This window comes from Petaurus breviceps, unplaced genomic scaffold, assembly GCF_028583685.1.
Source record: "Petaurus breviceps papuanus isolate PSGF00001 unplaced genomic scaffold, PetGlider_PUasm1.0 90865, whole genome shotgun sequence".
Taxonomy (NCBI): domain Eukaryota; kingdom Metazoa; phylum Chordata; class Mammalia; order Diprotodontia; family Petauridae; genus Petaurus; species Petaurus breviceps.
Genome location: NW_027187367.1, coordinates 3,678,974 through 3,747,486, shown reverse-complemented (window position 1 = coordinate 3,747,486; position 68,513 = coordinate 3,678,974). Strand labels below are relative to the sequence as shown.

At 44.6% G+C, this 68,513-nt stretch overlaps 6 protein-coding genes across 10 annotated transcripts; 5 read left to right on the top strand and 1 right to left on the bottom strand.

Moving 5' to 3' along the window:
• The first annotated feature begins 18,816 nt into the window (after window positions 1-18,816).
• Window positions 18,817-20,289, top strand: IER3 (immediate early response 3). Its single transcript, XM_069073194.1, has 2 exons — window positions 18,817-19,091; window positions 19,242-20,289. Exons 1-2 carry the CDS (start codon window positions 18,879-18,881, stop codon window positions 19,491-19,493), a joined length of 465 nt encoding a protein of 154 aa, XP_068929295.1. The 5' UTR covers window positions 18,817-18,878; the 3' UTR covers window positions 19,494-20,289.
• A 1,747-nt stretch (window positions 20,290-22,036) lies between these two features.
• FLOT1 (flotillin 1) lies at window positions 22,037-28,425 on the top strand. 2 transcript variants are annotated; one of them, XM_069073192.1, is made up of 13 exons: window positions 22,037-22,268; window positions 22,778-22,834; window positions 23,261-23,336; window positions 23,423-23,513; window positions 23,841-23,984; window positions 24,166-24,285; window positions 24,379-24,474; window positions 25,008-25,160; window positions 26,654-26,835; window positions 27,071-27,116; window positions 27,221-27,358; window positions 27,732-27,896; window positions 28,116-28,425. In XM_069073192.1, exons 2-13 carry the CDS (start codon window positions 22,792-22,794, stop codon window positions 28,122-28,124), a joined length of 1,263 nt encoding a protein of 420 aa, XP_068929293.1. In that variant the 5' UTR covers window positions 22,037-22,268; window positions 22,778-22,791; the 3' UTR covers window positions 28,125-28,425. The 2 variants fall into 2 exon arrangements, with proteins under 2 accessions (XP_068929293.1, XP_068929294.1); XM_069073193.1 differs by having other exon boundaries at window positions 22,037-22,330.
• A 746-nt stretch (window positions 28,426-29,171) lies between these two features.
• Window positions 29,172-34,489, bottom strand: TUBB (tubulin beta class I). Its single transcript, XM_069073191.1, has 4 exons — window positions 34,180-34,489; window positions 32,509-32,617; window positions 31,935-32,045; window positions 29,172-31,227 (listed from the first exon to the last, which is right to left on the bottom strand). Exons 1-4 carry the CDS (start codon window positions 34,234-34,236, stop codon window positions 30,170-30,172), a joined length of 1,335 nt encoding a protein of 444 aa, XP_068929292.1. The 5' UTR covers window positions 34,237-34,489; the 3' UTR covers window positions 29,172-30,169.
• A 5,865-nt stretch (window positions 34,490-40,354) lies between these two features.
• Window positions 40,355-49,108, top strand: MDC1 (mediator of DNA damage checkpoint 1). Of its 4 annotated transcripts, none has more exons than XM_069073188.1 (15): window positions 40,355-40,890; window positions 41,578-41,633; window positions 41,901-42,039; window positions 42,515-42,901; window positions 42,984-43,053; window positions 43,265-44,214; window positions 44,323-44,388; window positions 44,762-45,472; window positions 45,555-45,598; window positions 46,695-47,495; window positions 47,574-47,696; window positions 47,850-48,032; window positions 48,257-48,382; window positions 48,531-48,641; window positions 48,861-49,108. In XM_069073188.1, exons 3-15 carry the CDS (start codon window positions 41,904-41,906, stop codon window positions 49,026-49,028), a joined length of 3,876 nt encoding a protein of 1,291 aa, XP_068929289.1. In that variant the 5' UTR covers window positions 40,355-40,890; window positions 41,578-41,633; window positions 41,901-41,903; the 3' UTR covers window positions 49,029-49,108. The 4 variants fall into 4 exon arrangements, with proteins under 4 accessions (XP_068929289.1, XP_068929288.1, XP_068929290.1 ...); XM_069073187.1 differs by lacking the exon at window positions 40,355-40,890 and adding an exon at window positions 40,925-41,059; XM_069073189.1 differs by lacking the exon at window positions 40,355-40,890 and adding an exon at window positions 41,068-41,204.
• Window positions 49,109-49,829: 721 nt separating this feature from the next.
• On the top strand, window positions 49,830-54,212 carry NRM (nurim). The gene is made up of 4 exons (XM_069073186.1): window positions 49,830-50,022; window positions 50,830-51,026; window positions 52,474-52,650; window positions 53,074-54,212. The coding sequence occupies exons 1-4, from the start codon at window positions 49,893-49,895 to the stop codon at window positions 53,353-53,355; spliced, it is 786 nt and encodes a 261-aa protein (XP_068929287.1). The 5' UTR covers window positions 49,830-49,892; the 3' UTR covers window positions 53,356-54,212.
• A 553-nt stretch (window positions 54,213-54,765) lies between these two features.
• On the top strand, window positions 54,766-65,730 carry PPP1R18 (protein phosphatase 1 regulatory subunit 18). Its single transcript, XM_069073185.1, has 4 exons — window positions 54,766-55,047; window positions 56,499-58,181; window positions 63,090-63,300; window positions 64,800-65,730. The coding sequence occupies exons 1-4, from the start codon at window positions 55,039-55,041 to the stop codon at window positions 64,817-64,819; spliced, it is 1,923 nt and encodes a 640-aa protein (XP_068929286.1). The 5' UTR covers window positions 54,766-55,038; the 3' UTR covers window positions 64,820-65,730.
• The last annotated feature ends 2,783 nt before the right edge of the window (window positions 65,731-68,513 follow it).

The following is a 68,513-nucleotide window of genomic DNA, read 5'->3' as shown; positions in this document are numbered from 1 at the left end:
TACTCAACTGAAACTAATAAACTTTGAGCAGCCTTTAAAAAAAAAAGAAAAAGAAATGATACAACCAGGGAAGTTGATGGACCATTCCATGCAATGGTCTTCAGGTTCACCAGAGAAATCTTGGCTAACCCAGCTGAAGAGAAGTCTGTCACTTCTCCTACTAGATGTAAAAAGAAGGTAGAGCCCATTACCATGACATGGTTTGATAAGGCAAACAAGATTAGGGGTCTTTTTTTTTGGAGGGCAGTTGGAGTTAAGTGACTTGCCCAAGGTCACACAGCTAGTAAGTATTAAGTGTCTGAGGCCTGATTAGAACCCAGGTCCTCCTGACTCCAGGGCTGGTGCTCTATTCACTGTGCCACCTAGCCTAGCCTAGTCACCCCCAGATCAAGGATCTTATGGGAGTGGAATATAATAGACTCAATTCAGGCATAGGTTGATTTCCTACCTCTGATATGACTGGGAAGGAAGCAGTAAATAAAAAATAGAAAGCAGGAATAGTGTAGCATCCATATAGGGCTCCTTTGCTAACCTGTACTCATATTATTGGGTTGGCTCCCCAGAGAGTGGTTATTTCTCTTGTTTTAAGGTAATCCTGTGGGTATTCCATTCCTAACACAATTGTTCAGGAATGCCTCAACCCCCATCAACGTACTTTCCATTAACAATCATGCAGCAGACATGATTAGCTCATGGCAAATCCATTTACTAAGATGATATAGTAGTACAAAATATTTCTCCCATAAATCTGGAGCACAAATAGAAAGTCCATGGAAAGAATCAACTGCAACTTGTAGTATAATGGTAATGAGACAAATGTGTGTGTAGAATGCAGGTGTGACAAAGGAACCTCACAATCCTGGAGCTGCAGGCCTGTAGCAGCAAGCACCCCAAGCACGTCCTCAGGGTTGCTGCCAACACAGGTTCTTGGATCTGCTTTGATAAAGGAAAGCAACTCAAAATGGGTTAACAAGCTTACTTTAATCAGTCAAACATGTATCGTTTACCTAGTTCAGGGGAAAGAGGTCAGCACCCTGAACTTCAGAGCATACAGACAGAATTATCAAGACAGAAACAGATCAAGTAGACAGATTTCAAACTGTCCAACCATTACATCCATACCCAATCAACATCTGGGTTTTTCAAAGGGGGGGGGGGCCTCTGGACAACGGCTTCCCAGAATCCACATCAAATCACAGAACACTTCTCAAAGTGAGCCCCAAAACAAAGCCTCACATCAGGGCTTATATAGCCTTCTCCTGGCTCAGAGAATGTTTTAACAACCTTATTGACTCACTGGCCAATCAAGAAGTATCTACTGAAAAACAAGCCTCCCACCCCAGGCTCCAGGTGCACTTTAGCCTAGGGGCAGGGAAGATCTTCCAAATTTGCATTCCCATTACAAGGCCTTATAAGACTTTTCTCTGTAGAGCCCCACTGGAGCTCCCCTTGGCCATCTAATCTCGCTTGTCGGTTGCTCAGCTGGGCCCTCAAGATGTGCCTCTCTCCATACTGGTTTTTTTTTTCCACTACCAGGACCTGAGTTCTCAAATATCTACCTTCCTCCTTTGAGCGACTGTATGAGTGTCTACCTGGAATATATATGTCTGTGCTACCTTAACCTCAAACTCTTTCCAGATGATGACCTCTCACTAATTTTTTTTTGTCTTTTTTGGAGGGCAGAAGGCAAGGCAATTGGGATTAAGTGACTTGCCCAAGGTCACACAGCTAGTAAGTGTTAAGTGTCTGAGGCCTGATTTGAACTCAGGTCCTCCTGACTCCAGGACCAGTGCTCTATTCCCTTCGCCACCTAGCTGCTCTCATCAAACCAATCTCCCACTCCTCTCTTTCCCCTCTAGACTACATGGACAATTGGGTACAGGGGAAGAGAGAGAAATCCACCCCCCAAAGGTCTAATTCATGAAACACTCCAAACCTATACTCCCCCCAAACTGAACTGTTACCCCTAGGGCTTCTTTAAAGGTGTATCTAATTTTTGCTCATCCAATGAGGTCACTCCCTTTAATTCTGTAAGAGAAAGTTAAGCACAAATCATAGTATCAGAGTCTAAGCGCATCTTTATAGTTAGTCTAACATTTCATTAACACCTTGTAATTACATTTTGGGCTTTTGTGTTGTCAAGCTGAAAAAAGATCAACTTCCCCATAATAGGCCACAGAGTTTCCAGAAAAGTATAGAAATAGGGGTGATTGGAGTGGCTAGGTGGCACAGTGAATAGAGCACTGGCCCTGGAGTCAGGAGGACCTGAGTTCAAATCAGGCCTCAGACACTTAACACAAAAACTAGCTGTGTGACCTTGGGCAAGTCACTTAACCCCAATTGCCCTTCAAAAAGCAAAAAGAAAAAAAAAAAAGAAAGAAGAAAGAAATAGGGGCAATATCCAGAGTGGAAAAAGGTTGTTGAAAATATGGTTTTCAGAGAGTGTCAACATCTATTATTTTGTTGTTGTTGTCATGAACTCTTTGTGACCCCATTTGGGGTTCTGTTAGCAAAAATACTGGGGTGGTTTGCCATTTCCTTCTTCAGCTCTCATTTTTTTTTTTTTTTGCCTTTTGGAGGACAATTGGGGTTAAGTAACTTGCCCAAGGTTACAGGGCTAGTTTTTTTGTGTGGGTGTTAAATGTCTGAGGCTGGAACCAAACTCGGGTCCTCCTGACTCTGGGCCAGCGTTTTACTCACTGTACCACTTGGCCACCCCCTCCAGCTCTCATTTTACCGATGAGGAACTAAGGCAAAAAGAATTAAGTGACTTGCCCAGGGTCACACAGCTAGTAAGTGTCCTAGGCCTGATTTGAACTCATGAAAATAAAATTTTCCTCATTCCAAGCCCAGTACCACCTCACTACTCTATGATGCTATTAACAATGTTTAATGGCTTCCTTTGGCTTACAGGAAAAAGTCCAAATTTCTTAGCCAGATATTCAAAGCCCTCTGAAAACATGATTTGATTAATGTCTGTTTCTGGCTTTATTTCTTCCTCCTCCTCTTCCTTTGATTAACTAGATTAATTGATTCATTTCCCTTCACAGCACAAACCCCCAGTATGCCTCATATATTCCCACATCGGTAGATTTGTTCATGTTAATATCTAGGTTGTTATGCCCCCCTCCTTCTTTTCCCACTATTCACACCTAAATCTGAACCATTCAAGACCCAGTCTAAATGCCAGCATTTTCATCAATCTTTCACTGACCACCCCAGCCCAAAATGCTCTCCAGACCTCCTCTACACTTCCATGGCACCTATTGTTTAAATCACTCCTTTATGAAGTGAATAGAGCACCAGCACTGGACTCAGGAGGACCTGAGTTCAAATCCAGCCTCAGGCACCTAACACAAAAACTAGCTGTGTGACCTTGGGCAAGTCACTTAACCCCAATTGCCCTCCAAAAAGCAAAAAAAAAAAAAATCAGTTGTTTATTGCTAGATTGAGTTATTTTCCTTGGAGGGAGCACAAGTCTTATCTCCTCAATTAGCCTATAAGTTTCTTAGGATGAGAACCATAAGATCATAAGGTCCTAGATCTACAGGTTGAAGTGACCCTGGCCATCTGATCCAACACCCTCATTTTACAAAGAACCATGTCTTTTGCTTCTTTTTGTCTATTCATTCAAAAACATTTTCAAGTGCCTGTTAAGTAGTGTGGGGGTAGTATATAAAGCAGCTCTGAAGTCAAGAGAATCTAAATTCATGTTCTGTCCCTGACATATACTTCAGAAGTTATGTTACTAAGAGTAAGTCCCTAAATCTCTGCCGAAGGCAACTCTCTAATACTAAATCAGAGGAGCTGCTGTATCCCCGGAGGGACTTTCCAAACAAGGTATTCCCCACAAAAATGAAATCACAGTTTCAGCAATTTAAATTATCTATAGCTACATCTATATTGAAAGATAAAGACAGAGACAAAGACTCAGATACTTATTCCAAACTGTCCTCCCACACAAAAACTCCGTCTTTCTAATAGCACTATTCTCCAGAAATGTTGTTATCCATGATCTCTTCATTGCTAAATCTAATTGCCTTTTCTCAATTCTCATTTTTCTTGACCTCTTGGTATCATTTGACACTATTGGTCATCCTCTCCTCTTTAGATTTTTGTAACACTACTGTCTGCTAGTTCTACACCTGCCTTCCTGCTGCTTCTCAGTTTCTGGTTCCATGTTGTAACTACTAGCCATAGGCATCCTCCAAGGTGATGTGGGCCCTCTTCTCTTTTCCCTCTATACGATATTATTTGGTGATCTCATCAGCTCCCATGGATTCAATTATCATCCCTATACAGAAGATTCCTAGATCCACAGGACCTTAGGACCTCTCCTGAGCTCCAGGCTTGTATCACTATATACAACTGTACTTTATACATTTTGATCTGGATATCTAGTAGGGATATCAATGTCAACATGTCCAAAACAAAACTTAGTATTATTCCTCCAAAACCCTTTCCTCTTCCAAATTTCCTTATCACTGTCAGGGGCACAACCATCCTTCCAGTTACCCAGGCTTACAACCTCAGTGTCATCCTCAACCCCTCACTCTCACTCACTACACATACCCAACCCATTACCAATTTTTGTAGCTTCTACTCTCATAACATTATATGTGTGTATATATACATATATGTGTGCATGTATGTATGCATATATAGACACACATATGTGTGTATCCCCTTCTTTGATAACATAGGCACCATCCTAGTTAAAAATAATTCCAATAATAATTGCTAACCCTTATAAAGATTCTTGTGTCCCAGGCACTGTGCTAAGTGCTTTACAAGTATTATCTCATTTGATCCTCACAACAATTGTCTATTATCACCATTTTACAGAGTAAACTGGGTCAGAGGTTAAGTAACTTGATCATGGTCACACAGTTAGTAAGTATCTAAGGCTAATTTGAACTCAAGTCTTCCTAACTTGAAGCCCTACACTTTATCCCCTGTGCCACCTTCCTGCGTTAGGACTGGTGTTTTTCTTCTTCCAATGGCCCTGTTAGAATCAGGCCCACAATATTGCCTCAAATTTCTCCCCACTCCAATCCATCCCTGAAAATGTTGCCAAAGTGATTTTTCTAACACATAGGTCTGACTGTCACCCATTATACAACAAATATCATATCTCTATTACTTCCAGGACCCAAAATAAAATCCTATGTCTGGTACTTAAAACACTTTATGACTGGGGCCCATCCTACTTTTCCAGTTTTCTTACATGTTAATCCCGTCCAACCTGCTTGCTGCTCCTTAGACAGAACTTTCCATTTCCTGTCTTCTTGTCTTTACATTGGCTGTCCCTGACCCCTTCACTCCTCACCCCCATCTCTGAGTTTCCTTGATTTCCTTAGAGACTCAGCTCAAATCATATCTTCTACAGGAGGCCTTTACTGGTCCTCCAAGGATACTTTCCATATATATCTTGTTATTTACATGACATCTCTCCTTTTAGATTGTGATCCCATTAAGGACAGAATTGTTTTTTATCTTTTCTTCTACCCAGAGTGCTTAGCACAGTGCCTGATATATAGTAAATGCTTAATACAAGTTTGTTGACTGATTATAGAGTTTTAAAACCTAAAACAATACTATCACAGAAGACTTAAAGTTGCAAATGACCCAAAAGGCAAAAGAGAAAAGAATGGTGGAGTAAAAAAAAGTGGCCTGTAGAATATTTCCAACAATGATCTAAGTGCAAGAAGGAATATTTACCTGGAAATGGTTAATGGGAAAAGTTGGGTTGCTCTTGTATGGAGAAAAGGAATAATAGATGGCCAGACTGTTATTTCCAAGTGTTATGCTTGGAAATAAACTTGGTAAAGGTACGAGAAGTAAGAAAAAAATGTAAAATAAAAGCTTATTTTTTCTTTTGCTACACTTCATAAAATGTTAGAGAAATGCATCCAACAAATTGGGTGGGTCAGTTCTAGAAAAACCAAACAACAATGTTTAGTTCCAATAATGGGAGAATGTGAACAATAATCAGACCAGATGAAAAGCTATGTATTCATTCATTCATTAATGTATTCAGTGATCTGCTTCATTGTAAAGAATATACACAGGAATGAATTTAGGGACCCACTGAAGTATCTTAAGTATACATGTAATACATTGTGCTGTAATGACCAGTGTAACGGACACGTAGAGATAAAAGAATCCAAGCCCAGTCAATTAATGAGCATCAGTTTATTAAGCTGGCCAGTGACAGTCTCCCAAGGAACCTTAGGAGAGCTGCCCCGACCATAGGGAAAGGGGGAATATGTAAAAAACCACCAAAAATAGGTGTGGGAAACAAAGTTAGTCTGACAATGGTAGGTAAGTCTGACAATGGTAGATAAGCACATCCGTTGTAGCCAGGCCTTGGTCTGGGCAGTTGTATAGTCCTTGCCCTGATTTATTGTGAGACCCAGATGTCCAGGATCATTCTGACATCTTATCAGGAAATATGGCCAGGTCTGTTTCTCACAAGAGAGGGGCTCCTGGCTAAGCACGTAAGAGTTCAGGAAGAATTCAGCAATTTCCAAACTTGTTACATACAGGGCTTAGTATATGAGGCCATGGGCATTTCAGTGCTAGGGGAACTGGAGGAGATAAACATGGAAAATGGTCCTGAGTGCCATCCTGCATTCCCAGTCCTAGCCTTGCACTCAAATATTTATTGATTAATTTTAGTGCCCCTTTCTGTTCTCTGGAAACAATTCTAAATCAACTTCCTGGGAAAAAAATTGATTTCTGTTCCTCTCTTGGCATATTAAAAGTCCTCCTTGGCTCTATCAATCAAATCAGTCAACTAGGTGTGATTAAGCTCCTGCTTAATGTGTTAGGCAATGGGAGTAGAAAGACAGAAATGAAATAGTGTCTTGCTCTCATGGAGCTTACATTCTGTAGAAGAAACAACACACACATACATAAGGACACAAGAAACATATAAAAAGTAATTTCAGAGGAGCAAGGCACTAGGAGCTGGGGAACCAGAAAAAGCTTCATGTAGGAAGTAGCATTGAAGGAAACAAGGGATTCTAAGAGGTAGAGATGAGGAGGGAGCAAATTCCAGGCATGGGGGATAAGGAATGCAAAGATCAGGCTTTAAATATGAAGTGTTCTAGATCTGTATACCCATAAGCCTGCATACAACCAATTGTGAGAGGATTTGTCTTGCTCATTTAATAAGCATTAGAGATAGGTATACACCATCAATCAACCTATAAAAACATTTGGCCCAGCAGCATTTCCCCTTATATTTTCCCCCACCCACATATCTAATTCATCAGAATCATGGGTTCTGCCCCATCTACCACAGTCATTACTTTAACTAAAATAATATCTGTCTTTCCTGGAGAGGAATGTCCTGAATTCCTGAAGCCCTAGGTAAGCTGGTAGTCCCTATTATTGGTCCTGATTCATTAGAGGAAGCCCCAAAGGTATCTAAGCAGCCCAATTTAGCTCCCCATCCCACAGTGTCTACTACATAAGAGCCTAAAAGTGTGGTCCCAGTTACTGTTTTAATTAACTCAGGTTTCTGGGCTAGAGTCACTTCTAAAATTTTAGCACTGTAGCAGTCACATCTGAAAATCTAAGTACTGTTAAGTTAAGACTGAAAGGCACTGAGGGGGGTGTAAAAGACCGGTGATCATGCTTATAATCCAAACTGGAGCCTCTCATTTGATGAATGAACAGTTTCCAGATTGGGAAAACAATGACACCCTCCCTTCCTCATATTCATCAGAATAGGAGAAGGGGTCATAATTGCACGCCAGAACACCAGTAATTGCTGACGTCCTAAGGCCAGGGGGCCCATGAGTCTACATAGAAAAACAATTAGAAAGGAGGGCTCAGGCCTGTGTTTCTCTGGCCAGACACAGCTTCCTGTTTCATGAGCTCATGGCCAAAGTCAGGCAGGCAGTGAGTGCAGAGGAGGGAGCAAGTGAGCTCGATTTTTCCCTAACTTGGCTCTGAGTCACCAACTTTTCCCTTCCAAGAAAACCACCCATACAGACCCTGCCTGGCTTCCTTTCACACTCCTGCTCTCAATTTCAAACACACTATCTCCACACCACGTACACCCACAGTTGAGCTGGAAGTAGGGGAGGGCAGGCTGAGCCTCTGGGTCCTGCTCATAACCACATAGAGCTAAAGGTGAATGGATCCTCAGCCTTTGAAGAAAGGGGGCCAGCCACGGGGAACCTCTTCAGGAGCAACATGATCCATTTCTTAGCTTCACAGTATGGACAGAAGACAAATCAGAAAAGTGAGCCTGAAGGAGAAGTGTAAGGTGGGTGTAGTTAGGACAGGAAGAGAGTGTCAGTCAGGGTACAGATTTCTATATTCTTATCAGTCAAATACTCCTCTCCCGATTAAGCTGCATCCTGGCAGGGTCCAAACTGTGCTATGCAGATTCTGAAGAAACACTACGTCTCTAATGGTCATAACATGTCTAGTTACTGAGAGCCCCCAAAGGCTGGCACCTACCCCATCCCCTTGCATCAGGGAATAAGTGACTATAGATTGACCATTTTCCCCAAATGAGTTGCCATTGGGGTCACTCATTAACCTCATAACCCCAGAATTCGGCCTTCCTTCTTTAACACATGTCCTCTACACACAGCTGTACCTGGCAAAGGAAGACTGGAAGGAGCAGGGAAGAAAATCCCTTCTCTTTTGCCTCAATGGGGACCACAAATACATTGACTTTAAGTAAGAATCTTAGAAGTTGAAAAAGCCATGTAAGGCCAAAATGGGAATTTGTCTTCCTAGATTATGTGTGTTTATGATGGGGGTTTTACTTTTTGAGCTTTTTTGTTGTTGTTTAGGTTCAGTGGGGGTGGGGAGGGATAATGGGAAGGATAGATATAAATATGAGTAAAATAAAATAAATTTATTTTTTTTTAATGAAAAGCCATGAAACCTACCTGATATGGTAGGGAGAAAAAGACCAATGCACACACACACATACACATTCCCTGTTAACCATCAGCAAAAGATATTGTTCTTCAATCCTTTGTCTTCCCACCCTCCTCTTCCCTACCACCATCTTTGTTTACATGTGCCTGGTTACAATCTTTCTACCATGATTTCTCCCCTTTTCATCTCTTTTCTCTATTCCTGAATGTTTCCTACACCACCAGTCATCCATTCCCCAAATTGTCAGTTTCCCTTTCCTTAGATTCCTTTATTCCCAACTACTCCTTTCCTAATTCCCCCTAAGCCTTGGTCCTCTACTCCCCAAGCTGTCCTTTCTTGTCACACCAAATAGAATAGTAACCCACTGTTATATAAATTAGCTTTGTAGGAAATGGGTTCCCTCGACTTACCAATGTCTGATTCAATACAGTGTAACCCTGATTCTAGACTTCCTTCCCAGTACCACTGAAGAGAGGCATGGGAGCTTGATGGGTAGAATCCTAAGATTACCCTTAAATTCTACAGAGGCCATAGGAAGGAGGATGGGAACACAGAGATGGAGGGTGGGGATGTATAGGGCACAAGGACTTCTGGATGTGGGATACTGGGATCTCTGGAGAGAGGAGGGGTATGAAGGCCTAAATGGAAACAAGGCAAAAATATAGAAGGAAGAGGGAATAAGATATTCATGAATATGAAGAAATAAAAACAAGGGAGCCGTGGCAGAACATGGCCTGTATTATGGGCCTGCATTATTAGGATTGGAGCAGTGGGAACCAGTCCAGCCTTAATCTCAGGCCTCCCCAGTGCTTCCTGATGCAATCAATAGCTCACCCTCCCCCCCCCCACACACACCCCATACACATATATGCTTAATGATTCACTTTCAACCTTTCCTTCTCTTCCTGTATGGGAAAGGGGTACTGAGACCTTAGGTGGGGGCAAGTGGTAGGTGGGGAGAAAGGGGAAATTGGATACCTACATCTCTGAGGGAAGCAGGAAGTGGGGGATGGAAAGGAGCCAAAGGTTTAAGGTTAAGATCCCTGAGTGATCCAGTTCCTGCTCACCCCACAACAAGGCTAAGGAGGTGGTGGAAGAATTAACAAGACCTGCCTAGCTGGGAGATCCACTTGAGTGAGCTGAGCTGGGACAGTTAGTTGCAGATGTTGGAGGGGGATGGGGGAGAGGACTGGAAGCTGTGTCCGGAAACTCCCCCTTAATTTTCCCTCCCCCTCTTAATGCCCTGGAGAAATTTTCCATCATAAACAAGGGTCAATGAATTCTTGTCTCTGCCTCCCTCCTACCAGTATACAAGCTGGTTTATAGGATCACAGGATTTTAGAGCTAGAAAGAACGTTAGAGGTCATCTAGTTTACCCTACTCCCCTTCATTTTACAGAGGAAGAAACTGAACCACAGAAATGGGAAATGACCTGCCCAGGAGAGGGGAAGATGGCATTCAAAACTATGTCTTCTAACTACAAGTTCAATGCTCAATATATGATATCATAGGTAGACTTCTTCTATTATCAATCCTATCACTCAGGCTTATTTGTCTGTCTTTATGTTGAATGCAGAGCCATTCAAAGGAACATACCCATACCCACACACAGACACATACCCATCCCCACATCCCCCATACACTCCCCAACACCCCCCCACAGGCTCCCAGTGTGTATGTATATAGATAGGGGCACTATGTCTTTGCGATTTTTATGTGTGCTTGTGAAAAAGATATGTGTTTATGTATATTAACTGTGTTTTGTACAGGAATGTATGAGAAAAGAAGAGGCATGTGCAGGCTGGGAAAAAGTGTGTGTATATATATGTGAATGTCTCTTTGTATGTGGAAGAAATGTCTAATGTGTTTGTGAAAGAGGTATAGGTCTATAGAAGAAGTATAGAGAGAATAGACTAGGGAAGAGGTAAAGAGGAATGTGCATAAACAAAAGATAAATGAATCTGTGGTGTGGTGGAAAATTCCTGGCCTACAAATCAGAAGACTTAGCTCTAATGCTATTCTTTGCCACTAATGAATTGTTCGGGTCTCAGCATGTCTATTAAACTCTCTAGGCCTCAGTTTCCTCATTTATAAAATGAGGGGGTTGAACCAGATAATTTCTAAAGATCCTTCCACTTCCTGGCATTCTATGCCTCTATGTGTACACGTAGGCAGACAGTATCTGCCTGAATATGGAATTATTGTGAGGTTGTCCCTACAGTATGTGCATGGCAGAGTGGTAAAAATATGTGCACCCCTTTGTAGTACAGTGTGTTTCTTTTTGCAGCTATGTACTTTCTGTAGGTTTGGGTGAGAGAGGTCACATTAGTGAATCTGAGAATCTTAGAGCTGGAAAGAAGTCACTTGGTCCAACATATATGTGGTCCATATAATATATGAATCAATCTATGACATCCTTAGAAGTGATCACCTGGCCTTTCAATCTGAGCTGTAGTAAGGGGCTATGAAAACAGCTTATGGAGCATCTAGGTGGTGCAGTGAATAGAGCACCAGCCCTGGAGCCAGGAGGACCTGAGTTCAAAATACAGCCTCAGACACTTAACACAAAAACTAGCCTTGTGACCTTGGGCAAATCACTTAACCCCAATTGCCCTACTTTCCTCCTTCCAAAAAAAAAAAAAAGCAAAGAAAGCAGCTTATTCCCCAGTTTTCAGCCCTCTCTCACAGGCTTTCTTTCTCCAACTCCAACACCTTCCACCTCTATAACCATGAAAGAACAGGCCATCTCCTTCAAGGAGGACTTCCTGCCGGTAGCATCATCCTGCTATCTCCAAGAGAGCAGTGGCCCCATCAAGAGAGTTAAGCCCTAGGATAAGAACTCACTATTTGACAAAAACTGCTGGGAAAACTGGAAAATAGTATGGCAGAAATGGGGCATAGACCAGTATTTTACACTATATACCAAAATAAAGTCTAAATGGGTACACAATCTAGATATAAAGGCTGATACTGTTAGCAGTCTGGGAGAGCAAGGAATAGTTTACCTATTTTTACCTATCAGATTTAAGGAGAAGGGAAGAATTTATGACCAAACAAGAGATAGCATTACAAAATGCAAAATGGCTAACTTTGATTGCATTAAACTAAAAAATTTTTGTACAAATAAAGCCAATGTAAGCAAGATTAGGAGGGAAGTGGAAAATTGGGAAAGAAATTTACAACCAGTATCTCTGATAAAGGTCTCATTTCTAAAATATACAGAAAACTGAGTCAAATTTACAAGGATACAAGTCATTCCCCAATTGATAAATAGCCAAAGGATATGAACAGGCAGTTTTCAGAGGAAGATATTAAAGATATTTATAAACATATATAAAAATGCTGTAAATCACTATTGATTAGAGAAATGCAAATCAAAACAACTCTCAGGTACCACATCTCACCAGTCAGATTGGCTAAGATGACAAAACAGGAAAATGATAAATGCTGGACAGGAGGTAGAAAAATTGGAACGCTAATGTAGTTGGTGGAGTTGTGAACTGATCTAACCATTCTGGAGAACAATTTGGAACTATGACCAAAGGGACATAAAAAAAGTGCATACCCTTTGACCCAGCAATAGCACTTGTAGGGCTACATCCCAAAGAGATCACACAAGTGGGAGGAGGACCCATGTGTACAAAAATATTGATAGCAGCTCTTTTTTGTGGTGGCCAAGAATTGGAAATCAAGGGGATGCCCACCAATTGGGGAATGGCTGAACAAGTTGTGGTATATGAATATAATGGGACACTATTGTGCTATAAGAAACGAGGAGCAGACAGACTTCATAATAACATGGAGAGACTTATATGAACTGATGCTGAGTAAGGAGAGCAGAACCAGGAGAACTTTATACACAATACAGACACATCATATCTGTGATGACTGACTTGGATAGACTGGGCTCCTCTCAGCAATGCAAGGTTATGAGACAGCCCCAAAAGACTCATGATGGAGAGGGCCATCCCCATCCAGAGAAAGAGCTGCAGAGTCTGAGTGCAGACTGAAGCAAACTCCTTGTCCTCTCTCTTTTGTATTTCATTTTGTTTCGCTCCTTCTTTCTTGTTGTTCACTCCATTGGTTATAATCCATCTTTACAAGCTGACCAATGTTTAATGTGAAGGCATTTGTAGAATCTATATCAGATTGCATGCTGCCACGGTAGGGGGGAGGAGGGGGAGAAAATCTGGAACTCAAGGGACTGTGGAACTGAATGTTGTAAACTCAAAGTAAATACATTTTTTAAAAGAGAGAGAATTAAGCCACTACTGCAGGGGAAGCATGCACTTAAACAAATAGCTGCAGGTAAGTAGCACACAAAGGCACAATGGATCCAAAGGAACAAAGGGTGCTTTCCTTCTGGAGGGTAACTTAGCAAATGTCATCAGATATGGCCCCCCACCCAGGCCCTTAACTTTGCCTTTAAGACTAAGTATAAGCAGGTGTTTGGAGGAGGAGGAGACACACAGCTTTAGAGGTATTTTGCTGGCAATCTTGCCTCTGGTACTGCAGCTGGAGCCACTTTTCTCTGCTCTGTCTACCCCTTGGATTTTGCAAGAACCCACTAGGCAGCTAATGTTGGGAGATCTGGCACTGAGAGAGAATTCAAAGGCCTAGGAGGCTGCCTTGTGAACATCACCAAGTCTAATGGAATTTGGGGCTTGTATCAAGGTTTCAATGTCTCCGTGCAGGGTATCATTAGCTATAAAGCAACTTACTTTGGCATCTATGGGAGCAAAAGGCATGCTCCCAGATTGGAAGAATACTTATTGTGATAAGGTGGATGACTGCACAATCAGCTGTAGCAGGTGTGGTCTCCTATCCCTTTGATACAGTAAGGTGGCGAATGATGATGCAGTCTGGGCACAAAGGAACTAATATCATGTACACTGAGACAATTGTCTGCTGGAAGAAATTTGCTAAAGATGAGGGTGGCAAAGCTTTCTTCAAGGGTGCCTGGTTCAGTGTTCTTAGAGGCATGGGTGGAGCTTTCACGCTTGTCCTGTATGATAAATTGAAGAAAGCAATCTAAGTACATCCTAAAAAAAAAAAAAAAGGAACCAGTGAATATAGATCATGTAGAATACTTAACCATACTTAGCATTTGGAACATTGACTTTCAAGAAATTCCTGTTGGAGGGGTGGCCAGGTAGCACAGCAAGTAAGAGCACCAGCCCCTGAGTCAGGATGACCTGGGATCAAATCCGGGCTCAGACACTTAGCACCCATCCAGAAACACCTGGCCGAGTAACCTTGAGCAAGTTACTTAACCCCAATTGCTTTAAAAAAAAAAAAAAGAAAGAAATTCCTGTTGGGATGACTAGGTGGTGCAGTGACTACAGCACCTGCCCTGTAGTCAGAAGCACCTGAGTTCAAATTTGGCCTCAGACCCTTAACACTTACTAGCTGTGTGACCTTGGGCAAGTCACTTAACCCCAATTACCCTGCCTTTCCCCTTCCAAAAAAAGCAAAAAAACAAAAACAAAAACAATTTCTGTTGTCTCTTTCATCCAGGCCACATCATGTTTCTAGGGGAGCCAGCAAAAGCTCTTAGAAAAAGGGACTTGTTTATTTTGATCTATTATTCACACAGTGGAACTGATGATTCAGTATATTGATTTTATTGGTTTTGGGGAAAATAAGAATTAATATGGGTCCAACCATCTAGTCTAAATGCACCATAAATTTGTGTTTAAGTATTTATTTTTAAAAAATCATGTCTCAGGGCATCTGGGCAGTGCAGTGAATAGAGCACCAGCCCTGAAGTTAGGAAGACCTGAATTCAAACCCAACCTCAGACACTTGACACTTAACTAGCTGTGTGACCTTGGGCAATTGCCTTACCTTACTCCCCTTCCCCTCAAAAATCATGTCTCTCATTTGTACTTAAGCACTATATATATGATTTTGCACAGCTATTTGGCAGTTATGATGATCTGTGTTGGGTATTATGTTGTAAAACAATAAATACACAGAAGATTTTTTAAAAAGTGATCACCCAGCCTTAGTGAAAGCACCTCCAATCAAAATTAGGTTAAGAACTAGGGGTAAGACAAGATGGGAACAGCCACCCAGGGTACAACATTCAGGAATTGTCCTTTTTAATATAATTTTTTATAAATGTACACATTAATACCAAAAAACTGCCTCCATGATACTTGATTCTTAAAATAAATTCATTTGGGGTGGCTAGGTGATGCAGTAAATAAAGCACAGGCCCTGGAGTCAGGAGGACCTGAGTTCAAATTTGGCCTCAGACACTTAACACAAAAACTAGCCTTGTGACCTTGAGCAAGTCACTTAATCCCAATTGTCCCTCCAAAAAGCAAATTAAAAAAAATCCATTTGCAGATGTTTCAACAAAGACTGAAAGCTTCCCATTATAGTACATAAAACACAAGTGTGCAGTTTTCAAGTGCAAGGGGAAACTTACATTTTCAAATCTTGCACAAATAACTTGTCCAGATCTGTCTCCAATGAGGAATAACTTAATAAAACTTCCTAAAGCAGCTGGCTCCATTATTAGACACTTTTGATAATTGGTAAGGTCATCTTTTACCTCCTGTAATTTATAGAATCACAAGATTCTAGAAGAGGAAGAAACCCCTGAGGTCATCTGGTCCAACCCCCTTATTTCACAAATAGGAAAAGTACAGTCCAGAGAAGTAGTGACTTTAAAAGTTATAGGAGGAAGAACACACACACACACGCACGCACACTAACAACCTAGATCTTTTTCAAATGAATTGCTATCAAGCCACCTTTTTTTTCCTCCTCGCCCCTCTCCTGATATTTGTGGAGTTGTTTCTTTAATGCCTACAAGTAGGACTTTATACTCATGCCTAATAAAAGTCGTCTTGTTAGATTTGGCCCAGTGCTTCAACCTTTTGAGAACATTTTGGATCCTTACTCTGTTCTCCATAGGATTAACATTCTCCCAGTTTACGGATCAGTAAATCTTCCAGAGTGCTAACTCTCCCAAATTATGAATAATGATTTAAAGTAAGAAAAAATGTCAAAAATCTTAGCTTTCCTTCATTCACATGCTTCCAGATGTATTAAGATTGTTTAATTGCCTCTCTAGCATTTTCTTTTTATCTGCTTCATACAACTTCTGCTCATTGACTCTACTCTCAGGAATCTCACAAAATTAATCTAATCCTTCTAGATGACACCTCTCCTGGCAGTTGAAGACAGAAATTATGTCCCCTCTAAGCCAATCCTCTTCTCTAGGATAGACTTCCCCAGTTTTTTCAAACATTTTTACATGGTTTTGATATTCGTGCCATCCTTCATCATCCTCCTCTGCACTGCAGTTTGTCAATATCCTTCCTAAAATATGATGCCCAGCTCTTACTGCTCTGAGCGTGGTCTAACTAGTTATTATTGATGTTGTTACTGTTTGTTTACAGAATCACAGGATTAGAAATTTTGAAGACAGGTCATCTGCCATCTAGCTTAACATATAACTAAAAAGAATCCCCTACTAAAGCATACTTAAGAAAAGGTCGCTCAGCCTCAGCTTGAAAACGGCCAAGGAGGGGGAGCCCACCACCTCTATATTCAATAATTGAACCTTTCAGACAGCTCTAGTAATTAGAAGTTTTTCCTGACATCAAGCCTAACTTTGCCTCTCTACAACTTCTACCCACAGTTCCTAGTCCTGCCCTTTGGGGTCAGTCAGAACGAATCTAATCCCTTCTCCATATGACAGCTCTTCAAACACTTGAAGATATTTAGCTATCACGTCCCCCTGTGTCTTTCCTTCTCCAGGTTAAATATCCCCATTTCCTTCAGTCAATGTTCATATAACATGGACTCAAGTCCCTCCACTATCCTATTGTTTTTTTTTTCTGAATACCCTCCCAATTTTTCAATGTTTTTAAACCATGGCACTGAAAACTTAACAATACTCCAGATGTAGTATAACAAGGGCAGAGTACAGCAGAATGAATATCACCTTCACCAACACTCGTATAAACAGAGTCAATGAGATGCACAGTTACAGGCAGATGCGTGGACCAGGGTAAGCACCAGGAAAAGACACAGAGGTACTGTTTGTATGAAACCCAGAAAACAACAGCAGCAACAACAGCAAATACCAAGCACCCTGAGAAACATAGATCATACTCACAATTTGCAGAAAAACTCAGAGACAAAGTGCAGAGACAAAAATGGAGAAACGCCAAAGCAAAAATTTGTGTACAAGGATACAATCAGTCATACAGCAATGTTAAAGCAAGAACAAGACTGTTTGCACACAAATGCGCTCATCACATATTAGAGATCTTTATTTATACCCCTTACTCTGACCTGCAAAAAATTTCAAGAAGAGACATAGAAAAGTATTCGTCCGTCCATTTCCATTAGACTCAACCTAGAGCCAGAAACAAATGCATTTGTTTATGCTGACAGAGACCAAACATGCACACACATATCCATGGTCTCCGATATCTCATGTATACATATCTTATCTTGCCTTGTTTTTATAAATACAAGTATATATCTTATTTCCCTCAGTAGGATATAATATGTATCCTATGTATTGTGTAGGATCACAAAATTTAGACTTAGAAGGTATTGTATCATTCATATAGAGCTAGAAGTCACTTTATAAATCATCAAACTCAACTACTTCATTTTATAGATGAGAAAATTGGAGACCCAGAGAGTTTATATCACTTGCACAATGTCAGGCAGAGTCAGGATCCAAACTGAAATCTTCTGATTCCAAATCTTTCCAAGATGTCATGCTCCCACTCCTCACCTTCAGAAATAATTTCGTCCAGCTCCTTCATTTTTCAAAGGCAGAAATTGAGACCCAAAGAGAAGTGACTTACTCAGGGTCATATAGGCAATGAAATAGAAAAGGGATTAAAATCTAGATGTATTGGCTTCAAATCTAGTAATTGGATTATGCTGTTTATGGATCCCCCTCCATATCAAATATAGTACTCAATAAGTTCATTGAAAGAAGAATGTAAACACACAGTTGTAAACAAAGGAAAAAACTACACATAGGGATTCCATACCCTTTCCTTTGATATTACAAAACTTTAGACTGCATTCACAGAAAAAGTATTACAAAGAAGTGTAGACAAAGGAGGTTGATTAGTCCTATTATTCTCTGGGAGCCACAGTTTAAAAAGGATATCGATATAAGCCGTAAAGTATACAAGGGAAAATAACCAGGATAGTGAAAAGGCTTCAGTACTGATGGGAGGAGGATTGGTTGAAGGAACTGAGAATATTTAGCCTGGAGAAAAGCAGATTCAGGGGGAATGTGATAAGTGTCTTCAAATATTCAAAAGATTTTCTCGTGGAAGAAAGATTAGACTTATTTGGTTGGAACCCAGATGGTAGAACCAGAATTCAGGGGTGGAAATTGTAAAGAGGCAACTTTAGGCTCTATAACAGGAAAAAACTTCCTAATAATTAGAGCTGTCTAAAAATCTTGAGAGGTGATGGGACCCCCTTCTTAGGGGAAGTCTTCAAATAAACGGTGGTCAGGTATAGTATAGTGGAGATTTTATTGATTATGTGTTGGATTATATGGCCATAAAGGTCCCTTCCAACATTCACATTCCCTGATTTTGCAATTCTCCATAATGACTGAGTTGTCTACGTGTATATACATGACTGTGTATTTTTGTCTTTAAATTCTTGTGGAAGCCGCAAGTCGGGACGTGTGCCCACACCCACCTTCCAGTCCAGCTGACTGTGTCCCTAACCTCCCCCACATCTCCCTCCCACCAAGGGTGTCAGGTATTGCGTAGTCTCGCTCCTCTACCCCCACCCCCCACCGCTCCTCCTTGCCTAACCCGCAGGAATTTCCTTGTCTCCTCCTGCTTTTGCCCCGTCACCCAATAGCGCTAAAATATGGTGAGGGCGGTCCTGCCCAGCCTGCTCCATAACTAGCTCGGCTTAAGGCACAGTCCCCATTCCTCGCTCCAGCTCTAAGCACCATGTGTCATAATCGAGCCTCCGTCCCTGCTGCACCCCTTACCCTGGCTCCAACCCCGGGCCCTATCCCCAGTCCTTCGCGTCGGCGAAGGTCCGGGCCGGAGATTTTTACTTTCGACCCCCTCCCAGAGCCTGCCACTTACCGATCCGCGCGCTCCAGCACAGCCCACAGGGTAATTCGCAAGCGCAGCCGAAGAGTTCTCTACCCTCGAATGGTGAGTGCTCCATCTCCAAGACCTAGAAAGTAGGGAGAACTGGAAGGACAGAATGGGGCCACAGGACCTGGCTCTTTGGTCCCAGGGACCAGGTGGGGCAACTAGATGCCTGAGTCTCTTTCCTTACTACTTTATAACATTTTTTCTCAGGTTCGACGCCAGCAACCTGCAGAGGATCCCAATCCGGCCAGACGGCTCCTCTTCCTCCTCCTCACTGTGGTCTTTTGCCAGATTTTGATGGCCGAGGAGGGAGGTCCCGCGCCTCCAGCGCTGGAAGAATCCGCCAACGACCCCACTCCAGCGCCTCCAGTTGTGGAGTCCCAAAACTTGACGTCTGAGTCTCCGGACTACACCACCGTGGACATCAGCGCCTTACTCCAACAGCACCCGGCAGCCTTCTAAACCACAACCCTACCCCAACAAAAAAAACAAAAAGCAACACAGAATCGAGGGGTAGGAAAGGGCTTATGCCGAGCTGAGGCTGGACCTGGGGCACTCTCGAACTTAGAACACTAAAACCAAAGAATGACATCAGTGCCACAGGGCCCAAGTCCCAGAGCTGGAGTAAACATAGGGTAGATAGAGACTTGTCTTGCCATCTTTGGTGCAGGGGAGAAGAGACATTAATTTATTGCTGTTATTCCTAGGTAATAATATTTATATACAGTTTTTATTTATGTACCATCCCCCTAAGGGGGGGGGGGTGATGGTGATGGGAGAAGGGTATATGTAGTATTTATTTTAATTTATATGTTGGAGAAGAGAGATGTGCCTCCAACTTTCTGCAATGTTTTGGTTTTGTTTTATTTATTGAGATATTCTAGTGAGCTGCTGAAGTTAGGATTCCCTAAACCAAACTAAAGCTGAGGGTAGGGAGAAGGCCTGGAAAAGGAATTAACAGAAATTGGGAGGTGATGGGTAACTGGGACTGGGGAACTGAATCAAGGGAGGGGTTGGGAGAGAAAGAAGGTTAGTGATAGCAATAGGGGTGATATTTTTAGGGATGACAATATCCACCCCACATACTCAAATCTTAATTCAGTGGTGCCTACTTGTGTGAGGCCCCATAAGGGATAAAGGGTTCTTTGACCACCTATTACTCAGAAACTGCCCCCAAGGGGCTGGGGTGTGGGGTGGGTCTATTGCCTTGTATGTTCTATGAACAGTAAATAAAATTGATTTTACTGCTGGAAACAAACCTTGTGTCTGTGTCTTGAGACTGGTTCTTCTTTTTACTTGAGAATAGCAGCTTGATATAATACAAAGAAGGTTAGAGTAGTTTTTTCCCCTAGTTATTTGACTTTGGAAAAGTCACTTCAATTTCTTAAAGCCTTATTTTCCTACTCTGTAAAATGGGGTGGAGAAGCAGCTTAGAAAAATGGATTAAGGTGTTAAGAATGAAATGGGTTTGTCAAGGTCCTGAATTTGACACACCAACTGTTCCAACTTCAAAAGTCATTTAAGCTCTTAGAGATCTCAGGAAACTCCAAGGTCGGAAGTTACAGATAAATTGCCAACTTTCATCTGTGGAAGGAATTACCATACCTGGAGTTCCTTATACTGAGGAAACCATTAGCTCAAACCTATGAGATGGTAATTAATGCTACTTTCACTACTTACCTCACAGAATTATTGTGAGGATCAAGTATATTTCAGTGTAATGAAAATTCTATTCACTGGACTTGGAGTCCAATGAAGCAGACCTGGCTTCAAGACTGGTTCTGTCAAATGCTAGCTGTGTGACCTTGGGCTAGTCACTTAACCTCTATGGCTGGCTTAAAATCATTTATAAATGGCCTACTGCCAGGCCAATGGAAGATACAAAGAAAGGCAAAAAAAAAAAAAAATCCCTGCTCTCAAGTAGCTTACAGTCCAATGGGGGAGACTAGGTACCAACAAGGCATATCAAGGATAAATTAGAGATATTTTCTAGGCCTCATTTCCTAATCTGTAAAAGGAGAGGGTTAGACTCAATATCCTCGAATGCCCCTTTCACATCTAACTCTATGATCTTATGATTCCCTTGATTCCTGGACATCCTAAGGTCCCTGCTGATCTCCAATTAATTTCTTCTCATGGACTCAGCAGTTTGCAACATCCAGATGACAGGTATATTTTTGAGCTGGAAGGTGCCTTTCAGGTCCATCACATCCAACTCCTGATTCATTAAATCAGGAAACAGATCTATGGAAGGGATAGATAAAGTCGAAGGAGGACTTTTAATAAACAAAGCTAGCGCCTTAGGAACGAAAAGATTTCAAAAACAAAAGAGTCCAGCGACTCAAGGGGATTCCAGTCTAATGGTAGAGGAGAGGGCACAGAAAGGAGTACAGTAGAAGGTAAAGTGAGTGTTTCTGCTACCTCCTCCTTCATTGCCTTCCGAGAGTACCTTCCTTTTTCACTGTACAGATCTTGTTTATACAATTTTTGTTCCCGGAAGGCCTTTCTTTGCATCTCCAGCACTTGTCGAAGTGCCTGGTCTCCAGTAAGTACATCTCGACTGACCGACTGACCACACGGGCAAAGGAAAGATCTGACCAAGGGATCAAGAAGCCTTTTTTAAGCTTCTACTGGGTGCCAAGTACTGTGTCACGCACTGTAAAATCCGAGGCAGTCTGAGCTCCGGTGCCTACCCTCTTCATAACCTCCCCTTCCAAGAAAAAATAATGATAATTTGCCCGGACTCAAGCATTCAGCACCCCGTTTCCGACAAACGGATATGACTGCACACGGTTACAAGGCAGCGGGCAAACCCAGGATGGAGCAACATCCTCAGGGCGGTGGCTTGCCCGGGTGCACGAGGGTGGAAGGGTCCAGGAAGGGTCAAGGAGAGAGGAGGGGGCGGGATGCCCACCAGCCTCAGCAGCCCCTGCTTCCCTCCAGGGCTCCCGCAGCAGCAGCAGCAGCAGCAGACACCGCAGCAGCGGAGGAGCGCGGGAGCTGCCGGGAAGGGGGCGGGACCTCGCGGGGGGAGGGTACGGTGGGAAGCTTGGTCAAATGCCGGGGGCGGGCTCCAGGCTCTGCGGCAACAACAGGGCGCGGTTGGCCTTGGGGAAACGACGGGGGAGGGGAGCACTGGCACAGAGGGAGCCACAGCCTGCCTGGTTGCCCCAGGGCGAGAGCAGACGCGGGCCTCTCGGTTCCTCGAGCCGCCTCCCTTCCACACCCCTAGAGGAGGTGAGGGCTAGGAAGCAGGGGACCCAGGCGACGCCTGGGGCGTAGGATACGTCCGGCGTCCGGTACGCGCGCGTGTGTGCGCGTGTGTTGGTGTTCATGTGTGTGCGTGTGTTGGTGTTCATGTGTGTGCATGTGTAGATATGTGTGTGCATCCTTGTGTGCGCGTGTTGGGGGATGGTGGTGCAATAATGGGGCTGTGGTCGAAAGGTGTGGGGCGGGGGGAGTGGTTAAATCCTAGGGATCCAGAGAGGTGCTACAGCAGTGAACTGATCTATGCAGACTGGAAAAAGATGTCAGTGAAGACGTGGGGGCGGGGGTAGTATTGGGGGGGCGCGAGTATGGGTGGTCAGGGTCAGGGGGGGAAAGGGTGAACGGGGTAAGGGCCGGGCAGAGGGGGGGGGGGGGGGGATGGGGGGGGGGGGGGGGGGGGTTGGACCGGCTGGGGTATGTAAGCTCCATCTTTTCCCTCGTTGACCCTTAAAAATCATGTCTTTCCCTTCCTATTCTAGCCCCTCCCTGAAGCATGTTTTTCACTTGTGGCCCAAATGAGGCTATGGTGGTCTCGGGTAAGTGTTATTACCTTCTTCTCCCCCTCCAGATCTTCCAAAGCAACCATAAATTTGACTACTCCCCACACTTATCACGCTGCCCCCCACAAACACATGTATATGCCTAGCTCAATTGCCTCTGCTAATAATAACTTACCCTCTAGGGTTCACAAAGCATCAGTGATTACTTGCCCCTTCTCTACCTTTGCAAATTTTATTTTTTTCCCTCTAGCTCCCTTCCCACAACTCTTGCTGCCCTACCCTTACCACAGGTCTATTTTCCATCTAATACATCATCCTTTCTTTCCACCTGCTCCTCAGTCTCCTATACATTAGCTATATCTTTCACCTTAGCTCTTCACCTCTAATTGCCTTTTGTCCTTCTTAATCCTAGGAATGCTATTCTCCCTTCCCAGTCAGATTCATTGTTCTCAATTCTTGCAGGTTTCTGCAGAAGCCCTCCTGTCATGGTGGCAGGAGGCCGGGTCTTTGTTGTACCCTGTATCCAGCAGATCAGGAGGTAGGTGAGAAGGGGATCACAGAAAGAGGAGCATTAAATTTTCTTTCCTTTCTTCTATTCCTCATAGCCCTACATTCTTTCTCCAGAATTTCTCTCAACACACTGACCCTCAATGTCAAGAGTGAGAAGGTCTATACTCGCCATGGGGTTCCCATATCAGTTACTGGCATTGCTCAGGTAAGGGTGTGAGCCCACTTATTTGAAGCTTATTATCCCATCCATCTTTGTTTCTCTGTCTCTCTCTTTCTCTCCTTCCTCTCCCTTCCCCCCTCCCCCATCTGGGTATCCTTATTTGCCCTACCCTTCTTCCTGGAAAATAAGAACTTTCTCCCAAAAGCAACCCTTGCTTCACCCTATTTTCTTAACAGGATGCTATAGACCTCTTTTCCCCTTGGAAATAAAAGATTTATAAGAAACGGTTCCTTCCTTTTCTTGATATCTCTCCTTGGAGAGGAAAGTTCTACTCCCCCCAAACTCCCCAACAAACCCTTTTTTTTCCCCTAGGTGAAGATCCAAGGTCAGAACAAGGAGATGTTGGCTGCTGCCTGTCAGATGTTCCTAGGGAAGACCGAGGGTGAAATTGCCCACATTGCACTGGAGACTTTGGAGGGCCACCAGAGGGCAATCATGGCCCACATGACAGTAGAGGTGGATTAGGAAGAGGGGACTTAGAAACTGAGGAGATGGGTCTGGGAAAGCTACATGTAGGTGGGTTCTGAAGAAATGAGGAGATGAGACCTGGTAGAAAAGAACTAGGGCCTGGGGATAAAAAAAATGGTGGGGCAGAGATTTTAAATCACTTTTTGTGTCCCGTGTCTCTGGACTCCAGGAGATCTATAAGGATCGCCAGAAATTTTCAGAGCAAGTGTTCAAAGTAGCTTCCTCTGACCTTGTCAACATGGGCATCAGTGTTGTGAGCTATACCCTGAAGGATATTCATGATGACCAGGTGAACCAAAAGTCCAGCCATCACCCCCCCCTTCTCTCCTAGCAAGAGAATTTAGGCACCCAGGATCTGTTACCCCCTGCCTCTTCCCCACAGGATTATCTGCACTCCTTGGGGAAGGCTCGAACAGCTCAGGTCCAGAAAGACGCGCGCATTGGGGAAGCTGAGGCCAAAAGAGATGCTGGGATCCAGGTAAGAGGGACAGGGAGAGATTGGGTTCAGTCAGTTAGTGAACATTTACCATATGTGAGGGAGATAGCGTGATATCACAGAACAAGCACTCAGCTTGAAATCAGAAAATCTGCATTGGTCCTTGGCTTTGACACTTGCTCGCTATGTGAACTTAGATAAATTACTTTATTTCTCTGGATCTCAATGTCCTCATCTGTAAAATGGTGGTGGTAGTGGAAGTTTAGACTCTGTGACCTCTAATGTCCCTACCAATTCTAAGATATTTTGTGCTCAGTTCTGGGGAATGGAGGTAAGTGGGTAGAATTTGTTTGAAGGGGAAGAGGCTGGTAGGAAGCCAGAGTAAGGACCTGGGGAAGATTTGAATATGTTTCTGACATGTTATCACTTTTCAAAGGATCTAGACCTGGAAATGACCTAAGAGATTTTCCAGATGAGGAAATTGAGACTCGAGGAGGTTGTGACTTACTCTAGGCCATACAGGAAATATCATTCCACCACCTCTCTTATCTTGATATTAACTTCTGCCCCAACAGGAGGCAAAAGCAAAACAGCAGAAGGTATCTGCTCAGTATGTGAGTGAGATAGAGATGGCCAAGGCGCAGAGGGATTACGAGCTGAAGAAGGCTGTTTATGACATTGAAGTCAACACCCGACGTGCACAGGCTGATCTGGCCTACCAGCTGCAGGTCAGAGGCACCATGCCAGACTTCAGTGTTAGACCTCTAACCCCTGACTCCCTCATTCTGATTCTTACTCTCCTATTGTCTTTTTTTTTTTTTGTTTGGACATCTTTATTTTTAACACCATCTCTGATCTCCGAAGTCTGACCTGCTTTCCCTATCTTTTCCATAATACTAAAAGTATCAGAAAGATATAGGTTAAGAGGGAGAGATAAACAAAGGCCTTAACCTTGAAGGATATAGAGGAGGGGAAATGACACAAGTGTTTGGTTTTTTTTGTTTTGTTGGGGGTTTTTTAACATAATTTTTTTTAAATTGAACTTTAGCTACAATAGACACTACTCCCTCCCCTCCAAAAAATTCACTTTCCTAAAACAGTTAAACAAAGTTTTTAATATAATGATTGTGGCTAATGATACCAGATTTCAAACTATGCCCAATTCTGGCATTCTGCACATAATTAATTCTTGAAGCTTGAAAAAGCTAAGTTTAAGACCCATAAAAAAAGAACTTGACAGGAAGTAGTAAATTAGTAAACCTATAGAATGTCATAGGCCAACAGGTAGTATGGGCTGAAAACATACCATTTCCAAAAAGTTCAGATGAGTTCTCTCATTTAACAATTAACATTTATTAAGTGCTTATTGTGTACTAACCAGTGTACTGAGAGAAGTGGTACAAAGTTTAGAAAGAAACAGTTTCTGGCTTAGTGGAACTTAGTTGCAAGGATTAAGGATAAGCTATCATTAGGGAGAGTTGCTGAACAAAAGGCTTTGTGAGGACTGAAAGTTGTCATTATCAATAAGGTATTAGGAAAGACTTTGGAGGAGGTAGCATTCATTTAGGTTTTAAAGACTGACTAGGCAAAAATGGGGGAGTATTCTAGGTGTGTGAAACAGACAAGGAAACAGGATAGTGCAGTCTGTTTATCAGAATAACAGGGCGGGGAAGGGGGGACAGATGGAGGGGTATGTGTGCAAAAAAAACCCTTTAAATGGAGCATAATGTCTAAAATAAGTTTGGCACCAGGTGTAGGGAGCCTTGAATTCCAGACAAAGAAGTTTCAACTTTATTAGAGGACTACTCAAGATCTTTGAGCTTAGTGGTATGATTGGGTCTATAAAAGGAAAATCAATCTGAAGGGTAATTTGGAGTGTGGAGAATGGAAGCAGGAAGACCCATTAGAAGGTAACACTAGACTACTACAATGGTAATATTGTGGATAATAGTCCAAATGGAGTATTAATGGAGTTAGGAATGTTTTTAGGAAAAGTCCTAAACAGTTGAGGTTGACCTAGGCAAGGACAATGTAAGGCCCTTCCTATATACCATATCTATAATATCCTTAATAACCAAAGAACATAGAGGGTTAGGTGGAATGACTCTAACCGTATTTGACTATTATGTTTAACCCTAACCATCATACTCTTATTCTTGGTATCTGAACACTAGCTGTCTGGACTCACTGTTATCTGATTTCTGGTCCCTGATTCACCCAGGTAGCAAAGACAAAGCAGCATATAGAAGAGCAGAAGGTGCAAGTGCAGGTGGTGGAGAGGACCCAGCAGGTGGCATTGCAGGAACAAGAGATAACTCGTCGAGAGAAGGAGCTGGAAGCCCGAGTGAAGAAGCCCTCAGAGGCTGAGCGATACCGCTTAGAAAGACTAGCTGAGGCAGAGAGGTAAGGGGGCCACCACATCCTCACTGTGAGGTGGACAACTAGGCCTGGCAGCTAGCTCCTCTGCAGCCTTGTTGCCCTAGGGGAAAACTTGTTCTTTTATGCCCTGGTTGCCTTGTTAATAAAAACTCTGATCATTTCTAGCATTAGAGAGCCTTCTCCAGGAACTCTTCCCTCTCTCCCTAGAGGCAAAAGCAAACACCCTCTCCCCACAGCTTTTTCCCCTTTTCCTTCTCAGGTCCCAGCTGATTATGCAAGCAGAGGCTGAAGCTGAGTCCATTCGGGTCAGTCAAGGGATAGGGATAGGGAAAGAATGGATCAACTAGGAGTCTTGTCCCCAGCACCAGTCTTCCCTTTTGTCCCCAAATAAAATCTCATGTCTCCACAGATCCGTGGGGAAGCAGAAGCATATGCTATAGGGGTCCGGGCTCGAGCAGAGGCTGAGCAGATGGCAAAGAAGGCAGAAGCCTTCCAGTTGTACCAGGAAGCTGCCCAGCTGGACATGTTGCTAGAGAAACTGCCCCAGGTTTGGGTTTGGGCTTGGGCAGTGATTCCTAGGAGAGGAGTTTAGTGGAAAATAGAAGGGAAAGTAATGAGTGGATGCTAGGAGCCCAAGGCAAGGGATTGGAATGGTGAGATGGGGAAGATTGGCCAAAACTAGGTATAAAACCAGAAAATGGAGAAATTGGATCAAGAAGCAGATTAACAGAACCAACATTTATTAAGTGCTTATTGGATACAGGACCAGGGTTTAATAGAGCACGATGAGAGCTAGTAAGAATGAATGATTTTGGGTGGGGGGGGAGGGTAGATTGAGAATTCAAGTTAGAGATTGAATTCTTGGAGTTAAGGCCTCAAGGAATAAGGACTACTGATCTGGTTTTTCTTTTTCCATCTAGGTGGCAGAGGAGATCAGTGGTCCTCTAAGTTCTGCCAAAAAGATCACATTGATATCTAGTGGGGGAGGTACACTGGGGGCTGCCAAGGTAACTGGGGAAGTATTGGACATCCTAAGCCACCTGCCAGATTGTGTGGAGAAGCTCACAGGTGTCAGCATTTCCCAGGTGAGAAGCCTGCAGTGGGACTGTATGGGGTACCTATCCATAGGCGATCTGGGTTCTAGTATAAACCTTGTGATTGTGTGACACTGCTTCTTCCCTAAAGTCCTCCAGTGTCTTTCTGCAATGAGTCTCTATACTCTTTATTTGGGACTGAAGATACAGGTTTTTTTGGACCAACAAGCCTGGGTCTTGGCTAAATACTTCCTTTTTCTCTTTCTTCAGGTAAATTAGAACAAGCCAGTTTTTGGAGCAACAACAAAGGGAGGGTATGGATTAAATGCCTATTCCCTCATGCACCAGTCAACCCTTATGTGAAATTTTCCTGAATGGAGCCCTGGTTTCTTTTGCAATGGCCCTACTTCCTTCCATATGGGGGTCCTTCAGACCTTCCTGCTCATTTGCCTGTGCCTTGTGAGGGGCTGCTCCCAATTCCCAACCCCACACTGGCAGGAACTATGCTATCCCAAGCTGGTGACCACCTACCCCCAGTACACACTTGTTTAGCCATATAATTAAATGATTGTCTGCCTGAGTTCTGGCCTTTTCCCCCTAGTTTTTCTTTAACTAGTTTAGTTATGGAAGGGAGGTAAAGGTGAACACAGGTTTCATCAAATCCCAGGATACTGGTTCTCTTCTCCTCAAGCTGAAGAATAACTTTAGAATAAATATTCGATTCCAGAAACTTGAGGATGAAAATATAGAAAGAACTAAGAGAGGGACTGCTTGGACTTTTTAGGTGGCATAATGGAGAACCAGTTCTACTTACCTTGGTGCCTCTTTCAAGAAACAGACCTTGGGGGGTAGCTAGGTGGTGCAGTGAATAGAGCATGGGCCTTGGAGTTAGGAGGCCCTGGATTCAAATGTGGCCTTAGACACTTAACACTTACTAGCTGTGTGACCTTGGGCAAGTCACTTAACCCCAATTGCCCTGCCTTCCCCCCTCCAAAAAGCAGCAAAAAAAGGAGAAAGAAACAGACCTTGGTATTGATATGGCATTTCTAGTTTTTCTGAGTAACCACTGCCTTAAGTCTACTTCTGGCAAATTGTTCTCAATGTTCCATCAGATTTGCCCCATTCCCACTCCAATTTAAAGTCCAGCCTTGTTTTATAAAATAAGGGAAGACATTTATATTGGAAGTGTCCATAAACAAAAATCGGACAACTACTGATCTGAAGGGCATTTAAGGGAGAACAGAACTCTTAAGTCCAACTCCAAATCTTGTATCCCCTCCTCCCATTCCCCCTCCAAGAATCAACCAGACACTTGAGCTTTTGCAATTTTTTTCCTCATTTCCTGTTTATTTTTGGGTTTGGGAGCGTCGTCTTTTCAATATGAAAAAAAGCAGCAAGTTCAACACAAAACAGAAATCTAGGAAGTGGGAAGGGGGAAGAGCCCAAGATAGAAACTGTAGAAGTGGAAAGGATGAGAGAAAATGAAAGGTTTGATTATGGGAAGGGAAGTGTCCTGTTGCCCCTACTCCCTTCTTTTGGAGGGAATTGATTTGGCGGGGAGTGGAAGAAAATTGAAATCCTCCCCAAATGAGAGACTTGATCTGGAATTTGGGGAGTTGAAGTAGTTCTCACTTCTCAAACTGGGGAAGGGTGGGTGGGTCCCAAAATGAGGGGAAGATAATGAGCTGAGGGGGGAAGCCCACTTGGCAGAGTGAGGCACAGACCCCTCCAAAGAAAAACAAACACTTAGGAGAGAAACTAAAACTGGGAGGAATAATACTGTCAACACCTCCCCCAGAGCTGGGGTAGAGAGATATAAAGGGGAAGGGGCACCTGAAGATAGTAATATGACAAGTTGGGGAATATGGAGATGGTAGTTATACTAGAAAGCCTGGCTCCCCCAATAGACTTTTATGGAATGGAACATTCCATTTCCTCCCTTCCCCCCAAACACCCACCAAGAGAACTCTCTCCAGTAGGAATATGACATTTTGGTCCCCTTCTTCATCAATGGAAGCCAAAGAGTCGTGGACCTTTCCTCTTGGTCCCCACTTTAGTTCAGGGCACTTAGTGGGCACAAAGACCCCTAAATTGAGGCTCTGGGTTGGAGACATTCTGCTTCTTGGAGAGAAATCTGGGAGTGGGGAAGAAAGTATTGAGGTGATAGGTCATAAAAGGAAAGAAAAACAGAGGACAGAGAGCTCAGCACCCACAAAGGAGAGAAAAAAGAGGATGGAGGCCAAAAATGCAAACCTTAGGGGAAAAGGGTGATGGGGGAAAATGTTGGAAGAATTGAGAAGACTTGAGGTGGTAGGTTATCTCCCTCAGGCCTCCTCCTCTGCCTCCTCACCGAAATCCTCCTCCTCTTCAGCAGTGGCATCCTGGTATTGTTGGTACTCAGAAACGAGATCATTCATGTTGCTCTCGGCTTCGGTGAACTCCATCTCGTCCATCCCTTCCCCTGTGTACCAGTGGAGGAAGGCCTTCCGGCGGAACATGGCAGTGAACTGCTCTGAGATGCGCTTGAAGAGCTCCTGGATGGCAGTGCTGTTGCCAATGAAGGTGACAGCCATCTTGAGCCCACGGGGTGGGATATCACAGACAGCGGTCTTGACATTGTTGGGGATCCACTCAACGAAGTAGCTACTATTTTTGTTTTGTACATTGAGCATTTGTTCATCCACCTCTTTCATGGACATCCGACCACGGAAAACAGCAGCAACGGTGAGATATCGCCCATGACGAGGGTCACATGCTGCCATCATATTCTTGGCATCAAAGACTTGCTGGGTGAGCTCAGGCACGGTTAGGGCACGGTACTGCTGGCTCCCACGGCTGGTGAGGGGGGCAAAGCCAGGCATGAAGAAGTGGAGTCGAGGGAAAGGGACCATGTTTACGGCCAATTTGCGTAGGTCAGCATTAAGCTGGCCAGGAAATCGAAGGCAGGTGGTGACACCACTCATGGTAGCAGAGACTAGATGGTTAAGGTCACCATAGGTTGGCGTGGTCAGCTTGAGGGTTCGGAAGCAGATATCATAGAGTGCTTCATTATCAATGCAGTAGGTTTCATCTGTGTTTTCTACTAACTGGTGGACAGATAGTGTGGCATTGTAGGGCTCAACCACGGTATCTGAGACCTTGGGTGATGGAACCACACTAAAGGTATTCATGATGCGGTCAGGGTACTCTTCTCGGATCTTGCTAATGAGCAGGGTGCCCATCCCTGAGCCTGTGCCACCACCAAGTGAGTGGGTCAGCTGGAAGCCTTGCAGGCAATCACAGCTCTCTGCCTCCTTTCGCACCACATCCAAGACTGAATCCACCAGCTCTGCCCCCTCGGTGTAGTGGCCTTTGGCCCAATTGTTGCCTGCCCCGGACTGGCCTGGAATTGGGGGTGGGAGGCAGGGGAAATCAGGAGGGATGCTGTGATATCCCATACTACTACCAACCCTTTTCCCTATCACCTAAAGAACCACCTATGCCTTAGAACAGAGGTGTCAACCATGCCCAGATTAAAATGTAATTGAGAACTAAATAAAAAATTCACCGTAACAGATAAAATCAACATGTGGTTTTCTAAGTTAATATGCAGCCAACAAGGATTCATAATTTAGTGGCCCCCCCTCTTTCCGAGTTTGACACCACTGCCTTAGAAGATCCTCTTTCCTAATGTTCAACCCCTCCATCATTCCCCTTATTCTATCTCCATCCATGTCACCCCTACTTTTCTAGAACTCTTCTGGTCACAACCTACATTGAGCCTGTTTCCCAAATTTGAAGTTCCTAATTCCCTTCCCCCATCATTCTACACTGATAATAAGCTCCCCCTAAAGACTCAATTATCTGAAAATACCTGTATGTTGTTTTGCCTCTATCTCAAATTCACTTCAACAAGACCCTAGCCTATCTAGAGGATTTAACCAATACCCATTCTTAATGAAGAACCTTCAAACCCAAGAGTGATAATTATTTGGGAATTTACTTGGAGTAATGGTCAATAAGGAAATGGTCTCTTCCCCACCTACTCTCTCAGTGGCAAGGCTAGCACCTCTCTACCTGTAAAAAAAAAAAAAAATCACTTCAACTCACCAAAGACAAAGTTGTCTGGTCTGAATATCTGGCCAAAAGGTCCAGAACGAACAGAGTCCATGGTTCCAGGCTCAAGATCAACCAATATGGCCCGGGGAACATATTTGCCACCTGTAGGAGAAAGTGCAGAATAAATGTAGGTTGGAGAAAGAAAGAGAGGGTCCTCGGGATCCCTTAATACGTGGCCCTCCAGAGGAGCAGCTAGGTGGTGCAGTGAGTAAAGCGCTGGCACCGGAGTCAGGAGGTCCCGAGTTCGGTTCTGGCCTCAGACACTTAACACCCTCACAAAAAAACTAGCCTTGTAACCTTGGGCAAGTAACTTAACCCCAATTGCCCTCCAAAAGGAAAAAAAAAAGTGGCCCTCCCTCTGCCATTCTAGTTTTTACCACCAGGGGGCAGTCGAGAACTAGTCCAGGATTGCCCAGTGGAGGAAAGGGGTGCGTGTGTGCGTCTAAAGGGGAAGGGGAAAATGATCAAAGCCTCTTGAAGTGAAGAAAGGGTCTCCCAAGGGCAAATGGTCTCCCCCTGTTTCAGAAAGCAGAATAGAAAGGAGGGTTCTCTTTCAGCCCCTCACCAGTGGCCTCATTGTAGTAGACAGAGATCCGGTCCAACTGCAGATCGCTGTCCCCATGGTAGGTGCCGGTGGGGTCGATGCCATGTTCATCACTGATCACTTCCCAGAACTAGGCAGACAGACGAGTAAGAGAAATCGATTAAAAATTCTCCTCCCTCACTCTCACGATAAGCTCTCAATCTCCAAACTCTCTGCTCAATTTAGGAGTCATATTTTTTCCCCCTAAAAAACCCAGGGGATTCCCTCCCTTCCCCCCCCCCCCTTCCTGGAACAGATGGGACAGCACAGGAAGCTTGTTACAGGATTATCCTGCCCTATAAATGCATGAGATAATAGGGCTGAAGGAGACCGACTCATTCCAGGTAATCCAGGAGGAGGGTAGAAGCCAGATGCCTGGGTCGCTGCTAGGGAAGATAAATGTCACTTTAGCCCTCCCTTTTTCCCCCCATCAGGCAACGCCCCTCCGGATGCGCACAAAGAAAAAGGCACCGCAGCTGCTACCCACCCAACCCGCAGAATTCACTATACAGCGAGCCTGTGGGTGGTGAGAGAAGGCAAGGGGGAAAAAGATGGACAATGGGACCCAAGGGTGGGGCTCTTTTCCTCTATCCAGCATGGCCCTGGAGCGCAAGAGTTCTTGCCCCGCCCCGCCTGGGCTCCGCCCTTTTGCCACAACGTAGCAAACTCTCCTTCCCACTTCCTTTCAACCCCCATCCGTTACACAGTATCTTTGCACTGGGGGCAGGGAGAAGGAATCCTTTTGCCCTAAAAAATGTGTTTTTTTGCTACAGTTTCCATTTTTTTTTCCCATTATGTATTGAAATCGCTTCCCTTGTCACCCATTTTTTAACTCTTTGTCCTCGTGGAACTATCCACGCGGAACACCCGACAACGCGCGGGAATTCGCACCCCACCCCACCCCCGCCCCCGCCCTTAAAGGGAGGGCTTTCAAAGAGGGAAGGGGAAAAAAGAGCCCCCCCCCCCCACCCTTCCTCCTCACAAAAGAGAAGGAGAAAACTTAGGAAAATTCCACATTTCATATTTTTCTTGGGGGGGAAGGTTCGACGACGAGTTCCCTTCACACCCCATCTGCCTATTTCATTCCCTTTTTTTTCCAGCTCAGTGCACAATGCAGCTTCTCACCTTCCCATTAGGATTAGGGCAAGAGTCACAGTTTGGGGCGGGGGAAGACAGAGGGAGGCAGAGATGCACATGGGACTGCACTGGCCTCGCTTTGTCTCGCGCGTTTCCGTTCATCCATCTCCGACACAAAAGTCGCTTTGAGATCCCTTTTACACATTCCCTCAACCCAGCCCCAAAACCCAAAGGGGAAAGAGACACACCTTCCAGTCCATCCACTCAACACTTAAATCACTTTTTGGTCCCTTTTTCTTAATTGATAGAAAGGACCAGGTTGCGACACGCCAAAAAAAGTAATCCAGGTAAGAGAATTAAAAAAAAAGCCTACAGATTTCTTTAATGAAAATTCCCGCCGCAAAGAAATGCTTGGATTATTTATTTATTTGTAGGTTTGTGCTGCTTTGGGCAGGGAGGGGGAGCTAGCGACAGTCCCGCCACTACTTTTTTTTTTTTCAGGAAATTTTTAAAATTTTCGTTCCTTTAAAAAAAATCATTGGAGGTGAACAGAATATGTAAAATCAAAATCCTTACCTTTGCACCGATCTGATTGCCACACTGGCCAGCCTGGATATGTACGATTTCCCTCATGGTTAGAATTTACTTTTTGCTTGTCTCGAGTTATGCGCAGGGAGGAAAGAATGATATATTAATATATATATTTTTTCTCCTTTCCGCTGAACGATCTCTTTATCAATAGAAGGTTCCCCGGGAGGTTGGAGCTGCTAGTTCAGAACACAGCTACACAAACGTTCTGAGAGGGAGAAAGAAGGAAGGTGGGAGGGGAGGCGAGGGAGGAGAAGCAGGGAGGGGCGCGCTTGCGCTGCGTGGCCTGAGAGGAGGGAAGGATGAAGAGGTAGGCGCCAGCTATATCGTAGACAAAGCCCCTCTAAAGAAGCACTGATTGGTCCATACCACGCAAGTGTCTGGTACCCATTGGCCGCTCCTCAGAGGACCTAGCGCGATCTTCACTGGGAAATGTAGTTCTCTATTGTTGTCCACGCTGCAAGATGAAAAAGGGAGGAGTGGGGTGGTGTTGGATTTTATTTTTATAAAGAATAAAAAAATTAGGCATGGCTTTTCACTCTCTTGAGTCGTTTTTTTTTTTTTAGTTAAACATTAGAAGAGACTAGGATTTAGGTCTGTAGTAAGTGAAAAGTCTATGGACCCAAGGTAATGATGTGGTTTCAGGGTTGGTATGTCCTGGGACTTCCTGCTGCGGCATTCCTAGGACTGGCCTTATAAGCTCAGAGAAATGTAGGGAGAGCCAAGTGTGAGCTTGAGATAGACAGTTATAAGACTCATTGGTCTTCCCAGGACTCAGATGTCTAGCCTCCCCTACCCCGAAGTTCCAAATCTTCTGCGCTCTTCAACTCCATCCTCTTTTGCCTCAGTTATCTGCATCACCCACGCATCTCAGTCATCCACCTCTTTTTGCTCTCACTGGATAGTCACAGTGGATGGAGTAATGGTTTTTGCTCGGTGTGTGATTTCCTTAGGCAATTTTGGATAAGGGTATTTTAAAATACCCTGAGAGAAAATTACATAGAGACATTTCAGGACACAGATGGATCTGTCTAAAAAAAATGACTGGAAGGGACATTCATACTGAATTTGTGAAAAAAAAAAAAACCTGAGTCTTGGGAAGTCAGATATCTGGGTCCCTGAGGTATGTTCTTTTGAATAGAATTGTGGGGATTGGTACAGTGAAGTCTGAGTTGACATAAGGAGAGCAAATGGCTGAGGGGTTCGATACAAGTATATTTTCATGGCACTTTTATCCTGCCTCCCCAGACAAGGACCCTTAAGTAGTACCAATGGATTTATGGGAGGTAGATGTTTCTACATACCATTCAAATCAATGTCCCTAATGTATGGTGGATGTCACAGCAACATGGTCAAATAGATTACCAAGGTAATCACCATAGGCACCTGAGCTGGAGATGAGGACCATTAGAAGGAAGAAAGATTGGGTTTGGGGACAGAGGGAAGAAGAAATGAGGTTAGTTCAAACTAGGATATTTCTCAGGGTCTCTAATTTCACTGTCATTTTTACATGGAACATAGCACGGAGAGATATAATTTTGTTTTAGAGTGATGCCATAAAATAGTAACCAGGATTTGCAAAATACTTTAAGGTTTTCATAGCAATATATGTATATATGTGTAATATACACATTTGATTCTCACAGCAACCTTGTGTGGTAGGTGCTATATTTATCCTCATTTTACAGATGGTAGAAGTTAAAATGACTTAGACTTCAAACTCAGATCTTCTTACCTCTGAGTCCAGCACTCTATCCATTATCCTATTGTCCTAGTAGGAGAAAGTTATATCATATTATCAGTGATGAGATTTGTCCCAGGAGTAAGTGATGGCATCATTTCCTTATTGGAAATTAGTGAACTGGGACTACAGGTTACATATGCCATTGCTTTGTTTAGTATAATATTTTATCTTTGAATAATAATAATACAAAGAATAGTAAGTCATATATACATGTGTGTGTGTGTGTGTATGTTATTCTGAAGGTAGGTAATTCAGGTTTTATGCCCATTTAAGGGACTGGAATTGGACCAGTGGTTTAATTTGTGTAGCGAATTTCCTCCATCAGTAAAGATCTATACTTCTCTGCAACTTACAGTTTTAAGAGAAATGCCTGGGACACTGAGCAGTTAAGTCAGGCCAGCACAACCTGTCCTGAGCCATTTAAAGCCCACAGACTGATTGCAGCATGCCAAAGGATTGGGGGAGGGGGAAGAAGGGGAGGCCAAAAAATATAGAGGAAAACATCCTTTGTATGTAGAGGAAATCCTTGGGCTTGAGTTAAATGATTTTATAAAAGTTTATAAGATCTGCATTCCCTATTCTATTTTAAAAGATGTTTAATTGTGTTTTGTTTTTTACACATGATCACTTCTCAATAATCCTTCTTAGTGTAATATTATTCCATTACATTTGTATGCCACTGTTTTTTTCAGTGACTCTCCAATCGTTAAATTACTATTAAAATTACAAGCATTTATTTTCTGTTACTCCCATTCCCCACCACCACAATTGAAAAAAGGAAGAAAAAAATCTTTGTAACAAATATGAATAGTCAAATAAAACAAATTCCTACATTGACAATGTTTTAATATGTACATCTTATTCTGCATATTTGGTCTATTCTGGGTAATATTCTTCATCAACAGTCTTCTGGAATCATAATTGGTCATTGTGTTGGTCAGAATTCTTAGGTATTTCCAATATATTTATTTTTACACTGTTGTTATGGTACAGATTGTTCTCCTGGTTCTGCTCATTTCACTTAACATCAGTTGATAAAAGTCTTCTCTGGAACTGTCCATTTTATAATTTCTTACAGTACAATAGTATTCCATTATATTTGCATACCAAAATTTGTTTAGCCATTCCCCTAGTTGATAGGTACCACTTTTCCAATTTTTTGCTACCACAGAAAAATCCGTTACAAATGTTTTTGTTCATATCATTTCTTTTCCCCTTTTTTTGATTTGTGAGGCTAGATCAAATTGTGTGTACAAGTAACTTTTTTGGGGCATATTTCCAAATTGCTTTCCACTGGACCAATTAAAATAAAAACCCACAAATGATGGCATATATCTGTTTTCCTTGAGCTCCTACAACATGTGCCATTTTCCTTTTTTATCAACTTTCACAATCTGATTAATGGTTTATAAGGTAGAACCTCAGAGCTGTTTTAATTTACATTTCTCTAATTATTGGTGATTTGGAACATTTAAAAAATATGGCTATTTATAACTTGAATTTCTTCCTGTGAGAATTCCCTGCTCATATCCTTTGATCATTTATCATTTGGGGAATAACTTTAATTCTCCCAATCAATGCCTTATATATCTGGAAAACGAGACCATTACTGGAGAAACTTACTGCAAAGATTTTCTTTCCATTAACTATCTCTCTGTTAAGCTTAACTACATGGGTTTTGTTTGTGCAAAACTTTTAATTTTATGTAATCAAAATTGTCCATTTTATCTTATGTGATCCTTTTGATCACAGACTCTTCCCCTTTCTAGATAAGAAAGGTAATGTCTTCCTTTCTCCTTCATTTTTTATGTCATCTTTTAAATCTAAGTCATATACCATTTGGATATCATCTTGGCAATTGATGTGAGGTGTTAGCCTAAACCAGACTGCTTTCCAGTTTTCCCAACAGTTTTTGTCAAACAGTGAGTCTTTAGCTCTGTAGCTAGGGTCATTTGACAGTATAGCCACCCTGGTGAAGTCCCTCCTCACTTCAGACCTAGACCTATAGCCTGCTAATTGGTCTCCCTGCCTTTTCGCATTCCAATCTCTCCTTCATTCAGCAGTCAAATTGATATTCCTAAAAGGTAGGTCTGACCATTTCACCTCTCTAGTCAATAAACTCCACTGGCTCCCTAATACCTCCAAGATCAAATATAAAATCTGTTTGGTTTTTAAAGCCCTTTGTAACTTGGCCTCTTCCTCCCTTTCTGGTTTTCTTACACTTTGTTCCTTTCCACATACTCTGCAATCCTGTGTTCTTTCTTACTGTTCTTTCAAGACATTCCATCTCCTGACTCTAGGCATTTTCATTGCCTCTTTCCCGTGCCTAAAATGCTCTCACTCCTCACTGCTACCTCATAGCTTCCCCAGCTTCTTTCATATTTCAGTTAAAGTTCCACCTTCTACAAGAACTCTTTCCTAGTCCTCCATTCTCTTCGTTCTTTCCCTTTGAGGTTATGCCCAGTTTGTTATGTATTTGGCAATGTTTATACACAATTGTTTACATGTTATTTCCCTCCTTCCACCATTAATTTGTGAGCTTCTTAAGAGCGAAGCCTAGTTTTGTTTGTTGCCTTTTTTGGATCCCCAGGGCTGAGCACAATGTCTGGCATATAGTAAACATGTAATTAATAAATACTAGTCGATGGGGGAAAACATTTTACAGCAAGTTTCTCTGATAAAGGCCTCACTTCCCAAATATGTAGGGAACTGAAGCAAATTTATAAAAATAAGAGACATTCCCTGGTTGCAAAATGGTCAAAGAATATGAACAGGCAGTTTTCAGAAGAAATCAAAGCTATCAATAGTCACATAAAAAAATTATCTAAAGCATTATTGATTAGAGAAATGCAAATTAAAACAGCTCTGAGATACCACCTCATACCTGTCAGATCGATACATGACAAAAAAGGAAAATGACATACTGGAGGGGATGTGGAAAAATTGGGACACTAATGCATTGTAGGTGGCATTAAGAACTAGTCCAACCATTGTGGAGAACAATTTGGAACTACATCCAAAGTTCTATAAAACTATATGTATCCTTTGACCCAGCCATACCACTACTAGATCTTATTGGAAAGAGATAAAAGAAAAGGGTCTATTTTTATATGTAAAAAGGATCTATTTGTATATTAACATTTGCAGCAGCTCTTTTTGTGGTAACAAATATTTGGAAATCAAAGGGGTATTCATCAATTGAGAAATGACTGAACAAGTTGTGTTATATGATTGTAATGGAATACTATTGTGCTATAAGAAATGATGAAGGGGATGGTTTCACAAAAACCTAGGAGACTTATATGAACTGATACAAAATGAAGTGAGAAGAACCTGGAGAACATTGTCCACAGTAAGGATGATCAACTGTGAAAGATGGCTATTGTGATCAAGACAATAACTCAAGACAATCCCAAAGGACCCAGATAAAAAAATTCTATCCATCTCCAGAGAGAGTACTAATTAATTCTGAATGCAGATTGAAGCATACTTTAAAAAAAGACTTTATTTTTATTGTTTTGTTTTCTTTTGCAACATGATTTCATATACATAATAGATATCAAATTGCTTGACTTCTAAAGGATGAGGGAGGAATGGGAGGAAGAGAAGGAATTTGGAACTCAAAAATTTTTAAAATGATTGTTAAATTCTTTTTTACATAGAATTGAGAAATACTTAACAAAATATAAATAATTGTTAAAAATAAATAAATGCTAGTTGACTGACTTGGGTTTGTTAAACATTAAGGCAGCTACTAGACTGTTGGCTTTTATATGTTATGTACCTATTCAATCTGTTCTATTTTTTAACCAAGTAAATTTAATGATTATTATTTTGTAGTATAGCCTGAGCTCCCTTTCTTCCCACTTTTTCATTATTTCCCTCAAGATTCTTGAAACTTTGTTTCTCTAGATGAATTTTTTCACTTATTTCTATCTTTATAAAGTAATTTATTTGGTAACGATCAATATAGCACTGACTGAGTACATTTAAATCATTGCCATTTTTTATTATATTGCTTTGCCTATCCATAAAAAACATTTCTCCAATTATTTGGATGTCTATTTTCATAAAATGTTTTATATTCACATAGTACCTGTATTTTGTACATTTTGTGGTTTTTAAAATGGACTAAACAGAAATGTTCACGTGGATTTATAACCTGCAACTTTGCTCAAGTTATATACATTTTTAGCATCCATTTTGCTTTTAGTTTTTACTTCCTTCTCAAAAAGTGCTCAGAATATTTGGCAAAAATGAGGTCCTTTCTGCCTTTGATGTCCTTGGAGTATTTTACAGTGCTTGACATCTCACTGTCCTTCTAGTATTGACTGCTATCCTATTTGCTGGATCTGAGGTGAAACCTTTTTTTTAAATTTTAATTATTATTAATGGTAATACTGTTTTACATACTTGTGATAATTCCCTACTATTATTGTGTACATAAAACTTGCCGTACTGTTGTAAAGATTTTTTTCCCAAAAAACCTATAGCTTCTCACATCAACTACACTTATTTCGTTCTTGCAAAAAAAAAAAACTGTTCAATTTTATGTATCGAAATCATTTATTTTCTCTTTCGTAATCTCACATAACCCACATCTGGTTATGCATTCTCCCCTTAAAAACAGTCATCTTATCCATCCTATTTCTCATGAGTCAGCAGAGGCCATATCTGGGAGGACCCAAGAATGGGTGTTCTGGTCCCTTCTGACGTAATGATGGGCGTTTTCCATTCTTTCTAGGCAGTCGCAGTGAGCCCGCGCCGAACTCCATGGTTACAATACGGCTACTGCGCGGGAGCAGCCGCGGTGGTCGGAGGTTAACCTTCGAATCCTAGCGCTTAAGGCCAATCTGAGAGTGCCGTTGGAGGCGCGCGAGGCGGCCACACCTCTACCGTCAACCGGAGCCAATGTGAAAGCGAGGCACTTGTAGCGGCCTCTTCCCCAAGTGTAGGTAAGAGGCGCTTTGCCTGGACTTGTCCCAACTCCACACGATAGGCTCGACCAATCATTGTGCGAATCGCCTTTGACGGACGGTAGAGGCAGCCAATCAGAGAGTCGGCGCTCGTGGTCGCCTCACTCTTTGCTTGTTAGTGTGGCGCGCGCGCGCGGACCCGAATCCTGTGAGTTCGGGGGCTCTCCAACTACCCTCTTAACTGGGCGCCATTTTGGATCCCCTCTTTTGAGGAAGGCATAGAGGCCATTTGGGTCTGGGAGGGAGCCGTTCGGCCGTTTGTTCCTGGGATTCCTGGAGCCCGACTTTGATGGGTATAGGTCCGAGGGCCCTGGGCCTCGCTGTAGGATATCGGGGAATCCGATGGTTTGGGTCACTCAGTGATCGACCTGAGAATTAGGGGTCTGGGTGATGAGCAGCCTGGTGTACTTGAGGACGGGAGACCTTAATTTACTTGGACTCGGTCGACGCCGAGACGCGGTCCAGGGAGGAGGTGTGGCTCCGGTGGGCGGGTGACAGCCCTGGGTTCCACCCCCCACTCCACCCCCATCCTTCCCCCTTGGGCCCCGCTGAGTGAGGTCAGGGGTCAATTCCAGCATCTCAGGATTTGTGTTGCCCCCTCTTTTTTTAAGAGGTGAAAGGGGTATTAAAGATTGATCTTAGCTCAAGCCTCTTGTTTTTTTATAGATGAGGAAATTTAAGACCCAGAGAACTTAATTGATTTGATCAAGGTCACACAGGTTGTAAGTAGCAGAGCCATTGGATTCCCTTCCCCCCACCCCTCCTCCTACACGTATCTCTAATGTTGCCTTGGCCTAGATCTCCGCATGAGGAAAGCCTTGTACCGTGCTCTTCCCAAACCTTTGTTTGATGTGTTTTCCCAGATGCTCCATTACCACCCTGGCCTCTCTCCCCACCCCCCACTTGCTCTTCCGTCTAGTGCTAGATTATTGAGTGTCTGACCAGCTGATGGTGTTAGTGTGTTTTCCTCTCCCCTTCCCCCATCCCAGATAATGGAGGACACACAATTGGTGGACTGGGAGGCCCAGGAGGAGGAGCCTGAGGATTCTAATGGCTCTCCTCCACCTTTCGGTTTGGAGCCCGTAGGGCGGCTGCACCTGTTCAGCAGTGTTCGAGGACCTGAGAAAGGTCAGAGGGTATTGGGTACTAAAGGAAGGAGGGGGTGGTGTGCAGCCTTTATTTTTATGATTGATAGAAGGCAAAAGAGAAAGTGGTCCTGTTCATGTGGCAAGGGAGATGTAGAGGGAAAATTGCTTCTGGTTTAATCTGATCTCTTACAGGATAACTCATAGCTAACCTAAATGCATTTAGGGAATATTTCCTTTGGTGATGCCTTAGGAAAAATCAGTAGGAGGTAAATTGGAGTAATGATCTCCAATGGGCTGTGTGTTTCCAGTGCTTCTGTCTCTATCCCTTCCTTCCCCATCCATTGTGAATCCTGTATCTTTCCTATAGAAAATCCTATAGATTTTCTTCTTATTTCTTTTCCTAGAGAAAATATAAATGGATGATGAGGGAAATCAAAAAGAAAGTTCACTGAAGAGCAGGAATGGGGCAAATCTCTGGATTTAGAAGTAATACCTCATCAAATTTTTGCCCCCAGATTTCCTGCTATACCCTGGGAAGAATGTGGTTGGCAGAATACCTGGCTGTACTGTGGCTCTGCCTTTTCCGTCCATCTCCAAACAGCATGCAATAATCGAGATTCCAGCTCAAGGCAGGGCACCTATCCTTCGAGACTGTGGGAGCCTCAATCATACACGCCTTCTGAGACCTCCCAAGCTCCTAAGCCCTGGGGTAGGCCACCAGTTGAGAGACCAAGACTTAGTACTCTTTGCTGACCTGCCTTGCCAATATCACCATCTGGGTGCCCCCCCGCTTCATGGCCCCCGAGGGGCTCTAAGTGTGGAAGAAACACCTAGGGTTCCAGGAATGGGGGGACCTCGATTCCAGGGGACCTTATTGGCTGAAGATTCAGAGGAGGAAGGAGGTAAATTTGAGGTATCAGGAAGTGGTGGGAAGGGAGAAGAGCCTGGGGAATATGAAATTATGAAGTCCATTGTTTCCACCAGATTCTCCTTTGGACGGGAGTGTCAAGGTACCTGTCCCATACTCCCCTTCCGAAACTGTAGTACCAGAGAGGTGAGTACTTAGGAGCCAGACAACTGAATTTGTAAAGGGAAGTTTACCTGAGGGAAGCTTCAGGAAGGGAGAACCAAGGGCATAATAACTAGGCCCTTAATAATAGTTGTTAGTCAGGGTGGGAAGGGAAGAGAACTGGCAACTAGAGTTTTGGGTGTCCTTTCTTTCGATATGAATTCCAAGTTCTCTATCTTTCCTCTTTTCCCATCAGTGATGTAGAGGGAGCTTCACCAGGCACCAAGGGCCCTGTACTGCCTCTTACTTTCATTCTGGATAGTGACACAGATGAAGATCCTCCCCCAGCAGAGCCCTCTTTAGCTACCAGGAGAGGCTCTACTGTAGATAAGGAGTGGAGTAGGACTGGTGAAGAGAACCACCCCTCAGCTGTGCAGAGGGACAGTGATACAGATGTGGAAAGAAATGAGGGCATCATGGCAGTACTGTCTGAGGCACATCTGAAGGAGAACTTACCCACTGACAGGGACAGTGACACAGATGATGATGAGGGCAGTCTCCAAAGGACCTTAGTTGTGACACCTTTGGCAGGAATTCAGCCTTCTTCCTTGGAAGATAGTGGTACAGACTTGGAAGAGGAAGGTCTTTCAGCAAGACCAGCTAAAGCAGACTTGGAAATGTGCCAGCCTCATATGGGTGATAGTGATACAGATATAGAAGAGGACTCTATCCCAGCAGCGCCACCTGTAGTCCGTCTGGGGAAAGATCAGGTACCCATAGGTGGGACAAACAATGTAGATATTAAAAAGGAGGGGGCCCCAACAGATCTCTCCACAGTACATCTTGAGAAGGACCAGCAACCCGTTGGTGGGGATGGGGACAGTGATACAGATGCAGATGACAATGGACCTCTGACAGATATGAAGAAGAGCCAACTTCCTGCTGAAGAGAACAGTGGGTTACAATGGACCCCAGATGGTAATCAACTAGAAAGGAACACTAAGAAAGTTGAGACCCAGGGTAGGATACCTATAACTAAACAGGAGCAGCACCTATCTCCCTTCCCAAGGGTCAGCTCAGGCATGGTAGAGACAAGTACTCTAGAGAAGACAGCTCAAGTAATTTTGGAAGGAACCCAGAATTATATAGAAGGGGATAGTGAACCAGATGTGGAAGGTACTGAAGATTTTCAGAACAAGAGTGATGGTGAGTGTCAGTGTCTTCTTCCCTCAGTATCCAACCTTCTATAGTAAACAGTAAAGCAAAATTGACTGGCTACTCCTGAGCCTAGTATCCTTTTCTACTCCTTTCCAGATACTTCAGACCTGGATTTACAAGATACTCAGTGCTTTGTAGAAGGACTGAATCAGAACCATAGAGGTGAGACCCACACTGGAATTAAATACCTGGGTTTCTAATGGGAATAAGAGCTCTGTTATACTGTCCCTAAGGGGGAATAAGACTTGGAGTGAGAAGTGCCCCAGGGTTGGGGGTAGAGCTGTTGAGGCAGAAGCCTAGATCCAGACTAGATGTTAAGGCTCTCTTTCTTGTACAATGAGTAGTAGGAGCTCTCTTGTTCACCCTAGGATTATGTCTATACTCATAACTTCTAATCCCCATGTATTTGAGTCTCCCCAAATCTACAACCATTTCCCCACCCCACTTTGTCTCTTGTTTTACTCAAGTCTAAAAACTTGGTTATATTTTGATTCTGTAACACCTCTCAGTCTCTTTTTCTCCCTACATGGTTCAGATGAGCCGTGGGAAATCTTGGCCACACAGCCATTCTGCTCGGAAACATCAGAGGCATCAGGAACTCAGTCTGTCAACTCTTACGTTGCAGCTCATGTAGCTTGCCCCTCCCCACCTAAGACAGCCTCAGACTTACAGCCTGGTATCCTAGAAAAAACAGAGCCCTCAAAGAGTCAAGGCTCAGAGAATCCAAACACAGACATCCAGGGACAAACTATTGAGAGTGACATGGAGAACCAGGTGATAGAAATAGAGACACCTAGAATAACACCAGAGAGAAAAATGGGAAAAGGGACCTTTAAGAGAAAGACATTGGCAAATAAGGCAAAGAGATCCAAGAGAAAAAGAGTGAGTCCAGTGGTACAAACAGAGATACCAGGAGGACAGAGATGTGCAACAAGTAGAGGTGTGCAGAATGTTATGACAGAAAAAGACTTCAAAAGCTGTGGAGAAACAAAGGCAGTAGAGAGGCAAACCCCTGAGAAAGACATATGTGAGAGACAAGCACCAGAAAGAAAAACCAGGAGTCTGATGGTAGAAGTAAAGGTACCCAGAGAAATGCTGGAAAGAGAAGCAGAAGGACAGCTGTCAGAAGATTATGACCAGGACGTCCAGAATCCAGCTCCAGTACCTAAATCTAAAACTGAGGAAGGGGACCTTCAGGAATTAGCCTCAAACCCCCAAATCCTCAGTGATAGCAGATATCAGAGAGGTGAGTGACAGAGGAAATCTTTATTTTGGCCCCTGTGAAGTTCCCAAGAATTCAGCTGAACTTATTTTCTCTTCTTGCTTAGGCCTTGATGGTAGCAAAAGTTTGCCTGTTGAGGAAGTGCCAATGGTAAGAGCTATTGCTCTTTTCTCCCTACATCTGCTTTCTTATCTGCCACTCATTTCTACAAAATCTTTTATTCTGCCCCACCCTGAGTTCCTGATGTTCTGTATAGTCCTTTTCCTCATGTCAAACTGTTCACTGTTATTTCTGACATTCACATTCTTCTACCTTCTCTTCTGCCCCCATTATCTAATTTCCAGCTAGCTGTCTCATTTTCACAGTGTTGTTATTTATAGCTCTCTGTTTTCCTAAATCTGTCTCAGTAAATCAGGGGCTTTCTTCCTACTTTAATTTCTCTCCTTGCCTTTGCTCATCCTTCAGTACTACTTCTTTTTTGTAGAGCCTTTTGCTGGATACTGTAGGGGTGAGACACAAGAAGGTCCAGAAAAAGGAATGAATGAGTAAAGCATTAAGTGCTACATGCAGAGTGCTGAGCTAAAACTAGGGCTATAAATAAAAAAGACAGGGCCTGTTATTAAGGAACTTCCATTCTGATGGGGAGAGATAGCATATATAGAAGGTTTCAGCTGCAAGTTTCCTCTTTAATGTAATTTCCACTGATAAAATAGTGGTTTCTGATGTCAAACCATCTCATACCAGACTGGAAGCATTGCTGTTCCTAAGGCTCTTGGGTTCAAGGTTCTGGGCTATCTGCATCAGAATCTGAGGGTAGATGACAAGTCAAAGTAGTGGTAGTGGTTTTGACTTGCCTAGAACATGCTGCTTCCTAACTCTTTCAAGGGGTGTCTTGTTGCTTCAGCTAGGCTAGCTTGCCTGTCCTGTGGGTGGTAGTTTGTAGTTGGTGGCAATATCTAGCCTTGTCCACTAAAGTTGACTTTCCCAGACAGTGGCTATGAGGACTAGACCATAAGCTGGACCAATGTTTTGGAGGGTGCTGCTACACAGATGGTCAATAGTTGTTGCTGATGGTAATGAGGAAGGTGGATCCCTTCTGTATAAGAGTTTTTGGTAGTTCTCTCCTTTGATGAATTGCCAGTTTGATGGGGAAAAGAATACAAAGAAGCAAATGCAAATTAATATAGTGTAAATTTGAATATGTTAATCTTATGTTTCCCTTGATCACTATCCAATTTATCTGCAGGGTGACCAGGATTCCTCAAATGTACCTCTTGTAGCATCTAAAGTTCCAGTTCCTGAAGTCCCAGCCCCTTCTTCAACTCCCAGAATCACCCGGAGCCAAAATCGGAGAACTTCAAAACCACTCCATTCTTCCTCTCCAGCTTCCCAGGAATCACCTGTTTTGGGGACAGCACGAAGCAAGAGGCAGGGGATTCTCCTGGCCCCAAATATTGAGCCTCTCCTCCCTCAGAATGCTAGACACAAATCAGAGTCTTCTTTTCAGAGCCAGAGCCATAAACCTTCCAGTCCCTCCTCTGCACCAGCTGCCCCTGTGGCCCCTGAGCTCCACTCTTCTTCCACCCCTAAAGACTTTCCTGTAGTCCCTGAAACCTGCCATCAGACTCGTCAAAGCAGGAAACGGGGGACCACCAGAACTTGTGGGTCTACCACAGTTGTACCAGTCCTTCCTGATCACACCCCTTCCATTCCAAAAGAGAGATCTGAAACCCCTGTGCCCCCACCCAGGGCTCTCCGAAGTCAGAGAGCAAGAGTGGGAGACACTTCTGAGTCACTCACAGCTACTCCAGAGCCCTCCTATTCTCTGACACCTGAGGTACCTGCCCCTAGAGCTACCAGGAGCCAGAGGGTAGGGGCAATAGGTATGCCTGTCTTCACCCCAGAGGCCCAGCCTAAGCTCCCAAGCCAAAAGCGGCCTCTAGCTACCAAGGAACCATCTCCAAGCCCCAAGCAATCCCGGAGAGGTAGGTCTCAGAGACAAGAATCCAGCAAAGAAGAGGAAGATGAGAAGCCAGTGGAAGCTGAGGTAAGGAATTGGGATAGGAATTCGTTCAGGAGGGTAAGATCACACTTAAGAACTCATTAGGATCTTTCTTTCCCCCAGACTACAGTGAAGACCCCTGTGGGGGTTGCAGAACTAGCAGTTCAGGCAAAGGAAGAAGTCAAAGGAACACCTACCCGGAGCTTAAGGCGAGCTAGACTCTCCCGAGAGCCAAGAGTTCCCAAGGTATGGAGAGAAATTGGAAGAAAAGGCATAGGGTTGTGGGAAGTAGTAGTAAAGAATCCTTTAGAAAGGTGGAAGATACAGGACCTTAAAAGGAGTCAGCAGGGAGGTATAGGCTTGCTGGGTTTCATTGAATGATGACTTCTTTTCCTACAGGTTCTCTTCACAGGTGTGGTAGATGCACGAGGAGAGCAGGCTGTGCTGGCACTGGGTGGAAGTCTGGCCGGTTCGGTGGCAGAAGCCTCACACTTGGTGACAGATCGAGTTAGACGTACAGTCAAATTCCTTTGTGCCCTGGGCCGGGGGATACCCATTCTGTCCCTGGAATGGTTGCACCAGGTAAGAGAATAGGAGGGATCCAGAACATTAACAAATACAAATGGCCAAAGATAAAATTACCGACAGAAATTTATGTACACAGAGATATAAATTGAAAGAAAAAATGGGAAGGAGGTATGGTTCCAAGAAGAAAAAGGATGGATTTGGGGTAAGGGCTAAGGGGTAGTAGATGGGCAGAAGAGTCCTGACAAAGAGTTGGACTGACTCCCACTCCCTGACTCCAGTCCCGAAAGGCTGGCCGATTCTTGCCACCTGATGAATTTGTGGTGAATGATCCTGAGCAGGAGAAGAACTTTGGTTTCAGCCTTCGAGAGGCACTGAGCCGTGCTCAGGAGCGAGGCTTGCTAGAGGTAAGTGAGACCCTGGTCACACACTTTCCTATAGGTATGTCCATTTCCCATTCCCACCCCACTGCCTTCCCCTAAGGTTTTTCTGCAGTGTCTCTAGAGGTCTCATTATTTCCCTAACCAATGCTCAGCAGACCTCTTTTTCCCTCAGGGCTATGAGATATATGTGACTCCTGGAGTGCAGCCCCCACCCCCCCAAATGGGAGAGATCATCACATGCTGTGGGGGTACTGCACTTTCTAGCATGCCTCGGGCCTATAAGGTATGAATTAAAACTAGGGAGGGTAGGGGCTTGCAGTAGGAAAGCCAAGAGGATGTTAGTAAGGGGAAGCAAATAGGAGAGCTGGAAGGAGTCAAAGGATGGGAGGATTGAGGAAGGGAAGGTATGGTGAGAGGATGTAGGGAGTTTTATACTAGTCATAACATGCACTTCTATTCTGAATCAATTTCTTTCTCTCTTTGTTCTCATCTCTGTCCTTAGCCCCAGAGACTAGTGATATCATGTCCTCAGGACCTTTCAAGATGCTCTGCTGCTGTTCGGGCTAAGCTGCCCCTCCTTTCACCAGAGTTCCTGCTCACTGGAGTGCTGAGACAAGAAGCCCAGATAGAAGCATTCCTCCTCTCCACCTCAGACTCTTTACCTTCCTAATGCTTTTAGCTCTTCTCCTACCCCCACCATGCTGCCTACTGTTTAATACACATAAAATAAAAGAAAATAAGAAGAAAAAATGTGTTTCATAAACGACTGGCATGATGTAAAGACTTTGGAGATGGGGGAGGTAACATACCGTGTTTCCCCGATAATAAGACACTCTTATTATTTTTTTTGGACAGAAAAACACCAGAGGGCTTATTTTCAGGGGAGGGCTTATTTTAATGAACATTGACAGCAATTTTAATAAACAGGTAAATGTGAACAAAAAAATGTACCTTTATTCAATAAGCAAATCACTGGGGAAGAACAGGATGCCGCCCTCGCTGCTGCAGCTCTGATTGGATGCAGCTCAGAGCGCAGCGTGCATTTCAGGGGGGGGGACGGTGCATACAGAGGGTACCATAATGTAGCGTGTAGCGCAGGGAATCACCCCTTCAGTACAGTAGCAATCTCAATAGGGCTTATTTTAGAGGAATCTTACACAGTAAGGGGAGGGCTTATTTTCGGGATAGGTCTTATTATCGGGGAAACACGGTAAGGGCTTATGAAGGATCTTGTGGAATGTGGAAGGAACAAGAGAACTTTTTCATAAGATCTAGAGAACTATGGAGAGGCAGGGAATATAGGCACCTAACTAAAGTACTATTATTATGTACTAGTTTAAAAAAACGCTGCCAAAATCTAAGCTCTGGTTTCTCATTAAACCTTACCTAATTACTTCAGTCCACTGTGTTTATACCCGTAGTACTTAAAACTCGAATATTATTGGCCGAGGGCTTGTGGGCGTGACCAGAGGCGGGGCTAGTGTAGCGGGAATTCACGGGCTCCTCCCCTGTCCCCAGTCCCGCTCCCCCAGCCATGGCCCCTGCGCTGCTCTTGGTCCCTGCGGCCTTAGCCTCTTTCGTTCTGGCCTTTGGCACTGGAGTAGAATTTGTATGCTTCACATCTTTGCAACCACTGCTCGGGGGCACTCAGAAGTTAGAACCAGGTAAGAGGTTCTGGAGCTGGAGCCTCGGAGGAGGGTGCGACGGGTGGAGAAGGGGGTGGAGCTGACAGATGAGACCGAAGTGAGGGGAAAAGAAGGAAGTATAAAGAGGAGGGGAGTCAGGAAGGTAGGTGGCTAGAAAATTTTATAGGAGAAGAATCTGAGTTTAATTCTGGGGAGTTTGCGGAGGGGGAAGATGACTATTTGGATGGAAGCTTATATGGGGAAGAATACTTTGGAGTAAGGAAAAGTATTAAGTAATGTAGGCAAATACTGTAGGGAGCAGGGCGTAATAACTAAAATTTATAGCTTTTAAGTTACAAACTAAATTGATCTTGTGTGACCGAAGTCAGGTTAGACGGTTTGTCCCTGCATAGTCATAAAGCTAGTAAGCGCCAGAGATGTAATTTGAACTCATCCCTCCTGACTCCTAAGTTTGACTTTTTTCCACAGGTGAAGCAAAAGCAAATAGATTTGGGTTTGGGGTTTTCGAGCCTCTGGGCACTAACAACTTATTGATCTAAAAGACTTCTAAGAAACCCCTAAATCCTCTTCTTCCAAAATTTCTTTCTGAAAGGTTCAGCCAGCATCACTTGAAGCTACTTTTCTGGTCCTAAGGGAATTGCTGGAGATGGGAAATAAAGCCACTTCATGGAAAATTGAGAGTAAAAGGGGCATGGTCTAGACAGGTTCTCTGAGTGACATTAAGAATTAGGGAAGCCTGGTCAGCCTCCAAAGGGACATGGCCTGAGATTCAGAGGAGATATTTAGAATAATGGTGATCTTTCCCTATCCTTTTGACATCCTAAGATACTCGACAGGAATGGCTGACTGCCCTACAGGACCCTGGCATCTTGGCAGCTCTAGCGCAGGACCTGGGGCTGGTGCTGCTGTTCATGGGGCAGCACAGTCTTATGGCAGCAGAGCCTGTGAAGACATGGATGGCCCAGCACTTTGGGGTCCTGCAGAGGTCACTCTATGTGGCCTGCACTGCCCTGGCCCTGCAGGTATGGGGGCTAGACAGCTAGGTCCCCAAGAGAAGTAGGGTCTGGGGAAAGGAAAGCCTGGGGATGAGGGTGCCAGATGCCTGGGTTCCTGAATAAACTTAAGAATTAAGAGAGCATTCAAACCCCTGTACATTCTAATCACTAAACTTTCTAACCTCAGCTCCCACTACTTCCCTACTGTGGATAGACTAGACCCATTGTTTCCCAAACATACCCCCTTTTTCCCTCACTCCCCCTTCCCCTCTGCTTAGAATGCCTACCTCCTCTCTTTTCCAAAACCTACACATACTTTGAAGCCTGATCTTCATCCCCCATTTCCTCCAAGAAGTTTACCAATGGTCATAGTTTTAGTGTTGATCCACTCCCTCTTTTGAACTTCTTTGTCTAATATGAGATATTATCATAGATATTTGTCATAGATGACATATATGCCTGACAATTATATGTTGCTTTATTATTTATCTCTAGATACATATTTATTCTCCTAACCAGATTGTAAATTCTTCTGGGGCAGTGATCACCCATCTTATAAATTCACCAAACATTTATTTTCTCCTGTGCCAGTGATATTCCTAGATACAGCACTGGCCTGCTCAATAAATTTCAGTGGTTCCCTACTACCTCTAGCACCAAATATAAACTTCCCTGTTTGGCATTCAGAGCCCCTCTCAGTCTAGTTCTAGTCTACCTTTCCAACCCTTATTTTACATAGCTGTATTTCATATGCTCATGTCTGTCCAGCCTGGCCTTCTCTCTCTCTCTCACACACAGACACACACATACACCCATTCTACCTCCCATCTCTGGACTTTTGCAGAAACTTTCCCCTCCACCCACCTCCACCCTCTGTGATGGGAATTACATCCCCCGTGCTTCCTCCCACATGACTCCTAGAATCTCTTCTTTCCTTCAAAGCTCAACTCAGACACCATCTCCTACATGAGACCTTTCCTCTCCTGTATTTATTTTATATGTACTTATCACTCCTATAGAATGGGGGTCTCATTGGGGTAGGGACTTTCGTTTTTGCCTGTTTGTCCTCAGTGCCTGGCACATAGTAGGCACTTAATAAATACTGTTGATTGATTGTAAGGTCTGGGATCTAGAGAGGATTTTAGAGTAGCAGTGATATCTCACTGTCCTCTGCCCCCTACTTCTGAGGCTTAAAAAAAATAAACAAACTATAATCTAGTACTTGTTAACATGGTATCCTATATATAGTGGATGTCAAAAACATGTGTTTTTTAATAGGGGTTTGGAAACCAGTCTTGGAGCATCTTGCATGAATTATTACGAGTAAAAGCCATCAGGGTGCTAGAGATTTGTGTCTGTGCCTGTATCTGTTGTCTGTGTTTCAGCATTGTGGGGGATGTGGGAGGAGCATATTGAGGAGAATGAACTAAGGGGAGCTGAGTCTAGCCATCCTACCCATGTTTGTTCCTTTCAGGTGGTGATGCGTTATTGGGAGCCAGTGCCAGAGGGCCCAGTTCTCTGGGAAGCACAATCAGAGCCCTGGGTGACCTGGGTACCCCTTCTCTGCTTCGTGATGCACATCATAGCTTGGCTTCTCATTTTTAGTATCCTCTTGGTTTTTGACTATCCCGAGCTCATGGGCCTCAAACAGGTAATATTTCCAGTCCCTGGGCCTCTAGCCTTTGAATTTCATTCCTTACCTCTTCAATCACCTTCAATCTCCCCATGCCCTAACCAATCCTCACAGAGTTTTTGCTCCATCCTAACCTCAGTAGACCAGTTACCTTTCTTTTCCCTCCTTTAATGAAGCCATGATCCCAAACCCCTCTCCCAAAGTCCAGAAATGATGGTGGCTCCCATGGATTTGTAGGAGAGTCAAGAACAAAGAGTTAGGCTCAGAGGCGAGGATGGGAGGAGTATTGGGCTTTTATCCTTGGAGATATGGAAGAGGTAACCTTGGAAGATGAGAAGAGCCAGCTTTTTATAAGAATGGAGGAAGGGAGTGGAATTAGAGGCAAAGGGATATATGATTAATCAATTTTTGATCTAATGTCCTTCCCTCCCTCTCCCATAGGTATATTACCATGTCCTGGGGTTGGGGGAGCCATTGGCTCTGAAGTCCCCTAGGGCACTGAGACTCTTTGAGCACTTGAGACATCCTGTGTGTGTGGAGCTCCTGACAGTACTGTGGGCTGTGCCTCGACTGGGCCTTGACAGAATCCTCTTGGCTGCACTGCTTACCCTCTACCTGGGCCTGGCACATGGGCTAGACCAGCAAGACCTGCGCTATCTCCGTGCCCAGCTTCAAAGAAAGCTTCAGTTACTTGCTGGGCCCAATGATGTAGATGCTGAGTGAAATATAGCCCCTAGAATGACACTATTGTCCCTAGGCTCTAAAACCCTGACTACTACCCACTCCTCCCCATTTAAAGTTCTGTTCCCTGAAATCCAAGAGCTATCCTAAAGAATCTGTCTTCTGGATTCCAAATTCCACTCCTGGATTTGAGGTTTCTACAACTATTCCAACTTGAGAGGCCACCTCTTGAAACTTAAGGCTGCATGCTTCTGAGTCCTTAGATGCCTCTCCCACCCCTCAAACTCTATCTCTCCTGAATTCCCAGCTCTACCTCCTAGATTCCAAGTTTCTCTCCTTGTGGACTTCAGGGATATGGTACGCAGCTAGCTCCCTGACTTGGAGTCCACACTCAGATTCCAAATTTAATATCCTTTAATCTAGGATCCCACTCCCCTACCTAAAGACCCCTCAATCTAGAGAAATGGGGGGAGGAATGAGGATTTTGCACCTGTCCCCAATGATAGCCTCTTTCTATTTTCCTCCCCAAATCCTAGGAGAAGAGGTTGACCCTGATCAGTCCACTATCACTGATCCCCAAACCCATTCTCAGGGACCCCTCCTTTTCTTTATACCTTTACCCACCCCAGAGTTAGACTGGAACTGTAGTGTTTTCCAGCCTCCAGACTGAAGTACCTTTCCTTAGCTCCCTATCTCCCATCCTCTACCCCTTCCCTCAGCATCCTTAAGGTTCTTTTTAGAATTTCTCCCTCACCACTTAGGCTCTATGTCCTCAGAGCAGATGTTGGGAGGATGGGGCAGGAACCTCTTCACTTCCCACCTCAGTGCTTTCATGTTTCGAAGAGAACATGTAAGAAGTTGGCAAATAAATCCAGATACCATGTCTTTTCTTCCCCTTATGGCTACAAGTGTTTATGTCTGATTTGGAGAGTTAGTTCCCTATCCTTAGAGAATGGAAGAGAGAACTGAAATGGCAGAGGGAAGTAGAGTGGTAGGCCGAAGACCGACTGTCTCTCAGCAGCTACAAAGTAGGGGGTGGGGATGAAGGGTGGAAAGAAAGCAAATGCTTGCAGTAACTAGAGCTACTGTTCCCTCCAGTGGCCACTATGCTTCAGGCATTCCCTAAGGTCCTGCCCTCTACCTTTCTGAGGATGCCCCAGTCTCCCACCTTCAGGAAGGGGACATAGTTACTTCCTCAACTAGCAATCTGACCTGCCAACACTTGGATGATCTCAGGGTCGGGTGGACTTGGCTGAGTTGAAAGGTGGAAGTCCAATCCCCAACCAAATCAAAGCCAAGCATCCAATGAACCACTCTCCACCTATCCCACCGACGTAGATCTCAGATCCGCACACCCTCCCCCCCCCCCCCCCCCCAATCACTTTAAATCTCCTCTCCCAGCCCGGCAGTAAAGACCAACGACCCTATAATAATAAAGCCCAGGGAGCTGAGAAGGGAGGAGGGGCAGGAGATGGGCTGGGCTGGACGGCTCCCAGCAGCTGCAGCTTCCTCCCTGGGTCCCCCCAGGGGCCTGAGTCACGGGCCACCGCCCTGGACCGGGGCTTTGAGAGGGGGAAAGAGGAGGGCGGAAAGATTGGGGGTAGGGGGGTGAAGAGTCACCAGAGAAGTTGGGTGGAAAGGACACCTGGTCCCGCAAGGCAGAACGCCGAAGGAGAGTGAAGCAGCTGGAGGTTGAGGACCAGGATTCTTGGGTCCCAAAGAAGAATGAGAGCGGTGAGCTGGGGGCTGCGCGTCTGAGAGTGCTTACCAAAGAAGAACCAGCTAGGGGTCCTGGGGGAGGGAGGCCCCGCCCCTTGCAGCGAGTTCCGCCTCTCGCCCCCTTCTCTCTCCCCATTGTCCTCAGACAAAGCGGTCGCCGCCCCCAGCCCGGCCCCCCTTGGTTTGGGTCTGTCTTTCCTCTTCCCTCCTTTCCTTCTTCCTCCCTCCCATTTCCAACTCTCCCTCCTTCCCTCTCTTCCTCTTCCTTCTTTCCCTCTCCAGACGCTTTCTCGACCTCGCACCCCCTCCCTCCCCACGAGGGACCCTGCCGTACGTGAGTTGGGAGGGAGGGGGGTTCAGACTTAGAGGAAAGGTGTCCCCAGCTTCATCACCTCCGGTCACCACCCTTTCTCCCCCCACTCTTTCTTCAGACTGGGCGATTTTCTTTGTGAAGGGGTTGGCTGTAGGAGTAGAGTGCGAGTGACTAGGGACCACAACATCTTGGTTCCAGCGTTAGAGTGACAGGGGGTCCGTGGGTGAGGAGGACGCCTAGGTCCTAACTGAGGTGAAGGGGGCTGGAGACCGGAGCTGGACATCTGGGTCCCAAGACTGGCATGAGGGTTATAGGCGAGGGGGAGGAGTGGACATCTGGATTCTGAGAAGGGGTTGGGTGCCCGGGACTCCTGGTTTCCGAAAGTCCCCGGGTCCTGTCTTTTCCCAGACCCGCCCCAAGAGGCGGGGTGTGCGGGCCGGGTGGTGGGGGTGGCCCTGGACAGGAGAGGCGTGGCTGGTGAGAGGTTGGAGGGGAAGCAAGAGTCCGCTAGGGGCCACGCTGTGACTGGCAGGTCGGCTGCACAGTTCCCTCCTCCCCTCTCTCCTTATCCCCTTCTTACCCTTTCTCCTACCCCTTTAGTACACCCTTACCTCTCCCTTTTTCCGTGTCCATCCCCCTCCCCCCAACACCATGGCTTTGCTTTTTCACCCCACACGCCAGGAGTTCCCCTAACCTCCATATCTCCCCCTTTAGCCACCCTACTTGGTTCCTTCCCCTGGTTCTTCTCCAAACTCTCTTCTCTTCTTTTTTCTCTTTTCTCGTTTAAAATATTCTGTCATCAGACATCCACCAGACCCCAATATTCTATCTTGGTTGTTTCTCCCAGCATTCTGTCCTAACACTATATCTCTTAGTCTCTTCCCTCCCCCTACATTTCTTATGTTAAATTCCTCAGTGTTTCCTCTAATTTCTCCCTTTTTTTCCATTCTTTCCTAGCAGTTCTCTCCCCTTTCCTAGTCTTCCCATCTTTCCCTCCTCTCAGGGGGTTCTGTCTTCCTTTATTCTTCCTTGTAGTCCCACACAGACTCTACCACATTTCCTCTTCCTTTCTGCCCCATCGGTATTCTATTCTCCAGTTCTACTTTCTTTTCCTTGACAACAGTCCCTCACTGCTCCATCTCCTCCCCTCCAGTTCTCTTGCCCTACTGGGACCATGGCTACTGTCCCAGATTGGAAACTACAACTGCTAGCCAGGCGAAGACAAGAGGAGGCTGCCGTTCGAGGCCGGGAGCAGGCTGAGAAGGATCGACTGGCCCAAATGCCAGCCTGGAAACGGGGGTTATTGGAGAGACGCCGTGCCAAGCTAGGAGTGCCAGTGGGGGAACCAGGTCCTGGGAATGAGGCTACAGATGCAACACCTCCTGAAGCCGATGAGCCTGTTGTCCTTCTGGAGGCCATCGGACCTGTCCACCAGAATCGCTTCATTCGTCAAGAGCGCCAAGAGCTGAAGCAGCAGCAGCAGCAGCATCAGGGTACCGAAGAGCAGCTCACTGACCGGAGGCCACCTGAGGGTCGAGGACATATTTCTGGGAGAGTGGAATCCCGAGAGCAGAGACCCAGCGCAGCAGAGGCTCAGGAACAGAGTCTGGTGGGAAGAGAGTCTAGAGAGCAGAGGCTGAGCCTGGGGGAATTTGTAGATAGGAAGCTGGGGGTAGCAGAAGTTCGACAGCCTAGCCTTAGGCCTGCAGAGGCTTTGGAATGGAGATTAAGCCCAAGGGAGACTGAGGAGAGGAACTCAGGACTATCAGAGTCATGGAAATGGAAGAAAAGTCCTGGGGAACCTCGAGAACGAAATGTAAATCCAGTAGAACCTCAAGAACAGACTTCTGTAGGATCTGAAATGGGAGCACATAGACTGAGCTCAGGAGACTGCAGAGAGCATGGAGAACAGAGGTTGGGGATAACAGAGATACATAAATGGAGGATTAATTCCAGAGAAGTCTTTGAACAGACTCCAGAGCTATTATTGGAGGCTCCAGAATTGAGGTTAAACCCAGAAGAAAGCAAAGGGAGATCAGGGGAATTGGGGATGGAACAGAGACTAATGCAGAGGAAATCCAGGGAGAGCTCAGGACTTTTAGAGACACAAAGATGTAGGTTAAGTCCTGGTGAGTTTCGAGAACGAAGCCCAGGGGCAATGGAGGCAGCAGAAGTGAAGTTGAATCCAGGAGAGGATGTAGAGAAGAGTTCTAGACAGATGGAAGTACGGAAATGGAGACTGAACTCTGGGAAGACTCGAGAATGGAGCCCTGGGAGAGCAGAGATTCAAGAGCAGAAGACAGCACATTCAGATGCTGGAGATCAGAAGCTGCTGTTGGCTGAGTTAAAGGCTGAAGAAGGGAGGACAGGGGCTGCTGCAGAGGAAACTGGGGATGGAGGCAGGATGGTGAGCTCCCTTAGAAGCCACTGCTCTGTAACCTCTCCCCCACCACCTGAGGAAGTTGGGACTAGAGGCCTAGGGCCTCAGGAAGAGGAAGCAGCAGAATCTCAGCCCCCACCACCACCACCCTCAGTATCTCCCCTACCCCCTGCCCCACCAACTCCTCAGTCCCCAGGGGACCCACTGATGAGTCGCCTGTTCTATGGGGTGAAATCTGGGCCTGGGGTAGGGGCCCCCCGCCGAAGTGGACACACCTTCACAGTTAACCCCAGGCGATCTGGGCCCCCTTCGGCCCCTGCCCCACCTGAACCCCAAGTCCCTGGCCCCGGGAAGAAGCGGTACCCCACTGCTGAGGAGATACTAGTGCTTGGGGGCTACCTCCGTCTCAGCCGAAGCTGTCTCGCCAAGGGGTCCCCTGAGAGACACCATAAACAGGTAGGGAAGTCTAGCCTGGCCCCTTTGAGCTTCTGTTCACCAACTCTCTCTGGGCCCCTTACTTTGTGTCTTTTTCTCTTTGTCCTCTCCTTACATTTCATTCTCACCCCACTTCCTCCTTTGTCCCCCTTTTCCAGTCATCTTTCTCTAGGGAAAATGTTCTCGCTTGGTCTCTCTATTAGTCTGTCTGTGTCTCTGGGTGTGTCTTTTTTTCTCTCCCTTCCCTTAGGCACTGAATTCTTCCTGGCCTCTTTTCCTCTGTTTGGTAGAGTATGTATGGGCATCTGCTCATTTCTCCCCATTCCTGGGAAAAGAGAGGAACTACTGACCCCACCACACAGGAAAAGGTGGGCTAAATTAAACCTTTAATCCAGATGGGAAACAGTAAGAGAAAATTACATTGTAGAGAAAGAATATAATAGAAAGAAGTTTTGGGGGATAATTTTCCCAGGAATGGGAAATTAGTAGCCTAGAAAAGAAAGGAGACTGATTGAGGTTTTTTTTACTACTAGAGAGAAAAGTAGAAAAGGAAAAGGGATTGTTTGGGTTGGGGATAGAGGTTAGTGTTATAGAGAGGAGCAGAAAGAGAACAATAAAAGCAGAGGAAACAGAATGTTTCAGAGAAGGCCCTTGAACCCTAAATCTGCCCCCGGGTGAGATGGAGACACAGTGGCTGCTTGAAGCTGATGACCCTAGGGTTGTACATGCCAGCTGTGCCCCAGCCACAGACAGTAGTTCTCTTTTTCTTGAGGACAAGAAGAGCCTTCTCCAAAATACTCCCCTTACTCTGCCCTCCCTCCTTTCCTGGGGTTTCCCTTTCTCCCCAGATCTGGCTCAGTAGCTGGTTTTCCTCTCTGTGGCTTTCCACTGTGGCCTCTCCCTCCCTCTAGGGTGGAAAATATCCGAAGTAAGCCAGAGTGAAGCTGAGAAGGCAGGGGTTGGGGAGTGCTATAGTCATCACCAGGGAGTTTTAGGAACCCTGCCCTCCCTTTCCCACCTTTCACTGAAGGGCATGCTGTGGGGTGGAGGGTAAAAATAGTTTGACTCCAATAGAAGGGACTTAAGTAAACACTTCCACAGAGTGGAAAAAACTAGGTCGGAATTGGGGGAGTAGGGTCAGCTGAAGCATCTTTTCTTCTTGGTAAGGGTTATCCTTCCATTCTACCTCTTCTTTCCTCCCCCCCACCCCACAATATGAAAGGTCACTTCCTCAACCCAGACCAACCAATTTCAGTTCTAAGAGACAGTCACAGAATCATAGAATGTTAAAGCTGAAAGGTACTTTCATAGTTGATAACAACTGAATATCTCTAGGATAAGAAATGTTCTAGAATCAGCAATTTCCACCAGTTGTTTGTTTTTTTTTAATTTGTCACAGTTTTGGAAGTCCTTCCTACCATCATGATCTCTCCTGCTATAAACCCTTGTTTTTTTTGTTATAATAATCTCACATTTATATATTGCTCTTAGATTTACAAATTCCTTTCTCCATAACACTATGAGGTAGTAAAGCATTATTCCCATTTAGCAGATTTAAAGATTTAAATCTGACATTTTAAAAGGTTAAATGACTTACCCAAGAATACATAGTTACTAAGTGGGAAAACAATCTCTCAGTGGCAATGAGAAATGTCCCTTTGGAAACAGGAAGATCATCCAATTGGGTTCAATCTCAGGACCACTTTCCCCATAGATCATCTTTCTGTATAGTTGGACCCACCTGCAACACCACTGCTCCCTTAGGAAGTCCAGTCTCAGCTTTTCTGACTATGGAGGTCATATCACTGGGTACTGAACCAAGAGATAGTTTGGGGAATGAACTCTTTGGGGTCTTGGAAGGGGAGGAAGTGCTCTGCTAAGTGGAAGAAATAACTTCATATAAAGTTTTCAGGGTGAAATTAATGAAGAAATCTCACCTACCAAGACTTTGAGGCTGGGAATAAGAGGATGGTGGGAATTTGAGTCTAGGCAAGGAATGCTAACAGTGGTGAAGAAAGACCTCTCAATTCTGGGCATATTAGAGACTAAGGAAAACCTCAGGGAGAATGATCTGAGGCTCATCTTCTGACTGGGATGTTTCTTTACAGAAGTCCTTTATCCTATCGCAGCTAATGTTGTTACAGCGGGGAGATGGTGTTGAGGAAAGCGAACCTTTTTTATAGAACTATACAGTCCAAAGAGCTTTTTCCTCATAGCAGTCACAGGGAGGTGGATGGTCCAAATCTAAGTTTAGAGATAAGTAAACTGAGCTTCAGAGAACCTCTGCCATTAAGTGATTTGCCTAAGGTCAGAGAGTAAATGGCCCAAAACGGGAACCCAGGTTTTATAAGTCCAAACCTAGTGCTCTTTCTACTAGATTTCCGCAGCTGATTGGAACACCAGAGGGGGATCCTGAGGGGAACTAACAAGTGGATGGGAGGGGCAAAAAATGGATGGAGGTAGTGGGGTGGACCCATGCCTAGCTGAGTCCTTGTGTTGGGGAGCAGTGAATATATCATCCAAACAGGAAGGCTAGGGCGGGAACCGGAAGTCTAGTGGGGCCAAGTGTGGTGGGGGTGTATGGATGTGGGGGGCTGGGCTGCATGCCCAGGCCCTGCTCTGCTGCTACTCAGGATGTGGTGAGAGAAGAAGGAAGCAGGGTCTAGGAGGAGTGGGGGGAGGGAGAAAGAAGCTTTCTTACAGAGGGTGGGACTCCGACATCTAGATCCTTAGCCCCCTTGTCCTCTGGATCCCTTCCTTTTTACCTCCCCCTCCTTCCCCCAGAAGATTTTGCTGTCTTGAGGGACTGAATAATCCTATCTCATCTCCCACCCATTGTGAACAAAGGGAGGATGGACTCCCAACCTCCCAAGTCTTCCCCACCCCATTGCTTTCCCTAAACAACTCCCACAGACCTCCAGTTGATTCTAACAAATTCATCCTCCCCATTATCCAGATATAAATCTCAGCCTCAATAATCCAGTCCACTCCTAGGGATTGGAAACCCCATCCCCTCTTCCCAGAGCACCCTTGGCTCAGTGAAGAGGCCCCGCCTATACCCTCACCAGGCCCCCTTGTGACCTTATATAGCTGGTGGGAGAGGAGAGAGTGAGTCACTCCCAGAGCCACTGTGCATTCCTGAGCAGCCCAGTCAGAGAGGATGGGGGCTGGGGGGAGAACTAACTCAAGAAGGGAGAAGTTGTGAATTTTGGATAAATAAAAGGATGTTTCACTTCACAAAGACCATAACAAATTTACATACAGAGTGCCTAACACTAGAGATGATATAGTCAGAAAACATAAATGGATTTAAAAATAGAGTTTGGACAACCTTTTGATGGATAGATCCATATTTGTCTATCAAAGGAAGCTGGAATATACTTATGGTTTGCCTTGGGGTGGGGAGGATGATTGTGGCCCTCAGGCCTCTGTTGACAACCAAACATTTAGCCTTTAGACAGAGTCTCATCCCCTGTTTGCCTCTAAGACCCTTATTGTTCATAGATTTATACTTGAAAAGGGCTTTAGCAATCATCTGGTCTGATTCCTCTCTTTTGCATATGAGGAAGCTGAAGTTGGGGGAAGGAAATGACTTGTCCAAGATCACAAAAGTAGTAAGAAGCAGAGTCAGGATTTTAACCCAGGTCCTCTGACTCCTAATGTAGTGCTCTTCCAAATTCCCCCGCATCCTCAGCCCCTAATATGTAGTCCCCAACAATATTCCTCTTTCTAGGTCCCACTCTTCTCAAGAACACCTAAGATATCTAAGTTGCCAGGCCTCACTATTTTCCCAAATTGATTCCTTGGGGAGACTAGAGATGGTTCTTGGAGTTTTTCCCTGTTTTGCCCCCTTAATCTCTATGGCCTTCAGTATTAATCCCTCCTTCTCCTGAGCTTCTTATGGGGGGAGAGGGGAGGCGGGGTAGAGTTGGGAAGATCAGCTTTTAATAACTGGGATTTAGTCTGCACATGTGCTGGTTTGTTTAGTGAGGTTTTCTATCTTTGGGTCTGTCCTGCCCATTCTGCTTGTCCAAACCTCCTCCCTCACCCCACACTGGTAGGCTTCCTAGTCTGGTGTTCTCTGACCCCTGTGTTAGTCATGGGTCCTCTTGGAGTGACCTAAGGTTATTGGCTTGTTTTTTAATCTTTGCCCCTTTATGTTTAGGGAAGGTCTTTCCCTCCCTCCTATCCTCTTCTCAAAACTCAGGATATCTTACCTCTCCTCAACCTGTCATTGAGCCTGTCCTCTTCACCTAGGAAAGCAGAGTCAAATACCTGGCTTCCTTAGGTCCCTTAGCTTGTTGGGAGAACCCTTACAGGCTAGTGGAACAAGTAACTTTGGTCATAGGTTCTTACACCTAGTGCTGGAGATTTGTAGATAAGGAAAGTGAGGTCTAAAGAACTTAAGCAGGGGCGGCCAGGTGGCTCAGGAGTAAGAGCACTGGCCCCAGTGTAGGGATGACCTGGGGATCCTATCCGGGCTCGGATACTCAGCACCACACCCAGAAATAACTGGCCTTGTAACCTTGAGCAAGTTACTTAACCCTGATTGCTTTAAAAAATAAAAAAAAAGAACTTAAGCAACTTGCCAAAGGTTATAACAGATTGTAAATGGAAGAACCAGGATACCTAGACTCCAAATCCAGAATTTGTAATACAATACCACAGTGGCTCCCGATGTGTTTGGAAAGGGCCTGGACACCAAAAGAAGGGGAAATATGGGATTGGAAGACCACAAACCAAGTTTCTTCCTGGGAAAAGGCAAATGGTTGTGTTAGGGGGTAGAAGTGAAGAGAGAGAAATTTGATCCAGGCCCAGCCCATTAAATCCATCATCTGTCCAATGCCATCCTCTCTCATCTCCCCCTGTTTACTTATGTTGGGTCTCCTGGCTTTACTTTCTTCTCTCCCTTTCCTTCTGCCTTCTTAGCTCAAAATTTCTTTTAATGAGTCAGCCCTGGAGACCACCTATCAGTACCCTTCTGAAAGCTCTGTGCTGGAGGAGTTGGGCCCTGAGCCTGAGGCCCCCAGTGCTCCTGGTCCCTCCCCATCCCTGGCAGATGAAGAGGAGGATGAGGAGGAATTGCTGCTACTACAAAGGGAACTTCAGGGAGGACTGCAGAGCAAGGCCCTACTAGTGGGTAAGTTGCCCCTACCTGGTGACAATTTTCAGGCTTGTCTAGGCTGCCATCTGGTGTCTGTTGTGAGAAAGGCCACTCAGAATCTAATGGGATTTTTGGTAGGGGAGGTTGGGAGGAAGTGTGATTTCTGGAGCCCTGGGACAAACCTAACAATTTTATTTTTGAAGGGCAATTGGGATTAAGTGACTTGCCCAAGGTCACATGGCTAATTTTTTTGTGTTAAGTGTCTGAGGCTGGATTTGAACTCAGGTTCTCCTGACTCCAGGGCTCTATTCACTGAGCTACCTGGCCGCCCCTAAACCTAGCATTTTTAGAGCTAGGTTGGGACCTAGAAGTAGAATGTAATGGAGTGGTGAGAGCTACCTGAGGACAGGGACTATTTTAGCAATTGCCTAGGGTTCTTAAGCTGGGATCTATAAACAGATTTCAGGCCTTGAACCTGGATGGGAGAAAAAAAATCACATCTTTATTTTTACTGCCCTCTTAATGGCATTTAATGTCCAATGAGACCAGAACTGGCCCTTAACCTGGTGGGTGACTGGAGCAGAAACTGACAGAGCAGGCTAGAGACAGGAGAGTCAGGACACAAACAGTCTAATTAATTTCAAAGTAAGGAAAATAATACCTGCAGGCAGAAGCCCCTCTTCCTAAGAAGGAGGGCTTAACATGCTGGACTAAAAGCAGGTCTTATACCCATCCTGGGCCAGACCATGATATAATCATTTTTAGCTCTTAGGTTATTGTTCCCATAGGCCCTGGGGGAACAGTATTGTCTCAAGTTTGGGGGACTGTGCCTGCCCTTCAGGGCACAGAATCAGAATTCTATAACCAGTACATGTCAAGGAAAAGGGATTGTGAATACATGATTGATGATCCTGGGAAATAGGGGCAGCTAAATCCGTCAGTGAACAGCTGGTGCTGTTCCACAATACATTTTACCAGAGGGTGAGATCATTCCAGGGGGCAAAGGATTATTGTTATGCCAAGCTCTGGGCAGACCTGCTTGCTGGGTCTTAGCTCTGAAAAACAGGTATCTCCAAAATATTTTGACATTAGCATTTTCTTCGGGTATGAATGTTGTTAACATCATGAGAAGGGATCTGACAAAAAGGTCCATCAGTCTATAGTAAGTCAATCAAGAAACATTATTAAAGCATCTGCTATGATGGTATAAAAAATGCTAAGAACCCTTGTCTAGTACAGTGATTGTCTAGGACCTACATAGTAGGTACCTTGATAAATGTTTGTTGATTGATAGAGACATAGAATGTCAGAACTGAAAGATAATTCAGAGGTCATTTTAATGCAAGTCTTTTCTTTTGTGATTTATCCATAGTCACACAGCTAGTTAGTGGCAAAGTCAAGATTAGAACTTGGCTCTCTTGCTTCCAGTTCAGTGCCCCACCCCCCCACCCCAAAATGACTAAGAGGTTGGTGGGAGAGGGGATGGGGCTGGACACAAAAATCATTCTGTTTTTGCTTATTCTTGCACCACACAGATGAGTCCTGTCGCCGGTGACTTTTCCAACTGGGGAGGCAGAACTCCTTCCCACTCCTGAGCGTTGAAGATCAATCTTCCATCCTTCCTAGAAGCTGCTGTGCTGATAAAATGAGCTGTCAGGAAGGAGAAATCCCATGCACTTCCTTCTCCACCTCACCTTCCTTGTGCTGTGTCGGGGGGAGAGCCCATCTCTGCCCTCTAACTCATGGTCTTAGGTTCAGACAGTTGTTCAATGTGTCCTAGACATTTTCAGTGAAAGGAGAGAGGCTCTGGCTCAGTTCCTCCTGGGAATCAAAGAACCCAAACCCCCTAGGGAAGCGGGCAAAGCCTACTGAGTCATGAGAGGGTATAATTTTCCTTCCTTCTGAATAGCACTCTGTTCATTGCTAATCCCACTGTGCCAACACCCCACTCTACCCCAAGGTTGGTAAGTGCAGGCCACCCTGCCTTGTGAAGTCCTGTCCTCATTCCCTCTGTTTGTTTACAGGTGCATCCATCCCCTCTGGGGGTTAAGATGTGCATTTTTTTCTGCCTGGGTCTCCACCAACTTATGTTTACAGCTTCTACTTTCCCAAGCCTCACTCAGCCAAAGTCCCAGGTTTACAAACCACACCTGCCATGGTTATATTACCACAATTCAGCCAGTGGGCGGTCCTCTTACTTGTCTTCTACTGTTTGGAGCTTGGCTTTCTTCTTGAATGTCTAGCCTCCCTAACCCTGCCTTGTTCAGTATTATTTTGGTCTTCCAAAAGGAGGGTGACCTCAATCTTTTCCTCTCTTAGTTAATTCTTATGTTTCTTCCGTTGACCCAAAATTAAACTGAAGAGGACACAGGAGGGTCCTAATGAGGTCCTACCTTACATTTCCTTGTCTATGGTCTTTTTTTCCCCTTGTTTAATTTTCCATAATAAAACGGAGGCCTCTCTGGCTACCTCTTTCATTCTTCTAGTGAGGAGTCTGTGGGGTGGGAAGCATGGAACTTGACCAGATTTTCATGCTCTGGAGGAAGGGAAAGGAATGTTCAAGGGAACAGACTACATGTTCTAGGGAACAGACTGAACTCTCTTCTTTAGCTTTATTGGTTGTAAGCATAGGAAGAGACGTCAATGTAGGGGAAACAACTTTGGGGGGGGAAAATCAAGTGAGAAGATCTGAAAAGATAGAGAAGTGGACTTGATACCCTACACAAATAGCTAAGAAAAACTCCCTCCTCAGAGTGAATAGCCATAGAAGGGAGGTAGGGAGTTCTGCTGTAGCTGCCTCCAAAAGGAATGGACTGCAGACCTGGAAGGGCCCTCAGAGTTCATCTAGTTCAACCTTCATTTTATGAAAAAAGAAACTCAGTCAACAAGCATTTATTAAGCCCCTACTTTGTGCCAGGTACTGTGCTAAGCACTGGAGATAACAAAGAAAGTAAAAAAACAGCCTTGCTCTCAAGGCTCACAGTCCAATGAGATCTGAAGACAACATGCAAACAACTGCACAAATACAGATACAGGACCAGTTGGAGATGATCAGCCGAGGGAAGGCACTAGAATTAAGAACTGGGAAAGGTTTCTCATAGAAGGTGAAATTTTATCTGGAACTTGAAGGAAGCCAGGGTGACCAGGAGACAGAGATGAGGGAGAGAATCCTGGGACTAGGGGCAGCCATTGAGAGATGGAGTACTTTGTGTGAGGAACAGCAAGGAAGCCGGCATTGCTTGATTGCAGAGTATAGAAAGACCAGAAAGGTAGGAGGCCAGAAGATTAAGGGCTTTGTAGACCAAAGAATTTCATATTTGATCCTAGAGATAATAGGAAGCTATTGGAGTTTGTTGAAAGGAAAGAGGGTTTATCTAGTGAGACCTATGCATTAAAGAAAATCAGTTTGATAGCTGAGTGGAGGGTGGACTGGAGTGGGGAGAGACGAGGCAGGGAGACCAATTGGGAGTAGTTCTGGTAAGAGGTGATGAGGGCTTGCAGCAGGGTAGTGGCAATTGTCTGTAGGATGACAGTGCAGTTACAAAGAGTACAAACAACAGGATTTGGTGACCGATTGGACAGGGACAGGGGTGTTTGAGAGTAAGGAATTAAGGATGATACCTAGGCTATAAGCCCTGGGTAATTAGAGGATGACAGTGGACAATAATAGGAAAGTTAGGAAGAGGGGAGGTCTTGGGGGCAAAAATTAGGAGTTCAGTTTTGGACATGTTGAGTTTAAGATGTCTATAGAACATCTGGAGATGGGACATTAGAGATCAGGAGAGGGATGAGGAGCTAGGTAAGTGGATCTAAGGGACATCAGTAGAGAGATGATAATTGAATTCATGGAAGCTTGATGGAATCACCAAGTGAAATAGTATAAAGGGAAAGGAAAGGAGGGCACACATTGGGGACACCCAAGGTTAGTGGGCATCACTCGAATGAATAAAACATTTATTATTATATCTGTTATGTACAAAGTACTGTGCTAAGCACTGGAGATACACATAGAAAGGTAAGACAGTCCCTACTCTTAATCAAGGAGCTCACTTAATGGAGATAACACAAAGGGAAGGTTTCATGATCCTCAAGGTTCAGAGGGCAAAGCAGATTATGTCATTTCCACTGATAAAATCGTATTGGTTTCTGATGGTGAGCTATTGTACAGTGGGCAAGAATCCTGGGTCTTCCAGGACTGGGTCCAGTTAGCTGTGGCTGTAGCACCTACAAGAGCAGTTGTCAGGCTTCATCTACACAGGATGATGACTGAAGGCACGAGGTTGGAAGCATTGCCAGGTTTCATGTTCAGGATCTTGGGCTGTGCCCATCAGGTTTTGAAAGGAGATAGCAGTCAAGATTGTAGTGTCTGACTTGCTGGACATGTGCTGCCTTCTGGCTCTCTCTCTGAGTACCTTGTGTGTGACAGCTGGTTGGCAGTTTCTGGGGATGGTGGGCTTTTTCACCACAGGAGTTGCTTCTCCAGATGATGGCTGTAAGGGCCAGGCTTAAAACAGGGCCAGTGCTCTAAAACCTGTTGCCATTCCTAGGGTCCTAGATTATTGGTGGCAGTTGGTAATTGTTGGTGATGAGGAAAGTGGGCTTCTTTTCCACAATGATTCCTCTCCTCAATGTATCCTGAAAAGGAGCAGTCACACTGGTAGAAGAACAACCAGGAAAGAATATTATCATAAAAACTTAAAAGAGAAAAGATTATTGTTTTGTAAAAAGAGAGTGATCAGCAGTGTCAAAGGCTGCAGAGAGGTCAAGAAGCATGAGGACTGAGAAAAGGCAATATTTGGCAATTAGGAGATTAATGGTAATTTTGGTTGGATGATGAAGATAGGAGTTAGACTCTACAGTTAAGAAGGAGAGGAAAGGAGGTGGAGACAACATTCTCAAGGAGTGTAGCCACAAAAAAAGGGGAGGAAAGACGGACAGCTATCAGGATTGATGGATCAAATGAGGATGGAGTCAATGTAAGTGTATTTGTAGGAAGTAGGGAAGCAACTAGTAGACAAAGAGTGATTAAAGATTAACAAGGGAGAAGGGATGATAGAAACAGTCTGCTGGAGAACAGAATGTTCTTGTATGTTTTGTAGTTTGCCAGGGTAAGAAGGGCTATCTATGTGAGACAGAGGTGAAGGAGGTAGTAATAGCAGGTGTCTGAATGATCTCAGATGAACACATGAGAAGAAGGTTTGGGAATGCTGTTGGAGTCCAGAGACCATAACTTCCCAAGGTTATGTGCA

Excerpts from the sequence above, each read along its gene's own strand:
- TUBB (XM_069073191.1), bottom strand. The coding sequence starts at position 34,236 with ATGAGGGAAATCGTACATATCCAGGCTGGCCAGTGTGGCAATCAGATC. Across the intron at positions 32,618-34,179 it reads GCAATCAGATCGGTGCAAAG|TTCTGGGAAGTGATCAGTGA; the intron begins GTAAGGATTTTG and ends CTGTCTGCCTAG. Across the intron at positions 31,228-31,934 it reads ACCAGACAACTTTGTCTTTG|GCCAGTCCGGGGCAGGCAAC; the intron begins GTGAGTTGAAGT and ends CCCCAATTCCAG.
- MDC1 (XM_069073188.1), top strand. The coding sequence starts at position 41,904 with ATGGAGGACACACAATTGGTGGACTGGGAGGCCCAGGAGGAGGAGCCT. Across the intron at positions 48,033-48,256 it reads CCCTGGAATGGTTGCACCAG|TCCCGAAAGGCTGGCCGATT; the intron begins GTAAGAGAATAG and ends CCCTGACTCCAG. Across the intron at positions 48,383-48,530 it reads AGGAGCGAGGCTTGCTAGAG|GGCTATGAGATATATGTGAC; the intron begins GTAAGTGAGACC and ends TTTTTCCCTCAG.
- NRM (XM_069073186.1), top strand. The coding sequence starts at position 49,893 with ATGGCCCCTGCGCTGCTCTTGGTCCCTGCGGCCTTAGCCTCTTTCGTT. Across the intron at positions 50,023-50,829 it reads CACTCAGAAGTTAGAACCAG|ATACTCGACAGGAATGGCTG; the intron begins GTAAGAGGTTCT and ends TGACATCCTAAG. Across the intron at positions 51,027-52,473 it reads GCACTGCCCTGGCCCTGCAG|GTGGTGATGCGTTATTGGGA; the intron begins GTATGGGGGCTA and ends TGTTCCTTTCAG.
- IER3 (XM_069073194.1), top strand. The coding sequence starts at position 18,879 with ATGTGTCATAATCGAGCCTCCGTCCCTGCTGCACCCCTTACCCTGGCT. Across the intron at positions 19,092-19,241 it reads GAGTTCTCTACCCTCGAATG|GTTCGACGCCAGCAACCTGC; the intron begins GTGAGTGCTCCA and ends ATTTTTTCTCAG.
- FLOT1 (XM_069073192.1), top strand. The coding sequence starts at position 22,792 with ATGTTTTTCACTTGTGGCCCAAATGAGGCTATGGTGGTCTCGG. Across the intron at positions 26,836-27,070 it reads AGACTAGCTGAGGCAGAGAG|GTCCCAGCTGATTATGCAAG; the intron begins GTAAGGGGGCCA and ends TTTCCTTCTCAG. Across the intron at positions 27,359-27,731 it reads TGCTAGAGAAACTGCCCCAG|GTGGCAGAGGAGATCAGTGG; the intron begins GTTTGGGTTTGG and ends TTTTCCATCTAG.
- PPP1R18 (XM_069073185.1), top strand. Across the intron at positions 58,182-63,089 it reads CTGAGAGACACCATAAACAG|CTCAAAATTTCTTTTAATGA; the intron begins GTAGGGAAGTCT and ends CTGCCTTCTTAG. Across the intron at positions 63,301-64,799 it reads GAGCAAGGCCCTACTAGTGG|ATGAGTCCTGTCGCCGGTGA; the intron begins GTAAGTTGCCCC and ends TGCACCACACAG.